The sequence below is a fragment of the Spea bombifrons genome, chromosome 6, assembly GCF_027358695.1.
Source record: "Spea bombifrons isolate aSpeBom1 chromosome 6, aSpeBom1.2.pri, whole genome shotgun sequence".
Lineage (NCBI taxonomy): Eukaryota > Metazoa > Chordata > Amphibia > Anura > Pelobatidae > Spea > Spea bombifrons.
The window spans coordinates 27917901-27989989 of NC_071092.1; the positions used below are offsets into that span (position 1 = coordinate 27917901).

Here is a 72089-nt window from a genome sequence, read left to right on the forward strand (position 1 = left end):
CAGTGGCATATAGGGGGTATAAGGCATTTCTGGGGCTGATGTGCATAACTGGGGGGCATGTTGGAAATTAGAAGGAAATAAAACCAAAATATTTTTCTCAATCTTAGCTTTTATTAAAAAAAAAATAGTTTAGATGAATTAACATTTACTGGTAAAACTTTTTTCCTATAGGGTCGTCTTATATTCAGGCTTTTTGTTTTTTTTCCTAAATTAATATTCAGATTTGGGGGGTCGTCTTATAATCGAGCAAATACGGTAATAGAATATAGTTGTGGTGGTATTGCATTTGACTAACATATAAAATCAATCATTATACATGTAAAAGTAACTGGGATGTGATCACGTCAAACAGAATGTAATGTTGAGAAGACACTATACTTTGTATTTCAGTAATAGTTAAACAGCGTTATTATAAAGCTAGGTACTATGTTTTATCTTCTGGGCACACCGTCCTGTTGTATCATCATGCAGTGGCAGTGCAACCCTTACCAGCAGTAAGCTTTTTGTCTTATTGTCCTTTCCAAAAATAGACATCCTCCAGCACATGGTTATGTGGTTTTGACAGTATGTTCATGTTTACTTTTGCTCTGTCTTTATCACTCGTTGCAAATTCTAGCACAGTGAAGTCTCACAAGTGGATCCACAAGAGTACCTGGGTATCGCCAGACAGCATGACAGAGAACCAGATCAACAATGTATGAAAGTTCAGAAGATCCTTGCAGGACATTAGAAGAGGAGCAGGTGTGGTGTTCCATTCATCATCTGGTATCTGCCAGACTAGAAATGTAAAATGTCTGGAAATTTTAAAGCCATGGGGGGAAAAAAAAGAATTTTCAGAAAAAAAATGCAGAGTTGTGTATGTTTTACAAATTTCAAATAAATAAAAAAATAAAGTTTATTATTATGAGCAAGTGCTAAAATAAAAAGTTATAGTAAAAGCATTTCAAATACCCAAGGGGTGTCTAATTTTAAAAAAATGAATGGTTTTATGGGGTAAATTGGAGTGGCCGGGCTCAAAGATAGGCACAGACTGACCAAAATGGGGGAGAAAGCACACTTCCCAAATGTGACAAACCTATGCATGTGGGGTATGACTGTACTCGTGAGATGTTGCTGAACACACATTGGGGTGTTTGATAGTGATGTATACCTGAAGCTATAAATTTATACCCGATGTACAATTTGTGTGAAAAAAATGACTACCACAAACTTTGGCAAAGGCTGGTGGTAAAATCTCATGCATGGAAAGGGTTAAAATACTAGCATTTGAAATACCTTTGGGTGTCTAGTTTTCAAAAATATATGGTTTGATGGGGTAAATTGAATTATCTGGCTTCAAAGATGGCCCTATTAGGACATGGGGGCAGTAGGACCAGATGTAAAAATTCCAAGTTAAAAAATGCGCACTTCCTAAATGTAGCATTTTAACTCCCAGACAACCCGACAAACCCATGTGGGGTATCACTGTACTCGAGAGATGTTGCTGAACACATATTGGGGTCTTGTTTGAAAGTGACACATACCAGGAGCTGTAAATCGATACCTGAAGCTCAATTTTAGTGATAAAAAACACAAGATACCACAAAGTTTGACAAAGGGTGGTAGTAGAATTAGTGCATGGAAAGGTTAAAATACCAGCATTTGAAATACCTTGAGGTGTCTATTTTTCAAAAATATATGGTTTGATGGGGTAAATTGCATTGGCCGGTTTTAAAATAGCAAAACACTACTTGTACTTATTGCCCAATAACTTGCAGAAAAAAGCAAAAAAACAAAAAACATTGGGTATTTTTAAATTCGGGACAAATAGTTAAATCTATTTAGCAGGTTTTTTTATTAGTATTTTTGGATGAGTAAAATATTTTCCGGGTAAAAGTCAGAAAATCTTTTTTTTTTTTTTTTTTATTTTTCATCATATTTTATTATTAGATACCAGAAATTAGATAATATGATCAAAACTATGGTATCTGAAGAAAGACCTTTTTGTCCTGAAAAAAAACCAATATATAACTTGTGTGGGTACCCTAAATGAGTGAGGAGAAAATTACATCTAAACACGAGCACCGCAAATGTGTTAAAACAGACTCGGTCCCAAGGGTACAAAAGGTAAAACACAGCCTGGTCCTTAAGGGGCTAATATATAATTATTACTACCTGATCACTTATTATTGATCCGTTTCACTTATCAATGGCACTGGCCAAAACTTGTCACTTACAAGTGATCTGATTAAAAAAAATGCCATATATATTTACATTTTAAAACATTTTTAACTTGAAAAATGCAATGTGACCATTGATTTCTGACCTTTTAGGTCACTGATTATTAATCAGTCTCAACGATCAATAGTCAGGAGCCTAATCTGATTTCAAAAGGGATAGAGCCATTCAATGTTGCATGACCCTAAGAGAGTGAGCCTCAGGCTCCCTGACAGTACTACACCACAACTCCCATCAGTGAGCCAGAAACAGATAGTGGTACAGCATGACTCCTATCATTATATAGTGATTCAGACACTGAGGTTGATATAGCATAACTCCCATCACCCATCATAATTTTTGTGTTTCGTTGCATTTTCACACTCATGCACCTACTCTTACACACACACAGTACTCTCTCAATTTCTCCTTAACTTCTTCACTGACTGTCTCTTTTCCCGCAGCTCTCCTTTATCTCTTGCCTCTTCTCCTTCTGTTGTCTTCCTTCCTCCCCTTCTCCCCAGTACCAGCTTAGTTGTCCAGGCCTTCTTTAACGCCTCCGCATAAGGGACCACATTTTATTTAATTTACGGACACAGCATGAAGCGGATGAGTTTACACACAGATTATATATATTATATATCTCACATACACATTAATTCACGTATGCACACCGTCACACTGGCTTAAGTAAAACAATACATTTCTAAGTCTTAATCTAGAGAACCCCTCTTACTAATAAGGTAAAGCCTTAATTAGAATCCCTGCAGTTGGCTCAGTGTGGTGGTTGAGCACCAATTACTACCCACATTGGCGGCGCCCACGTTTGCAGACAAAAAAATATTCAAATAAATCCACATTTCTTAAGTGTTACAATACAATACAACGTGGCATTCAATCCCAGTAAAAAGGAACACAAGCACCATTTGTATCCACGCAAAATGTGCTTCAAAGTGCATAAAAATGGCAACTGATGCTCAACCCATTACATACACTTCAATGCATTACCCTTTAACTTGGTGTCCCCTTGCAAATGCATGGGGGGATTCAGAATTCCTCTCTATGCATTTATTTACTTATTTATTTTGCAGCGCAGGAAAGCTGCATCATCGGCCTGTACCGGAAGAATATACAACTGTTTGCGTTTCAAGCCTCGAATTGGTGTCCGTTCCATTTGTAAAGGATTCTGCTCCACCGGCTCCTAGTGCTGTATGTACGTGATCATAGTATATAGCGTGTGCTTCCGTTCTATGAAGTAGCCGCCGGTCTGCGGCCGTATAACATGTTCGTTCCTAGAGCAGTGAAGAGGCGAGCGGAAACTGAAAGATCCGCAGTGAAGAAGAAAGTATCGGTAGGAGATGGCTTAACGTCAATCGAGCCACCCGTGACACCGGATACTCACGCTACTCCTAGTTCATCATCTGCTGTCTCTACAACTTCTGTCTCCCCAGAACGCCAGCTCTCCGCTCCCTCCTCTGAGCCACCGTCACCGGGTCATTCCGCTGCTCCATCATCAGTGACTGTTGCAGTCTCTCAGCCAGTATGTGACTCCATGTCCCCTCATCACGTTTCCACATCTGTTTCATCGGTGGACCCTGTAACTTCTTTGCCATCGGACACATTTTGTGCATCACACTCACCCTCTCTGCCCTCTCCTTCATCCCAGCTAAAGGATGTACAGGACGAGCCTATCAAATCGTTTAGTAAATGTCAACGATGGCCACTTCCAGGGGAACCTGTATGTGTAATATGTGGCCGGTATGGAGAATATATATGTGACCAGACTGACCATGATATATGCAGCCTGGAGTGCAAAGCCAGGGATATCTTACAAGCTACAGATGGTGGCCAATCTCTAAATGTTGCTAACCCATCTCTCCCAAGTGAAACCATAGGTGATTCTTCAAAACCTCTGTTAGAGCCAACCTCAGCTGAGATCACAGACCTTTCATTTCCATCAAACCAGACCAGCAATGCAGAACCTTCACCTTTACCAGAACTGGTAGAAAGTGGACCATATACCTACAGAGAGCATGACTTCATTAGCCAGCTGACATCAGATCAGATTGAACACTTACGACAACAGCTTGGTTTGTCTGTGCAAGGTGGTGGAGTATGCAGACCCATCATAGAGTTTGAGCATTGTAATTTCCCCCCAGCTCTCAGCTTAAACATTAAGAAGGCAGGTTATGAAGTTCCCACTCCCATCCAGATGCAGATGATCCCGGTAGGTCTGATGGGACGGGATATATTAGCAAGTGCAGACACTGGTTCTGGGAAAACCGCTGCTTTCCTGCTTCCAGCAATTATCAGATGTCTAGAACAGGTAATACATTTTTTTCTCTTTTTCTGTAGTTGATGAGTTTATACCATTACCAATCACAATTACTTTTATGCTGCCAATCCATTAGAATTTAGTGATTACTGCCAGTGGTGGCTCCACTTTATTTGTTTATAACATAAATGCAAAAGACACCTTTGTTTGTCTAAATTAAAAGTGATTTGAAACATTGTTAGTGACTGTAAATGTATGACTAAGTAGTTGTAGCTTTTAGGTATTTTTAGTTTCTAACATTTTGTTTCTTAGTTACAATAAGAACGAAGAGGATCATCCAGGTCTGCCATGATAAACATTTGGGGCCCACCATCCCAACTGCCCTACCCCATGCATCTCCCATGGCCCCTGCGCATGCTTGCAAAGGGGCCAACAGGCCTTAGTTCCGAGAAATCAGGCATTGGGCTCCAACCCTCAGAAAAGGGGCCATCTAAGGGGAGCCTGCCACAGATCAGGGAGGCTGGATCCCTCTACTTGGCTGGGGCCCATACCTGAGCACTGGTTGTCCCACCTGATGGTGGCTTTGGGATCATCTGTTGTAGAATGGGTTGTTCTGCAAAAAAGTTGTGATACAACAGCTGTAACTTCTTGATACAGCGCATAATAATAAGCAAAGTTAACCCTTAGAAGTATTCTGGCAAGAATGTTTTATTTGTGTACATTTTTATTTCAGTTTCTCCAAGTGTAAAAAATAAGATAGATGAGCTGTATTGTATATATCCATGCAGAATAAATGCCAATATTCTCTCTTTAAATAAGATTTATTTATTATTAGGGGTTACTGTGTCAAAGTATAGTGGCAAATAGTCACAGAGGACGAGCGTATGTGGTCTGTGGGTGGTTGATACTACTTCTTTATTAACTGTAATTGTTGCTGTTTCTGGTTGTATAGAAAGAAGCCCCTGCCGTATTAATTCTGACACCCACAAGAGAACTTGCTGTCCAGATTGAAGGACAGGCCAAGGAGCTGATGCTTGGGATAAGCCTTATGAAGACTGCCTTGCTTGTGGGGGGAATGCCGCTTCCTCCCCAACTACATCGCCTAACGCAGAACATTCAGGTGATGAATGGCTTATCTAGCGTCCTTTACGTACTGTTTGCCAAACTCAGAATCACCAACTCATCTCTCTTTTTTGGGTTAGGTTATAATTGCAACACCTGGGAGACTTCTGGAAATTATTAAACAGAACGGCGTAAATCTTGGTGACCTAAAGATTGTGATTGTGGATGAAGTAAGTGCAAGTGTTAAATATTACAAGGAAAGATGCCCGTTTGTCCATACAGTACATTCAAAAGCTTATTTAGTCACGTGGAATATCTCACTGAAGAAGAATGCTATGAAAGAACTCTGAGTTTTTACAATGCATTGTTTAAAACCGTAAATACTTTATTTCGTAGGCAGATTCCATGTTGACAATGGGCTTTCAGCAGCAGGTCTTGGATATCTTGGAGCACACGCCACAGGAGCGCCAGACAATCATGGTTTCTGCTACAATCCCTGCTGGTATTGAAGCCTTTGCCCAGCAGCTCTTGAGGGAGTCGGTACGCATTACTGTAGGTGAGAAGAACCAGCCATGTTCCAATGTTCGACAGATTGTACTATGGGTGGAGGAGCCCTCCAAGAAGAAGAAACTGTTTGAAATACTGAACGTAAGCAAATGATTTTCTTGTCTAGTTTGTGTTAACAATGGACTACGCAGGAACTCACATTTACAGAACTACACAGCTGGATTTAATACTATATCCTTCCACAGGACTCAAAGCTTTTTCAGCCCCCTGTCCTTGTGTTTGTGGATTGCCGGATGGGTGCAGATCTGTTGAGCGAAGCAGTGCACAAAATTACAGGATTACAAACTGTTGCAATGCATTCGGATAAATCCCAGGCCGAAAGAACCAGAATCATGAAGGTGATACAGTTTAGCAATATTAATGTTCTTCAAGTCGCTCCATCTTCCATCTATTTGGCTTCCTATGTTTGAAGGTGGTCCAAACTCTAACACATCATTTGAAATTAATCATGAACCCCCATAATGACTATAACATTTAAAAAACATATACAACTCACCACTAGAAGGTATTTACCAAAAGTATAGACATCCATAGCATGCATATATCCACAATAATATAAGAATACACTACTGGTCAAAATGTTGGGGTCTTTTCTTGGAAATTTTAGCCCAGTAACTTAATTGTAAAAGGCTTTTCTAAAGATCAATTAGCTTTTTAAACCTAAATGTAGATTAGCTAGCCGAAGGTGTGACTGGAACACAGGAGTGATGGGAGTGATAAAGGGCCTCTGTGCGCCTGTCAAGGTATTCCATTAAGATCAGCACTTTACAGCTACATTAGTAATTTACAACGTCTGCACTGTACAAGTAAACTTCTAAGTGACCCCAAATTTTTGAACGGTAGTGTATACGTTTTTTTTTTTTATTCAATAACCGTTATAGTTGGAACATGTTTACATTTTGAGTTACCAATTTACGTTTAGTAACATACATGTCTTTTCAGGCGATAATGTGTTGGTATATAGAAACTGTAAAATATATGCAATATATACAATATGGACAATTTTTTTTTTTTTACCATAAAAGCCATCATGCATGGTTAACCCTTTCAATGTCATGATCACTGCATTGAAGGGGTTATTGCTCGTCTTGTTAGTCCCCATATGCTTGTGGGGACCAAGTCACAATCAATGCGCCAAAATTGAAAGAAGAATCATAGGGACATTTTGCAGGTCACTATAGTGAGTGCTCCAAATTTAGCATTTATTTTCTAAATATGACCTGTCCAATGCCCATAAGTAATCTGTAATCTTCTCTTTGCTCAGGGTTTGCTGCATGGTGAATTTGATGTGGTTGTCAGCACTGGGGTTCTGGGGAGAGGTCTTGATTTGATTAACGTTAAGTTGGTGGTGAACTTCGACATGCCGTCAAATATGGATGAATATGTCCACCAGGTGAGGGGGTGGGTGGCTATGGTATAAAATAACTGTGTGCAACATTACTTTGAGTAAAACTAATAATTTACATACATTCTGATTGTCACCTTTGTATAATTGAGGTGACCTTGGAGCCCTTATCTCTTCTGCTCTCTTTTGAGGGTGGTAGCAGAGGGAACACCCTTTTCTGCCTGAAGGCACTTAATCATACGCAAGATAATGTTCAATAAAGTTGTACATTTCTTTAAAGTCTTGTCTTATACCAAACCTGATTGCTTTGATTTTTTTTTTTATCCTTTCTCTTTTTTTCCTCTCTTTGAAAACCAGATTGGTAGAGCAGGAAGGCTGGGACACAGAGGGACGGCTATAACGCTCATCAACAAAAATAACCGCAAACTCTTCTGGGACTTAGTGAAGAGGGTCCAGCCCACCGGCTCCCTGCTGCCTGCTCAGTTACTAAATTCCCCGTACCTCCACGAGCAGAAAAGGACTGAGCAGAAGAGAAGGCAGGACCAGGAGAAAGTTGTGACAGGAGATCAAATCCTTAACCTCATTCGAAAACATGACAGACGCAGATCTCACAAGTGACTTGGGACTTTACCTTCCTGCTCAGAACGGCAGCATGTTCTATTTACGGAGAACCTGGCTGTTCCTCACTCTTTTCTGAACAGAATAATTAATAAATCTCTTGTTTTCAAAATATTTTTTCCCTTTAATTATCTGTAAACTTGCCAAAACTCATCATGCAGTTCAGGCCAACTTTGCACAGTGTAAGTGGATTTAATTTTTACAGACATATTAAATGTTAATTTATTATACTGGTAATCATATCAGCTGTTTAGTATTTGCATGGAATTACCTTATTAACATTGAGGATCATTGAGAAAAATACTTATTACTCTGACATCTCTGCTTTCCTACTGATTAAAAGTCATCACTTCTTTTATTAGATGGCAGAAATAATAAGGCCTAGTGTTAATGCTTAACATTTTACAAATGACAAAACATAAAAAAAATAATTTCTGATGAGCCAGAAAATAAATGTTACCCTAATAATATGATACATTAAATCTTTCAATAAGATTGGCTCTGTACTAAAGACGTTAAAAATAAGTAATAGAATGAACTACAGATAATAATACAAGGCATTGAAGTCACCTTCTAAGGCACCTGACAGACCAAGCTTACAGTTACAAGACATTACGTGCTAGCATTGCAGACAGGAAAGAGTCCAGAGCCTGACCTGGGAAGGAGCAGTCACACTACCACATACACCCATATCCAATCACTAACACACGCGCACAACCACACTTCATTCATTCACTCATTCTAACACCCCACACAGTCTAGCATAGCACACTAAAAATCAGCTCTGTCCTCAAGAAGTTAGAATAATGAAAATATTTTTTGGGGGGGATTTCTATTTTTTTTTTTTTTTTATGAAAATAGTCCCCAAAATATATTAGTGTACGTGTCCTGAATTTTAAAACAAATGACATAATTAGTTTTTTTGTGGTTTTTGGAAGTTACAAACACCAAAACAACAACACCCTGGGTACAGCATCCTGTTCCCCTTTCCAAACTTGAAATTTTCTAATTTTAATTTCTTAAACCTATGTCTCATTTGGGACTGTATAGCAGCCCACCAGCTCAAAATACCCTCACAAAAGTATATATTTCTGGAGAGAAAACAACCAAGCGTATTTCACTAGAAGCATTTGGACACGTATCATTCAACCAGTTGGTCACCAATCCACGGCAAAGGGAGGCTTTACCCAACCATGTTTCTTAGGATTGTTTGCACAGATTACATGCAACTGCAGAGAAATCCACCAAAGTGTATTCAGCTGCACCTCTAGATCACAGAACATGTGTGTACTGTATTTGCTTGAATATAAGACAAGGTTAATGCTCTGAAAAGTACCCCTCAATTTATATTCATGGTCGTCTTATAATCCGACCTGAAATCTGACTATAAGACTTAGATCCAGATCCCCCGTAGCGCTGCAGGAGACCCGAATCCTCCACTCTGGCAGCCGGCGGACATCTGCGTGACACACGATGCAGACAACCTCCACTGCTGCCCAACACTTCCGCCAGGGCTTCTACGACGGAGCGTCGCAGTGACATGACCTTCTGGTGCTCCGTCATAGAAGCCCTGGTGGAAGTGCTGGGCTTTTATCGTGCACCCGCTTTTGTGGGCCACTCTCATTACTCTAATCATCATTTTGACTGAGGGCAGTGGCGTCGCTACAGGGGGGCAAGGGGGGGCAATTGCCCCCCCTAGGTTAATCCTTGCCCCCCCTGTTGCCCCCCTGCCGAATTTGGAATAAAGTCACAATGCGACTTTAAATCCCGTCTTTTTTTTTTTAATTTATTTTTTTTAATACGGAGGAGAGAGACGGTGCGGCCCGCGTAAGATCGGCAGCCAAGGCAACCGATCTTACGCGGGCTGCACCTCGAGCCCTGCTACTTACCTGTGGGAGGGTCTTCTGTACTGTATACAGGAAGCGGAAGCCAGCAGAGAACGCAGAGGGAGGCCGCGCCCCCTGCTGAAGTCTGTGAGCGGCGTCGAGGAGCTGCAGTGCAAGTAAGGGGGTGGGGAGGATGTTTGAATGAGTGGGGAGGATGTTTGAATGAGTGGGGAGGATGTTTGAATGAGTGGGGAGGGTGTTTGAATGAGTGGGGAGGGTGTTTGAATGAGTGGGGAGGGTGTTTGAATGAGTATGAGTGTAAGTGCTGGAACCTAGGCATGATGGGACTGTTATTGCTGTGAGCAATCACACGCCTATCATGCCAAGTCAGTCAGTACATGCTGAAACCTGGCTAGCTGCCCCCTTGTGTATTGATGCTGCCAGCAGTATGGGGTCTGTACCAGCATGTAGTGGCTGACTTTGCATGATAGGAGTGTGATTGCTAACAGCAATCACAGTCCCATCATGCCTAGGTTCCAGGATTTACTGGATGGATGTGTAAGTGCTGGAACCTAGGCATGATGGGACTTTGATTGCTGTTAGCAGTCACACTCCTATCATGCCAAGTCAGCCAGTACATGCTGAAACCTAGCTAGCTGCCCCCCTTGTGTATTGATGCTGCCTGCAGTGTGGGGTCTGCACATCACTTACAGCTACCTTGTACCAGCATGTAGTGGCTGACTTGGCATGATAGGAGTGTGATTGCTAACAGCAATCACAGCAAGCACAGTCCCATCATGCCTAGGTTCCAGCATTTACTGGTTGGATGTGTAAGTGCTGGAACCTAGGTATGATGGGACTTTGATTGCTGTTAGCAGTCACACTCCTATCATGCGAAGTCAGCCAGTACAAGCTGAAACCTAGCTAGCTGCCCCCTTGTGTATTGATGCTGCCAGCAGTATGGGGTCTACACATCACTTACAGCCACCCTGTACCATCATGTACTGGCTGACCTGGCATGATAGGAGTGTGATTACTAACAGCAATCACAGCAAGCACAGTCCCATCATGCCTAGGTACCAGCATTTACTGGTTGCCTGGGTATGATAGGATTGTGATTGCTGTGTGGGCAGTGTGGACGCAACCTGTGATCTATGCCTGTAATTCTGCGGGTTTTAAATATACCTTTTAATGCCGTGTTTTTATATGAATTCCAATTGATCTATACCTGCAAAGCTGGGTTTTTGTGTTATTCTGTAGAGCCATATCTATATATTTCCATACATTATTTATGTATACCTGCAAATACAGTGTTTGTATGTCTTATTCAGCTGATTAATACCTGCAATGCTGTTTCCATGTATTTATTTGATCTATACCTGCGATGCTACGTTTCATATATTATTATTGTATACCTGCAAATACAGGATTTGTATGTCTGATTCTGTTTATTTGATATATACCTTCAGTGCTGAGATCACAAGTAAATATCAGTTGATCTATACATGTAAAGCTTGGTTTGTGTGTTAATGTGTTGATCTATATCTGCTATCGGCAACTGGGGCTAATATTAATATATATGGGCAGCAGGGGCATCAATACACAAGGGGCAAAAACGCTAAGGGGGGTATAAACGACAATGCAGTGTGAAAAATCCATCCTGATTTAGATGTCTGTGACATAGATTGTGTCATGCTGTTTGTGTGTTTTTGGTTATCAGTGTAGCAGAGCCTGTCCTCCGGTGTGTGTGTATCGGTGTTGGTGTGGCAGAGCCTGTCCTGGTGTGTGTGTTCAGTTGTCAGTGTGGCAGAGCCTGTCCTAGGGTGTGTGTTTAGGTGCCGGTGTGACAGAGCCTGTCCTGGTGTGTGTGTGTTTGGTTGTCGGTGTGGCAGAGTCTGTCCTGATGTGTGTGTCTGGGTGTCGGTGTGACAGAGCCTGTGTTGGTGTGTGTGTTTGGTCATCTGTTTATATCCTTACAATAGGACATATTTAATTTATACTTATCCAGAGATAAAATGCCCTCCTGAAGTTGTAGTGACTTCAGGGGACAAAACGTTCAAGGCCCTGAAATCATTTAGTGGAAAAGTTATTTATTGTTATAATATTTATTTCAAGGATTAGTCGCACTCAGTTGTGGCTTCAGGCTTCCCATGTTGAATGACCAAGTATTATTTTAGCCCAATAACAAAAGTATAATTCCATAGCACATTACTTTTGGAAATTATGAATGCCCCCCCTATATATTGTTTCTAGAGTCGCCGCTGACTGAGGGTCATGTGAGTTGTAATCCACAAAAGAAAAAAAGCAAGAAAAAGTTAGAAAAAGCAAAAGGCTGGCATCAGACCACATCTAACAAATGTGAATTTAGGGTATCATTTGTGTGTATGCAGGGTGTGTGTGGCTGGCTGTGCTATAATTTTACCTGGCTGTTGTGGCAGCACGACAAATGGGAAGCTCCTCCCTCTCAGCTGATAGGACAGGAAAACTGAAAAAAGACAAATCTCAACCAATCAGTCTTTTTCCTGTCTTCTCAGTCTGACAGGTGATTTTCAACCTGTCAGCCAACTCCCTGGAAGCCCTGAACTCACAGCTCCTATGGTAACGAGTCTCCTAAGGGATCCCACCTCGCCTCCTGGCGATTGGGGTGGAGCATTGCTTACTTACCGTAAGGTAAGCACGCTCTGCACGTCCCTCTTCTGGTCCCTGGTAGCGTTTCTGGTTGCACTTCCTGGTTGCTCCTGGCGCCATCTTTATTTCTGGCACTATTTTCCCTTAGTTTCCTAGTAACGAGTGAAATCATTGCATAGCTCGTTTCTGATTGGTAGTTTTGTTTAGGTCTCTAGGCGCCATTTTTTGTACTTTCAAACGGAGCCTTTGCTTGCTCTTTTTTCTATTGTTGATTTCTTTGAAGACTTTTGCCTTTTTGGTGCCTGTGCTTGCTAGTAAGTTTGTTTCTTTTATTGTGTGCTGTTTCTGGGGGTTTGGTTTAGCCTTTTTTTATTTTATGAAGTTTGTTTTATATATAACATTATTTTTATTTATTTAAATAATGAGTTAAAATGAGTGTGTGTATGACTATGCGTGTCATTGTACAGGGTTAAAACGTGTGTGGGGGCTACAGTATACAGAATATGTCTGTGTACAGTGTTAGACTATGTGTCAGGGGAGTGTCAGTATGGTGCTACAATGAATTTGTGTGTCAGTGTACAGTGTTAATGAATGCATATGTGTTAATGTACAAAACAAGACTATGGAGTGTCAAAGTACAGTTTTCAGGTGTGTTTTTGGGGTGTGTCAGTGTACGGTGTTAAACTGTGTTGGGTTTTTGTATATGGTATAAGAGTAACTGTGTCAGTGTACGATGTTAAAGGTTTCATATTAAACTATATTCATGCCAATATGTATTTATTGTGGCATATATCTGGACCTGTTTAAACTCTCATATGCTGAGCATCTGAATATGTTAGTGCTTATAAATATGTAATTGTACACACACATACACTGCCCTCCCTCTTAACTCTTGGTGACTTGTCTGAGCTGCATGCAAGCTGCCCTGATATTGCCTCTATATCTGAGGGTCCCATCACCTCAGCATCCCCTGTAACCAATTGGGGGGGCAGCTTCCCGGGCTCCTGGAAGTGATTTATAGTGGCCATGGTGCCCTGGTGCCTGGGACACTTACGCACGCTAACATCTTATTTTCACAAACACTAACACCTTATAGTAAGATACACACACTAACATTCTATGCTCATTTACACACATGCTAACACTATATGCTGACATACACACTCATGCTAATGCCATTCCGTTACTCCATACACGCTAACACTACAATCTTATGCAAATGCACACACTATCGAACAACATACACTCACACATTCACCGGCCAACACTATTCATATATAAAAATACACGCTCTAACACTATGCACACATGGAGCCACAATACAGTAGACATATTGATTCTGTCACTACAGTATACACTACTCCTCCCTCACCCTCTCACCCGGTGTAGACCTGCCAGGCCACTGGCTATCAGTACATTATACACACACACACACACACACACACACACACACACTGACTCCAGCACTATAGAAAGTGACGGCAGATAAGAACCATTAGGCCCATCCAGTCAGCTATACATATACACACTGACTCTACAGTATACACATACACTAACCCCCTCTCACCTCGTGGAGACCTGACACACCGCTGCCTATATTCTAACATTGCGAATCCGGAACTCTATGCTTTCCTGCAGGTGCTTTGAGGAGCCCAGTGGGGTCACATAACGTGCATTATGTGACCCCCACTGGGCTCCTCGGGGCATCCGCCTTACCACGCTGGAGAGCACATTTCTAAGTGTCCCTAAACTTTTGAATGGTTGTGTATATTTGTATGTGTGTGTATAAGCTGTGATATATATATATAGATATAGATATATATATAGATATATATATATATATATATCTATATCTATATATATATATATATCTCACACCTTCCTGACCTCATAACTAGAAATAACTATTTGTGCCAAAATACTTATTGGCACAATAATTTAATTTTAGTCGCGGGTCGCCCTAGAAAATACACTGTAGAGTGTCCTGGCTGTTTTTCTTTTTGTTATAATATGTATCAGTTTTGTAACTGTTTTGAGGTTCTTGTAAAATTTGCCACAGTTATTGATTTTTTTTTTTTTTTTTTTAGTAACAATCTATAATCCCCATAATTCTGTTAAGAAAAAGATAAGGTATATTTTGAAAACACTTTTATTATTGATTGTTGTGACGTATGCTTTGGTAATTATTTTCCTCTTAATAGGTTGTGATCATGATGTTTGTGGAAGGTGCTGATATTCCTCAGTGTTTTTAATGGAAATGAAGACTAGTTTCAAATTGTGATATCCCGGTAACCAAGAGTACACTGTACATTACCTGCATATTAATAGAGGCTGTCAGAGAGAAATGTCACAGAAAGCTTTTACCCTTAACAAACCCAGAGCTATCAACCGAACCTATGTGGTGTCGGCATGTAAAAATAACGCAGCCATGCAAAAGACAGAGTGTAAACTAACACTGCAAAGACGAGAGACCATTATCAAGCAGTCCCCCAATGTTGAAAAGGACGTGGACAAGAATATCAGTCAACCGGATGGAACTGAAAAGCGCTTAACTTTACAGAGAAGGATTGGAACTGCATCGAATGCTAAGAACAGTTCAGAAGATGGTGTGAAGCACTCTATGGAAAGAAAATTTGGCTTGCCAGCCACCACTGGAAGCGTTATCGGCAATGAATTGTGCAGAGGCTACAAACTTGAAGCTAAAGTGAAAGGTTTTGAAGTTGCTGGTAGCAATCCACCTCAGGCTAAATCTTTAGTAAACAATGGAAAACCTCTGGATGTTGGTGGATCTGAAGACGTCAGTAGATTGCAACACATAAAGGGATTGACAGGAGCAAAGAAGATTGATAGAGTAAACTGTCCAAAAAAGGTGGGACAAGATGTGAAGACTCCAGGGACACAAAATGGAAGCTTGGATCGACAGAGAACACCAAGGAGTGGTACTCCAGGGCTGGTCAGGTCAGCATCAACACGGGATAACAGACACCCTGTGGTAACACCCAAACGTCCAGGATCTACTTTGTCTGGTGCTCATAGGAAAGTGTTCAGTACTTTAGGTGAGACAAAAACAGAAGATGCCACCCTTCCCTCTAATTCTCTTTCTGTGAAGGATGAGACAAACAGTTTTCCTCCCAGCTTACAGGATGATCCCCTAAAAGAGGAAAATTGTGCAGTAACTGTGGCTGTCCGAACCCGACCTTTCAGTAATAGGTGAGTGAAATGTTGTTTTTTTCTGGGGTTATCACCATGATGAGTTAGTAGCCGCTACTCAGTACACATGATTCATATGGAAATTATGGGCGGTTTCTGTGATTTATTCTGTTATTTGCTTAAATGCTAGCGAGTCAGGTTTTGTGAAACAATTGTAAAAAGTAATTTAGGAAAATAAAATAACAACTTGTGATTCTTTTCTTTTGAGGAACAGCACCAGTACTGATAAACATTATTGCTAGAGCCGTAAAGGAATCATCTAAAAGGTCCAGACCCACAATTCATCATGTTAATCCTCCAAAGTGCCCTCTTTGTTAAGAAATAGACCTGTTCCATGTTTAAATGATCTACCTTGAAAAGATGCTCGGAGTTCAAGGTGGGGATAGGGCTACACAAGTGTGACACTGTGGAGATCCCCAACTCCCTCCAGTGGCTGGGCCCCATACACCTGTACTGGCTGTACCCAATGATGGCTTCCCTGATCATTGTATTACAGCTTCAAGTCAGAGGCTGCTTAGGTAAATAGATAACATATGTCATTTTTATGTACCTTTCCAGGGAAATAACTGAGAAATCTGCTCAAGTTGTATTTATGAATGGACAAGAGACATCTGTACTCCACCCAGACTCCAAGCAGAACCACAACTTCCATTATGACTTCTCCTTTTGGTCTTTTGACAAGTCCCACCCTAGCTACGCTGATCAAAAAATGGTGTTTGAGAAACTGGCTGTGCCTTTGTTAGAATGGTCTATCCTGGGATACAACACCTGTCTGTTTGCTTACGGCCAGACAGGGTCAGGAAAGTCCTACACGTATGTATGATATTTTGGTATAGATGTTAAATGCACATGAATTGTAACATATATAAACATGGAATTTGACTGCAGGTGGGAACCATCCAGCCTGTTTTTGCTGCGTTAAAGACTCAAACCTTAATCGGTCCTTGGTCCTTTAGATTAGGGATACCCATGTGCCTGCCGCACGTATGTTTACACTCCCTTGCTGTAGGTTGGAAAAAAGACCTAAGTCTATCAAGTTCAACCCTTCTATCTGCCTTCTTCTGGATCAAAAGCAGAAAGGATAAACAAAAAACCCCAATTAAGACTCCAAAAGATAATCAGATTTCTCATTGGATCAAGAAGCTCTATGGTGTCTTATTCTATCATTTATAGCCCTGTATGTTCTGATTTTCAAAAATAAATTGAAAGATCCTTTTTGAAGGCATTCATTGTATTTGATAGCACCACATCCCTTGGCAGTGAATTCCATACCGTTTTCTTGCCCTTATTATAAAGAATCCCTTCCTTTGTTGTGTATAAAATCTTGACTCTTCCAGTCTCAGAGGATGACCTTTTGTTCTTTGTACATTTCTGTTCATGGAGAGCTCTTTATATTGGCCCTGAACAAATGTATACACTGTTATATCACCTCTAAAATGCCGTTTTTCTAGCATATGTAGATGAAACCTTTTTAGTCTATCTTCGTAACTTAGATCTTCCAAACCCCTTACTAATCCCATGGCCCTCCTTTGCACCTTGTCTAGCTCTAAAACATAGCTTGACTGCAGACAAGACCCATTCAGCCCATCTAATCTGTCCACTTTTCCTGATGTAGATACTCAGACTTTGATTTTTGGTCTAACCTTAGATTGAAGATAGCTTTATACCTATCCTGTTCATGTTTAAATTTCCCCACTTTTAGAGTCCTCTACCGTTTCTGCTGGGGGGCTGTTCTGTTTATCTTCCACCCTCTCGGTAAAGTAAAACTTCCTGACATGTCTGAGCCTCTGACCCACTGGCTTTAAATTACGACCTCTTTTTATCGATAGCTCTATAAGAATATGGTGCTACTAAATAGTGAACAGGTCGCAGGATAAAATTAATCGGGAATGACTAGACTGGTATGCAAATCCAAGCAAAAAGGGCCGCAAAGGGGGCCATAGTTCTTGGATATCATGGCTTGAGTACAGACATTGGGGGCAATAATAGACAGAATTCCTGGGCTGCTTAGGACCCATTAGGAGCTAGATTCGTGCCCGGCGTAGCATCACAAAAACGGTCACTTATACATGCCGTTGACTCTCTTCTTATTCATAACCCACCATGTAATATATTAAATAAAATAAATTCACTTTCACTTATATGAAAACGTATGGCACCATATGTTGACGTACGGTTGATTTATGCTTTGTAACTGGAATCAAATAGATTGATGTCTATCAGCAGCATCTATTGCTTTAGTTTGTTCTGTTTGAAGTATAAATGTTGATATGGTCTCCAGTAAGCGTTTAATATTTTTTTGACTGTTTTTCAAACTAAAAACTACAAAATTGTAAAAAAAATCAAGCAAGTGTTCAGTCAATGTTAATGGTAAATTACTACAAAAATGGCACTTTGATAGATTTCTTTGATAAAATATTGCTGTAAGCTGAAGGTGAGGTTTCTGTGTCAACCAACGAGGCCTTGGGAAGCCACTTGGTACAGATGCTGCAGGAATTATGGCCACAACACCTAGCTAAACAGACAGGAAGAGCATGAGCTCCTCCCCAGAGCCGTCACAGGCCTCATATAGATGTTCTGGGCATCGATCAAAAAACTTTCACACTTTGTTTTTATATTTTCATGACTAATTGCGGATCTCCTGTGTTTTAGCATGATGGGCTTTGATGAAGAACCGGGGATTATCCCAAGATTTTGCTCTGATCTTTTTTCTCGCATACAGAAAACGCTGAAGCAGAAGGTACCACCACAGAGCTTTTCTCCCTGTATACCTTTTACCAGTGCACACAATTGGTATCTTGGGTGCACACAGAGGACTGTTAAAGAGGCTAAGATGTTATTGTCACCATGGGGTAACGTTCAGTTATTTATCCAAAAGGGAACATTTTGTGGGCTTCAATATTGTACAATATGTAAGAAGAACCAACATGTATGTGTTACTTTACCTAAAATGTTACTCACTATGAATCTATACCTTCTGTAGATTTCCTTTCATCTGGAGATGAGCTACTTTGAAGTTTACAATGAGAAGATACACGACTTGCTGGTTTTTAAAGCAGACAATGGGCAGAAAAAGCAGCCGGTATGAATGACTGAATTTTTTATACAAACTTTATACAAAGCTTCCAGAGAGTGTTAGTGTTAGGAATTCTTGGCAGAAAAATGGGAGGTGAGATATATGGTCATATACATGGGTTGCCTCATCTGCTTATGACTGCTGACTCTATAACTTTATACATAGCACCAGGTTGTAATTTGCATATGTCAGAGTTTTACACCTGCTCCATGTTTCAGGGAAAAACCAAAAGCTGGGTCCAAACGAGACCTGTGCTAAAGTGTAATGACGAGCCACAATGACCTGAGTCGTCTTCCAACTCGGTTGGAAGCCTGCAAGAGGGGCAGGATCTTTACCTCCCAAGCTGGTGGTCCTTGAGTAGCACTAAACATGCCCAGACCATACCGTAACCATAACAGTGCATTTGGCATACCATGCATTTGTTTATGAGACATGTAGACATAACTAGAGACTTAGGGAGATGTTTGCATTCGTATTATCTGAAGGGCACAGCATATGGTGAAAATCTCCACTGTCTACGAATTCCCTTTAAACATATTCACTTTGTTTTTTTTTTTGCCAGCTCAGGGTCCGAGAACATCCACTCCTAGGACCTTATGTGGAAGAACTCTCAACGTAAGTCATAACTCGATGGCTGCTTGCAGTGATTTATGGCATTCCAGCAACTGTGGGCCAAAGGCCTCACCAGGAATTGTGACACTTATACACCACATGAGCTGGAAAGCCAGAGGGTGCCTATCATGACTGGCAATTCTGCTGGTTGGCTTACCCTACAATAAATGTAATTTTCTTTTTCTGATTATTGGGGGCATGTTTAAATTACTGTTTGTGATATATATTGATGTATAGCAATTTCTCATACAATTCTTGTATTTATTTACTAAATTAAAAATATTCCCTCAGGAAGAAAGTTAATTTTCTATTCTTCATATGTTTTCTTTTTAGAAATGTAGTATCTTCTTTTCAAGATGTTCAGGTAAAGGACATTTCACTCCCTTACATGTATCCTGTGTCCTCATTTGCTTCTCTCTGCTATCTTGTGTCCATCCATCATATCATTCCCTTTACTGCTCCCTATGCTCTATCTTTGTTTTCTTTCCTCTTTCTACACCTTTTACATACAAGGGAAAGTTATAGAAAGGGCTGAAATTCCTGTTTGTACCGTAGAGTTGGTTGGAGTTGGGGAATAAGCAGAGAGCCACAGCTGCTACAGGAATGAATGACAAAAGCTCTCGATCTCACTCTGTGTTCACTCTCATCATGACTCAAACCAAGGTAAGTCTTGCATCTGCTTACTGTCTGGACTGTCTAATTTCATGTAATCCGTTGATAGATTATATCTGTATAAACCTGGTCCTAAGAACAGGGCTACAGAACATAATGCAAAATTATTTGATGACCATGTTTGCTCTTGAGGTCCATCAAGGACATTACACTAATGATGCGTGCTGTAATGTTCAATGCATTTGTTAAATAATATATACCGGTGTATGTATGTGTATATAATATATATATATTACTAAAGGAATTCTGTTTTTATAGTGAAGATAATCTGTTTGGGGTGTAGGTCTTTTGGTGCAGTAAAAAAAAGTAATGGACTGAAGGGCAGCTACAATCTGTCACTATGTTAAGTGTAAGGCGCTAAATATTTTAAAGGTGCTGAGTTTGTAAAATATAATCTTCTCTGTAGACGGAGTATGTGGAAGGAGAAGAACATGACCATCGAGTCACCAGTCGGATTAATCTAGTAGACCTCGCAGGAAGTGAGAGATGTGCAACCGCGCAAACTAGTGGAGAGAGGCTCAAGGTGGGAATATTTTATGACAAAGTATTTCTCTGCATGCCCTCTTTCAGGTTGAGCAGGATCAAAACATGTCCTCTGTATGTTTTCATTTTGTGTTGATGACCTGTATCTGGTGAAAAATATTTTGTCGTACGATGAATTTGATTGTGTGCTTTTATGTTAATTATTAAGCTTGATTGTTATGTATGCTGTGAAATTCAATTCAGAGGCTAGATCATTCTTTGTTATTAAAATCTGGCCTACCCTGTAAATATCCAAATGTGTGTTGGAGACATGTGCATTCTTTTTTCACACCATTGATCAAAGTAAAGAAATTGCATATCACTTTTCTGTGTAACTTTTATATGCAATTACTCAATTTTACTCATATACTATTATAATTGTAATATCCTATAGGTCATAACATAGCTGTCCCTCAAAACACTTTTCTTTAGCTATTACTTGGCTAATCCCAAGCATTTCTTATTCGTACACTGAAAGACTTGTACAGTATAAAGGTCTGTATACCATGCTACTGCTATAGCACGAGATTTTAACTTAAAATTGTTTATATACACAAAAACATTAATAAAGTCAGAAAGCGACTTTACTGTGTCTATTGGGAATCCCTGTTTGGAGACACAGAGCCCTATAAATGTATCTTTGGTGTTCTGTTCACTGTACAGGAAGGGGATTAGATTGTAGCCGAGGTGCCATCGATGTCTAGAAGGTTGTGATTGTTTCACTGTATGTGACTCGGACTGCGTTTAATGCATATTGTAACAAAGAGATTTTTTTCATCTTGACTAACCTTCTTATGCACACAGGAGGGAGTGAGTATAAATAAATCTCTCCTTACATTGGGCAAAGTGATATCGGCTCTTTCTGAAAGCTCACAGGCACGGAAGAAAGTGTTTATTCCATACAGGGAATCTGTCCTCACTTGGTAAGTGTTTGGAAAATATTGCATAGACACTAAAGTAAGTAAGCACGAATTCACTTTTTTCAGGAAAAATAAGATCTTACTATAAAAATAATCCAGATAGTCATCAAGAACTCTCCTCCAGTGAGAACAGGGGGTACTGATTTTATTTATTTTAATAACCGCCAATTGAATCTATTTGTTTGTAACGTGTGTATTTATTTTAATAGTGTTACAATAAATTGATCCCAAATTAATTGTTAAGCATTTGTATTCTCAAAGGTTGCTGAAGGATAGTCTTGGAGGAAACTCCAAAACTGCAATGATAGCCACAATCAGTCCAGCTTTAAGTCATATTGAGGAGACCTTGAGCACTCTACGGTATGCTAGACAAGCTCGCCTCATCATTAACATCGCCAAGGTCAATGAGGACGTGAATGCCAAACTGATTAGAGGTAAGAAATGGTTGAGACTGCTTGGAGGCGGCACAGCGTTTCATCCAGCACGGCTGCCAACTGTATTTTATTTTACCATTACTGATGCCCCAAACACAATAGTCAAGTGTAAGATCATTTATTTGTTGTTAATGTTGTAGTTGTTGTTAGATCTTTGACCTGTGTTACCTGTGTGTATGCAATCCTATTTCAGTAAATCATTTTTTTTTCCTTAGATGCATAGATCAAAGGGGTATACAAAATTTTTACCTTATGTACGTTATGATCTTTTGTGTTGAGTAAGCTGCAGGCATGAAGTTTTGTTTTCAGAAATGATGTCGAGTTTAAATGTATTATTTGACTATTTAAATTTGTATTATCAAATATACAATAACTGTGACAAATTGTTTATAAGAGTTTGTGTTTATCCCTATAAATTGTCTTTATCGATCTCGTAAACGTAACTGATTTTTTTTATTGAGAAAACTAAGGTAAAAATGATACTTTCCATAGTTTAAATTTATAGAAACATTAGGGGTATTTACGTTTTATTGTTCACCTTTCCAAGAATTTCTGAAGCTTTAAGCTGTCAATTAATATACAAATATTAATGCACATATTTTTCTTCTTAAAAAGAACTGAAATTGGAGATTGAGAAACTGAAGGCATCACAACTATCTGCCAAAAACACCGATTCTGAGAAATACAGACATTGTCATCAGGAAATAACAACTTTAAAGCTTAAACTGAGCCAGCAAGAGAAGGAGATGTCCGAGTTGCAGAGGTGAGCACAGTATCAATAAAAGTCATGCATCGTGGAACTGGGATGTAGCCCATGGCTCCGCAAAGTTTTTATGTGATCGGTTTCAGGACTTGATCAAAGAATATTGATACATTTGCATCATTAACAATCTTGCAGTCTATGAACTTTGGAGACTTATGAAGTCTATATTTAATTATTCTATGAAGGTAACCAGACATACAGGTTGCACTGCAGACCAAATACTGCAAGCTTTTTTTATAGTGAGATATTTAGAAATAGATATGTGGCCAATATTAAAAGTTTTTATTTGTTTAAACAAGGGCATGGAAGGACAAACTTGAGCAAGCCGAACAGAGGAAGAAGACGGAGATGAAGGAGCTCCAGGTATGTTGGTTTAATGAAACAATTCCCTTAACGGTATGATGTAAAAAATGCATATCTATAATAAATACAGCTTTTTAAACTCCTGTGTAGAAAGCAGGGATTACATTCAAGATGGATAACAGACTGCCAAACCTTGTTAACCTCAATGAAGACCCGCAGCTCTCAGAGATGTTGCTTTACATGATAAAAGAAGGTCGGACGACGGTGGGCAAATATACTGCAGGATCAAACCATGACATCCAGCTATCTGGGGCTCTCATAGCAGAAGATCATTGGTAAGTTACAGGCACAAACCGACTGTAAGGCCTTATACTGTGTGTTAATGTTAGAGATTTAAAAGTCTGATAATAAGTGACATTGTTTTATGTTTTTACAGTGTGATTACAAACATAGGTAATACTGTTAGTATAGCACCTTCTGCAGATGCCAAGACCTATGTTAATGGGAACCAGATTTCAGAGACAACTGTTTTACATCATGTAAGTTTCAAATACATTTATCCTGTTTATTAGAATAGGAGAGACTGTTATATCTAAATAACCAAAATAAAATAACACTTTAAATATTTTGTGGGGCTTGTATTTAGCTGTCATTTTCTTCTCTTTATTATTTATTTATTTATTGGACCCACACGTTTATATATTGGTTTTTTTTTCAGAAGGGCTTTTTGTTTAGACACCATTTTTTGATCACTTCATCTAACTTTCTAAAAGGTTTTGTTAGAATATTGGATTCTGCCATAAATATTGTGGAATAAGAAAATCAAATTCTAAGGTTTTTTAAAAAAAATTAAATATTTTGTCTATTTTGCTATTAATTTTAAGCATTTGTGAATTCAGAAGAGCAAGTTATTTGACTTATGAGTCCTGTGAGAAGGGACAAATTTCTGTCACCTTCCTTGTGTAAAAAAAAAAAATATATATAAATGTATTGCTACTTAATTAGATATTCTTATACAGGGTGATCGTGTGATCCTAGGAGGGGATCATTACTTTCGATTTAATCATCCTGTTGAGGTTCAGAGGTTAAGAACACCACTTCGAGCTTCTACTTTGCCTTCTGAAGGACCTAAAGACTATGAATTTGCCAAAAACGAGTTGCTCACAGCACAGCGATCAAAGTGAGTAATAACTCTTAGTTACAAACTTACTTAACAGATACCTTTTGGATCTGGTTTAAGTGGAGCTTTCTCGCGTAACACATTTCACCTCTGTTGTCCAGACTGGAAGAAGAAATTGAAGAAGCACGGCTAACGGCCAAAGAAGAAATGATGAGAGGAATCCAGATCGCAAAGGAGATGGCCCAGCAAGAACTCAATTCCCAGAAGACGGCATATGAAGACCGGATCAAAGCACTAGAAGCTGAACTGGTGCGTTTGTAAATTGCAGCATTTCACCTTCACTTTTGTCTCTGAGATGTCAACAGTCTGTCTCCAGCCTTTTAAACTGTGTATAAACAAAGTTAAGCATAAGCTACAGGTTTAGTTGAACATTTATATATTTCCAAGTTCCTTGCTACTATGAATATGAACAATATAGTTCTGCCCCAGCAGGAACTAAAACATGAAGATCTGGAATTTGTTCTGTCTTGTGTCTTCAGTCGATAATCTCACTTGTTTCCTTGTATGCCCATTCGCATGTGTATAGAAATATGTTATCAGTATTTTATATTTGTTTGCTTTTTGCCACATTTCCCAAACAGAAAGAAGAGAGTCGACGGAAACAACTACATGAAGTAAACACTCAGGAAGCAGCCAGTCGTATCCAGGAGCTCGAAGTGGTGAAAATGCATCTTCAGCAGGAAGTCCAAATGAACAAAAGACGGCTGGAAATGGAGGCGCTTACTACTCGACAGGTAAGGTATTTTTTTAAAGTTATCTTCTTTTAACAAATTTAACTTGTGGTACTTCTGACCATACATGAGTGGTAATTGATAAGGTAGCCAGTTGCATTAACTGATTGGAAACTGTAAACAACTGGGACCTTTGTTTGCCTAAATGTTTTTTATTTACAAGATGGCATACTTGGTAACGTGCTTTCAACATTTTATGCAATATCTGCTATATTATCCAGAAGAGCTGTGTAGAAGGTCCAGAATGCCTTGTCAAGTAAAGGAGAAGCAGGACCTTGTTGTGTCAAATGTCTTAGAAGAAAGAAATGCTTCCCACTTCTAAAATACACAATATACTTCTCTGTATGCGCAGGCACTTGAGGACCACAAGATTCGCCATGCTAAGATCCTTGAAGCTCTGGAGGCTGAAAAACAAAAAATTGCCAGTGAAGTGCAAACGCTTCTACAAGAAAAAAACAATCGGGGGCGGAGTATGGCTGGTAATTTTGTATACACGCAACCAATTAATTTGGAAAATTCACAGCTATTTTACGCATACATGTTTAATTATTCAGTATTTGGGAAAGCCATCTGTCAGGCTCAATAAAAACAAACAAGTTATTAATAATAGATTGACTTTTTACTCTTGTTTCTGAGCCAATTTCCACTCTTTTAGTTGAAGTTACTCTTGATTGGTACTGAAACAAACCATTCCCTTATAGTCCATTTAAGTAATTATGAACAACTTTAGTTGGTAAGATTATTTAGGCCTGTAGCCCCAGTGACCGTGGTAGATGGGGAATAGATGTGTACAAAATAAGTACTGTATGTTAGATTAGAGCCAAAGCACTACCCGCATTTCATAAAAACATCTAAGAATCCTCTGGCTCTGCTCATTCCACCTTGTATCAACCCAATAAAAACCATAAGTCATTGAAACATGGTAATTATCCTACATAAAAATGTCGGTGTTTAGCATTGTGCATTCTGTGGTTAATGATCAGTGCATATTAGGGGTAGCAAGGAGTAGCAAAGTTGATAACATAGTAGTACAAGTATGTATTTTCTGAGGTTTTTGGCATGTATTGACGGTAGTTTCTAAACTGTTTCATAGGTAGTCCCACCTGGAATTCAATGAAGCTTTCAGTGATGATTCAGGAGGCAAACAAAATCAGCAGCAATCTTAAAAAAAATACAACTTTTAGCAGGTAACCAATAACAATAATGTGCGGCATAAAAGAAAATGCATTTGCATAAAAAGCAGAATGTACCATAATAAATGGATTGTGTAGGAGAGTCCTGACATATATTTACCCCGCATTCTCTTTACTAGCTTTATACGGAATTTGCCAGGGTTGCTCGTAGTCTTGGAAATTGAGAAGTTCCATCTAAAATGTTTAATGCATGTCTGTTGTACTGCAAGGAATGCCTAGTAGGCCCTTTAAAACTCGTGATTATCCAAGTCAAAAAATGAATACCAAAGGGCTGTTTGGGTGATGTCAGCTCTTTGGAAGGAAACCCTATGACGTATACTGAAGGAATTATATAAGTATATTAAATGTCATTTCATTATTTCAGGCATGATATAACTGATAAGGAAAATGTATCTGGAAATCCAGTGCAGATAAAGGTCAGGAACACCAAGCTGGGAATTGTAACTTTTTGGAGTTTGGAGAAGTTTGAAGACAAATTTGCTGCAATGAAAGAATTAGATGAAGTAGGTCAATTCATGATGAAATTTAAATATGTGGAAATGGAAAAACTCACTAGATGGAACCCCAATTGATATTATTTTAAAACAATTATTATTCATTTATTTATTTATTATTATTCAGGAACTACATGTCTCTATAGAACCTGTCCCTTAGTATCCCATGATGGATTTCTGAGGGCTAATGCTAAATTGTCATTGAAAATACCATTGAGACTTACTTAGAGCTTTGATTTGTTCCATATCTGCAGAATAGTGGAGGCACCAAGGATGATGATTTGTTTTATGATCCTGGAGATGAATGGGAGCCTGACCTGTCAAACTCTACAGTATCCAACTTCTCCAGACGAAGGTAAAGGAGAACTCCAACTATCCCTTTTTTATTACTAGTATCTTGTTATAATATTATATTTTACTGCTGTAAATAATTCTACCTTCTACATATAACATTCTTTGACAGCTTCATTGTAATACTGTGTATATATTCTAGCTCTATTATCTTAGATCAGTCTACTAGACAAACACTCATCATACTGTCTACAGTAAACAATAGAATTCCTTAGTCTTCATTAACAAATTGGCTCAGGAAAGTCACTCAAATATAATATGGCAGACAAAAATGACAGCCTCCAAGTTTTATCTAATGTACAGTACATCTACTAACTAAGAAATCTTGTATTAAACGCAGTACCCTGTATGCCTTTATGAAAATGTTGGCTCTTTTCTGCAACTGAGCAGAATAGCTTGGTTGTTTAGTGAAATTTTGGATTATGTGTAAACAGCAGTTCTGTCTTGTTACCAGAGGAACCAATTACATTTTCTAATTTATTGGTTGCTAGGGTGAGAAGAATATTTTTTTTCAAATGGCCACTATAATGAATGTATCATATTTCTTGCAGAAGCCTGATGAAGAACAAGAGGATTTCTGGGTGTCTATATGAAATCAGAGTTCACCCTATTCAAAGCTTACAGTCTGGCTATAAATCAGGTAATTCTGTCAACTATTAGGTGGCTACTCTCATTTAAAACAAGGTTTGAAACTTGAGTCATATTCTTCAGTTACCATAATCTAGAATTGAGTTAGTGCTTTGGAAAGATGTAATCATAGTTAAAAATATTAAGATCTATGCTTAGTGACTGATGATGATGATGTGATCTCACCTACCAATGTATGGCTATCTGAATTAAATACATTGGCAACAGGAACTGAAATGGTATCAGAGCTGTTCTTAAAGGAATAGAGCTCCCAAAGCTAGTCCGTAACCAGACTCATAAAATGTATGCCACGTTTTATCTGTATTTCTTAATCTGTGCGTAGCAGGGATTCTGAATCGGGTAGGGGTGTACCATTTAACAACCATACAGGCAGCCTGTACTTGTTTTTCTTTCTTTCTTTTCTCTTTTGTCTAAATCTTTTTAAATAGTTTATATGAGAATTTTCCTTCTATTAAATGTTTGCTATTGTGTCTAATCCTCGCTTCATTTTACTTGTAGGGCTAATGAACAAATCCAGCAGTTTTTTAAGCAAATCTAACAGTGTCTGCTCAAACACCCCAGACTCCCACCTGCCTGGGATCTGTAAGGATTTGATCGGATCTTCTTTGGATTTCCTGGGACAAAGTCATGCTGATGAAAGCAACATGGCAGACAGTCTGATCCGTTGCGTATGCACGATATGTGCCGGGGTCTGCGCTCTCTCTCAGGCTTCTGAGCAGCAGGATGCAGACAGCTCAGACACATGTAAGATGTTTCTCTGTCCTGTCTAATTTGCTATCTAGTATTTTGATATCTATATCGTTAATTTACCATGCACATGCCTATAACGGGTACATAATAGCTGGGAGAACCAAGTACAAAACCTCACATGCTTTACACAAGAGGTATATGTACAAGTTGCTAAACCAATTCACACAAAGCACAGGAAACCTGCTATACTTCTACATGAGATTCTAATAGGATTCCCATGCAGGCTCCATTGATAGATCATAGCAACTGGAGGAAATTTCCTTGACATGATCTGCTTATGCAGTGTTGATACAGTATATAATTTATATAATTTAAAATAAATAAATTGCATTTTAGTTATTTAAACGATCTAAAAAAATATTATGCAAATATTTAACAAACGCCAAGCAAAATTCTGGTGTAGACAAGAAACTGTATCCATGGCAGTGGGTACAAGTTGTTCATTTAGTTTTGGTGCGTGACAATGTTGACCTGATTGTATTTTGATTCCTTACTTGGGTAACCCATAGTATGATGTATTCATAGATGGGGAATATTGACGTTATGGTGAGATTGAATTATGTGTCCCTGCTGACAATTATTTTATAGGTACTGAGATTGTAATTTGGCATAGTGTACAGGGCTACATAGTTCATACAAATACGAAAGCTGCAAAGTAAACATTTCTGTAGAGAATGTGTGCGAGAGTCGTTTGGGCAGCTTTGTCAATATTCTAAGTTGCAGTCACAAAAATTTAAATTTCTATTGAAACCATCGATTATATGCAGCCATTCTAACACTGACTTTGGTAATTTTTATGTTAGTACAAGCACGTTATTAATCATGTAATGTCATTTCCAGCATTTCTGGTTAATCGTGATGCCCAGACTCACAGTGTCCAGCTGGCATCTGCCTTTCAGCAGCTGGTGGTCATATCCAAACATTGGTTAGATCATTTTCCAGACAGCAAGAAAAATGCGAAGCCTGCGGATAACTTGGGAGTATATATCCGGAAGCTCGGAGGTTACCTACAGCTACTTCTACAGGTGAATGCCAAAAGTGGCTGAACTTTTAAAGTTGTCAGAAGTTTTAGCAATACTTGTATCAGAGCATGCCCTTTCAATCCCTGTCCCTTGTGAATAGGAGACACAGTGACTTGGTTTTATAACAGTTTAGATTGCCTGTAGCACAATGAGTACATTGCAAGCACTGTACATTAAAATCCATTCTTAAAAATGCTAAGCAATTTTTTTTTATATATATATTTGTACACTTGCTTAATGGTCTACTACCTCACGTATGTTCTGTTAACATTACAGGGATGCTGCTCTGATATTTCATCCATGGTTACGGAAGCGAGAGACAAGGCAAGTCAAGCAGCAGAGCAAATACTGCAGAACATTGGACACCTAGCTGCACTGACGGATACCGAATTACACTTTTCAGATGATGAGTCTAAAAAGAATCCCTGTCTCCAGGTACGAAACGTGTCTGCATTAAATGCTAAGGCACAGAGGTATGTTGTGCCCCTGGCAGATTCCGGATTTGCAGCCCTGACCTGTGCTAACCCCTTGTCCTGTAAAACCCTTGCGCACCAGGAAGTGATTTCTTGTCAGCATGGCGACCCAGAACCCAGAGTTCTTTCGACCCCTGGTATAAAGAATTATTTTCCAAAAGCCAGCTTTTCTTTCTTTACTGTGGCCATCAGACCATCAGGGAGCATCTCCGTGTTCTCTCTTATGCGTTTATGTGACTTGTTTTGTAGCATTTTCCAGCCTAACGTTTAATGTACAGGAATTTGTGATTTGGGAGAAGCAATTAATGGTAGCTTTTATAGCCAGTTGGCATGCACTCCAGACCAGCGCAGGGGCTAAATAGCTTTGAACACATAGTTTAGCACTTTCACTGACCTGTTTGTGTTCCAGAGATCCTATTGCCGTGTACTTTGCGATGGTATGCGAATGGGGCTGGAAAACCTTATTGATGCTGGTATGAAGACCATGAACGACATGCAAATAGGCATCCAGAGATGCAGATCTCACGATGAGGTAAATCTTGGAACTGAAACCTTGCAGTATAACAGACTGTAGGTCAAAGAGTAAGGTCCACCTTACGTAAACCTTGCTACTTAACAATTAACAGCATTTTAAAATATATGATCTTCATGAAGAAAGATCCCATGGGGTGGGGAAAATTAACACTTTTAAATGTTTATATTGTGTTTTGTTTGTTGGCCTAGGAATTTACCTGTCTGGATGAGCAACTTCCCCTCAATCATATTTTCAACCCTGATCATCTGTATGATTTAATTTATCACTATAATTCTGTCGATAGAGCAAGTTATTGAGTCCCCCGCAATGTAGAGGGCTTCACCGTTAACATTTTAACAATGTTTAAGCTTCAGGAACTTTCATCTGCTTCTTATTATTCAGGGAAGGCTGTGGTAATCCAGTGAACTCTCATTTGATTGTGTTATTTCCTATAAAAACAAATGCTAAACAAAATCTTAAGTCACTACAGCTCTAGGCCATAACAGAACTAACCATTAACTGGTCCAATTTATTTTCCTTTTTTTCTAGACTATCACTGAACTTAAGAAGAGTTCTCTTGCATTAGCTGTCCTGCTACAAAACAGTCTAACACATTTTAAGAAGGTATGTTACACCATCTTACCACTTTCCTCGTGTACATTCCCCCCCTGGTTTTAATAAAACCAGATGTATGTTAATTCAAATTTAGTTCTTGATCTCAGATAGTGTGGTGGATTAGATGGCTCCATGACAACTGAAACATCCCACCATCAGCAATTATCAACTGACTGTTAAAGCAATTTTATAGCAAGCAACATGTCTGGCTAATAACATATGGTTGTGATACACGTAGGTCAGGAGTGGCTGCTTAGTAGCTTTTCAGTATATGTATATTGCTTATTTTAAAGGGATGTTCCAGCCAACAAATTCATCTTAATGCATATGATAACTGAGAGGTACCTTAATATTTATCTGGTGCCCCCTTCCAAGTGTATGGGGAGATTTAGCAAAAAAATGCCTCATATGCATTTGCCCACCCCCAGCTAGTTTCAGTGCAGGATATGTTTTTTGGCTGAAGCTCTGCAGCTTCTCCCCAAGGTACATTTCAAAAAAAAAAAATTACTTTAGACAATACATATGAAAATACTTATTAAATAAGTATCCCTGGGATACTGAAGTGTACATTTAACCTTTTACATGCAGTAACTTACATTTTACCGTTCAGTACTCTAAATAAATCTAAGAGTTGGGGAAAAAGGACAAATCTGGTGTAAGGAAGGAGGATGGAATGTTTATCACGAATACTGCTTGCTTCTCACCTTTTAATTATTTGGCTGCAAAATACTGGGCAAATGTTGAATTCTTTTTTTTTTTCGGCCCCTCCTCAATATTTACCCATCAATCTTCGCCCTTACTATGCACTGATAATAAAACATGGCTTTTGAACAAAAACAGTTTTTACAACAGTTTCTCACAATATTGGAATAGGAACACCATAGATGCTTCTCTTTCGTTTTAAGCTTCTTCTTACCGTTATCTCATTATCTATCTTTCTATAGCTGGACTTGGACATGCTTCTGAGAGATTTGGCGTTCTGTGTGCCAAGCAATTTATCACGAGATCTACTGAACCTACAAGCTGGTTTGGAACGGTTAAGTCTCACCACAGTTTCTCTGTTAGAAGGTAATAACATATCTAACGTTACTTTCTCTCTGTAACCAGTGCCTTGTGTTAACGTGTAATAGTGTAACTATTGGCACCTCTTGGTTTTTTGATTGACCGGTCTATTTGATAATTTAGTGTCATTTCATATTATTCAGCCCTAACTGGGTAAAGCTGCCCTTACTTCAACAAGAACTTTGTTACGTTTTATTGTTGTTGCTATTTTTGTAGTAATCAATTGAAGATGTATTTCCATATCTAATATTTGTTATTCAATTATCACAGGCACAGTTGTTGACACCTCCCAGCTCATCACATCACTAGAAGACATTGCATCCTCTGCATCTAAGATCAATAAGAACCTTCTACCCTTGTCTCCTCAAGCTATTTCTCTCGCTGAGTTGAAAACTCTCTCCTCGTCTTTAGCACTTGCTGTTGCTGGGAACAAGGAGAACAGGCCTTGTTGTGAAGTGAGACAAGTTCAGAGTTTAAACAAGCTCAATCAAAGTGCTTTTTCACCTACTGCTATTCAGTGGGTGTAAAATAATATGTATTGTGTATGTGAAAATAAGTGAACATTGACATGGAGCCATTCAGCATAAGAATGAAAGTGCAGCTCAGTACAAATCGGTTCAATCAAGATGTCACTTTGTAAAAATTGTATGTGTGTTGTATATACATGTATAGGAAAAGACCTTTTTTGCCTTGACTGTAGAATTTCAAAGAAATTATTTATAGAAAATCTCATGTTTTATTCCAACATTCTTCTATCAGCCAAGCAAAATATGATAAACATAAGTTGGCTACTAGATCTTGTTCTTTAGAACCTATTAAGACCACATCTCAGCTTAAATGGCTGTATGACTGCTGTTGAAATACAGATGTGAAGGACACATCTGGGCATCTTTTGTTTACGACACACCCAGTATTAAAAGTCTGGTTCACAAAGGGATATTAATTAACCCACATTAAAAAAAAAAAAAAAGCACCAAAACAAATTGTTTTTGTAATTTATACTGCTAATTTGTTTATGCTTGTGTACCATGTGCTGTAAGATCATGATTACAGAAAGATTAAAGCATGGTACTTATTATTTTGCCGGTCCTCTATTACAATATTTTTTAATTTGTGTACACTGTTTACTAGTCCACGTTATTGCATGAGCACATACACAAATATTTAAAGTATAGGAACCAATATTTTTATACTTGGTGCAAAGACACAATCGTGATTTTTTGTCACATGCACCCAAACACAGCCATAAATGTTGAATAATTTTGAAAGAAAAAAATAAGTGTCAGTTTGCAAAAAATATGTTGTGTATTTTTGTGGATTGCTTGTGATTTGATCTTTTATGTATTTGTTCTGCCACAGAAAATATATTTAAAATGTTATCTTATTGCTTTGATATAAAGATTCATAAACTTGCACATTCCTGCCTCGAAATTTATCAGTAGCCAATAAGAAGTAGAACTACTGTGGTTGTCACTAGTGTTACTTTTATGAAAAATCTTTTGTCTTTATTGGACCACCCGCCACATCTAGGTTACTGTATTCTGATGCTGTCCAGTTGCAAGATATTTTAGTGCTGAATGTAGTTTAGGATTTTTGGGCTTGGGCTACCACATTCCTGGCTACATGTGTAGATGTATAAAGATAAAGGTTATGTCTATGTATGTAATTTCCAGGATGGGAACACATTTGCACACCTTTACTGGTTTTTAAACTCATGACTTTATAAATAACAATATTTTAACATTTTTGGTATTTTAATGCCTTTCAACATTTAAATCTGAAATGAGTTCCCCTCTGTACACAAAACCAAATACTGAAATACTCATCAAATTGAACCTTTTACTCTGTGCTACATGTCACTGTAATCAGAATTAATTTTACTTTATTATTTTGCATGATAGGTTTCCGCCATATCATTTATTTACTCTTGTTTCATCTCCTATGCTGTTTTATGCCTATCTTTTTTGCTAAAAAAGCATAAAGAAAAGTTGAAAAATCAAAATGCATCCAATGCTTATGATGCCTGTCAGCTATGACTACAAAATGCAGGGCAGATAAAAACCTTGTCCCTCTCCTCTTACCCCTTCAGTGTTTTGTTCCTTACCAGGAAGGAGCTCATAGTCTTCTGTTTTTTTTTGTTATTTTAGGGTCCTTGGGGACATGGCCTCTTGTTTGGCAGAGTCTGTCCTGGTGTGTGTTTGGGTGTCGGTGTTTGGTGAGCCTGTCCTGGTGTGTGTGTTTGGGTGTCGGCGGGGCAGAGCCTGTCCTGGTGTTTGTGTTTGGGTGTCGGTGGGGCAGAGCCTGTCCTGGTGTGTGTGTGTGTTTGGGTGTCGGTGGGGCAGAGCCTGTCCTGGTGTGTGTGTTTGGGTGTCGGTGGGGCAGAGCCTGTGCAGGAATAAATTGAACTATTAAATTTTTACTTATTCACAGATAAAACACCTTCCTGAATTTTTAGTCAATTTTTAGAAATCAGTGAGAGGAAAAGTAAGGGTTTTGTGTTATTTACTCTTTCATTCTGCATATTTTATTAAAAAGGATTAGTGGTGGTAAATTGTGGTTTCAGGCATCCCGTGTATGATGACTGTTTTAGTGTATTGATTACTCCCGGTCCCATCACATAAGATTCTAAACGATATTATTGGCCGAGCACTGATGTCATCTTTATCCGGTACGCATCGATGCCGATGAGTTAAAATTCTGTCTATTTTATTTATTTCCATAACATGGCCACCAAAATACTCAGCTCCAGGCCCGTGATGCTCTTAATCTGTCCCTGATCAACTCATTGTGCGTCAGCCATCTTAAATCCAGCTTGTGCCCACAGTGTGTTCCAGCCTTGTGCTGTTTTATTTGGCTAAACTTGTTTTAAATGCTTTGTGGACTGACTTTTTGTTTTACTGTTTCAGTAATTTAGTATTGATAGAATGACATATAAAAGTTTATCAAACAAACATTTCCACTGCTTTTTTCATTATCGCTGAATTAACCCTGTATTAAAATGCATTATAAAGCTAAAAGGGCATATTTTCTCTGTGAAAACCTTAGACTTAAGGAACTCAACCTGCCACACAGATGCCTCAATAATGGTGCCCAGAAATGGCTTTAAATTGCTTGTGCTGATACTATATTAATAAATATCATGTAATATGCTTGAGAGTCTCTTTGGGGTTAAAATGCAGTAGAGTCCCACGGATTCAGCTCCTTGGTAATCAATATAACCATAAAAAAACTAGATAGGACTCGTTTATGTTTGTGAATGGCTGTTTCCCTTCTTCTAAATCTGTATATAATTCATTATAACCTTCTCATACAATACCTTCTGTAGAACTCCTACTGGCCCATGCTAGCCATCTCCACAGCGTCTTATGTTGCTCCTTTATATCCTTATTATTAACTTTCCTTTTGCGCATGCCAGCCCTCTGTAAATGTTTCCATCCCTCTGTATGACTTCTGTTTTATATATTTTGACTGAAATAAACCAGAAATCATGCAATGAAGCAGACAATCAACTAGCAGCGGGTCAAACACTTCCTATCTGCAGTTTCATTTTCTGCGGGGTTGTAATTATCTGTGACCGTAGAGTGACTACCTCTACATGTTCTGGCAAGTGTTTTAGACATCTGCTAAAACAATCATTACTGGGCTAATTGTTAGAAAAACAATGCTGATTTGCACACTGATGTGCGGGATCCCAGTTATGTCAGATTAATCCTTAACTTGATTTGCACAAAATGGAATCGTGTAGCCTCATTCCGACCCAATTCTCCAGATGGAAATGTGAAACTGTCTTCCAGATCTGCTTACTGTCTGCAAAGAAAGGTTTCTCTATGCTGTGGACATTTCACTATGACCTTGTAATGTTAATTTTCTGATTTTGGAGTGAGATAATGTCCTTAGCTAAACCCCACAGCAGAGAGCTGGGCAAGCAGTGTACTGATCAACAGCATGTCCCTGCTTGCAGCAAAGGGGTTCCTAAGGCAATTTCTGTCATAGGCACATGGACAGAGAGAAGTCCCGGTTTTACAAAACCATTGTTTCTTCAAATAATACTTCAAAACCAAACCCTCAGACTGATACAGGTCTAATGCTTGTTAAATATTTTACGAGGTTTAGCAATCTGGAAGACTTTTCCTGATGATATATCCTGCAATATCTAAAGCCACCACTTGGTGGCACTGTGATCCTGCTTGCGCGCAAACACACACATACGCACCAAGCGGTTCATTAATGTGCCATTTATCTATTCTAAATTAACTACAACTGCATTTTTATAGTAAGCAATTCGCTGATAATGAACTTGTACTTCTTATAATGACTTGGTTAAGTGATCATTACATATAAAAACCAGCTTTACATGGTCATGTAGAATAGGTTGAAGCTCAGTAATTTTTCACCCTCAGTCACAAACCTGTGTTTTAAATGCTGAAATGTTATTTTAACAAAGAGGGTATGTGGTTATGGTCAGGAAACTAGCCATCCTGGCCATTTAAAATCTGACACTTTTAAATTCTGTATACTGCAGGCCAGTCTGACAGATGCTACCCAGCAGTATGTATGAATCTTTACAATGCGCTGTCCGACACATATGAGTTTCACATTGTGCTGGGTAGCATCTGTCGGACAGGGCCATTATATAATAGAGCCAGTCAATCTGAAGAAGACTAGTGATGAATCATAGAGGCAGCAGATAAGAACCATTCAGACCCTTCTAGTCTGCCCATTTTTCCTGATGTAAAGACTCTTAATCAGTCCTTGGTCAAATCCTCCAAACATTACGGTAGGCACTACGCATTCAAGTAGGTTGTTTTCTCTTGGCTTCCGCCAAACCTAGATTCGTCCATCAGAATTCCAGATAGAAAAATCGTTCCAGAGAACAGGTTTCCACTGCTCCAAAGTCCACCATTCCAGCCAACACTTGGCTTTGCGCATAATGATCTTCGACTTGTGTGTAGCTGATGTTGCTTCCAATGACAGTTTGGAACTCTGTAGTGAGTGATGCCACAGAGGTCCGGTGATTTTTCAGCACTTGGCGGCCCTGCTCTGTGAGTGTGAGCCACCTACTGCTTTGTGGCTGAGCTGTTGTTACTTCTATTCACCTCCACTTCACAAGAATACCACTTAAAGTGGGCAGAAGCAGATATACCAGGACAGAAATTTCTCAAATTGACTTGTGGCAAAGGTGTTTAAAGTCACTGAGCTCTTCAGTGTGACCCATCCTACTGCCAATGTTTGTGTATGGAAATGGCTGCCCGAGTGCTTAATTTTATATTCTTGTTAGCAATGAGTGTGGCCAAAACACATAAACTCAATGTCATAACATTCTAGCCATACATGTAGCCTGCTTGGTGCCACAATTTCAAAGCACAACATTCATTGAAATCTGGCCATTTGACTTAATTGTATACATTTTGTTTAGGATTCTCTGCAGAGTGGAGCTGTTAAAGGTCATAAACTTGTAGGACATTTGACTTCTTTTTAGTTTCCATAGATTGCTGCTGTAACCTCTGGAAAAGTGTTGCGTCCTCAACATTTTTTAAGTGAGAATTTGCCCTTAGTGACTTTGGTAGTGAAGACATGGAGCAACATCTTGCATATAATAATATTTGTGATATTTCTCAGTTAATGTAAATTTGCCATTTGAGGGACTAAGGTAACTACCGTAATTACTTCCTGCCTGAAGTCATCTTAATTCAAAGTCAACCAGAATCAACTTCCACCAAAGAAGAAACAGAGCAACATAGGATTTGACTGCAGTTAAGAACCATTCAGTTTACCAGTTGTTCCCAATATCGAGACTCAAACCTTTATCGGTCTGCATGTATCAACCTCTACCACACTTGCTAGGAGGAGGTTCCATTTATCTATCTGCATTCATCATACGTATAAAATGGACACCCAATTCATGTATTTTGGTTATTGAATTAAATAGTGGGAATTGATGTGTGTCCATTTTAAATGCACTGGTGTTGTTGCTATAGTTTTATCGCACACATTGTGTAAGGTTTAATACATTTTGTCAGTGATAAGTCTATAACATCTTTTTGCTGTGTTACTGAGGTTTTGATGCACGGCAGTAAAGCTGAATTATTTGATGTATGGCGGTCTCTGTAAAATCTCTTGGAGGATACTTTCTCTAGTAACCTGATGGGTCAGTGCAACTCTGGTAATGGGAAATGCAACAAAGGGCTTTACATCTGAAAGCCTTGGATTTTGGAGCTTTACTACCATACATACCCTGGCAATCTATTTTACAACTAGCAATTTGTCTTGTTAAAGTGCACTTTTTATGTAGTACCCAAGACTTGTCACTAGAGGGACCCATTGGCACAGCGACAGTAGATAGTTGTTCTTAAAGTAGATTTGCGGTTCTATCTGCTCCGCTGAATTTAACACTTTTTAGAATGAAATGAAGCATTAGAAACATCATTACTAGTACTGTTAAATGGCCAGACCATTCTCAGAAAAAAAATATTTAATTATGTAAAACTTTGTCTGTGAATTTAATTCTCATATTACACAAAAGTAGGCACTGATAGGCTGTTGCCATACAATCTCAGAAGGCTTAGCTAGTAGATATACATTTGCACAAATATGACATTCATTTTGCACATCTGGTACACCAACTTTTGAGGTCTACAACGCCAACCACCTTCATTAATATTTAGCCCAAATTTGTAATTTAAAATAAAATTAAAACAAATGTATTTATGTAAATCTATGTGTCTGAATTTGTTGTTTAATGTATTATTTTTTTTATATGGAATAATGGGAGTTTTACCAGTGGGGGGGCACCTGTGATGTCACTGTGACTGATCACTTTATGTTAACCATGATCAGACATTTTCGTTAACCCTTTGGGTGAGAGTTCAGCAATACATTCCCTTAATATATGTCTACTGTGTTTTGTTTCTGTATAATGCAGGCTTTAGTACAGCAGATCAATAGAAGAAGAGGGTAAATTTTTGCAACGTGCCTCTCGGGAGACTAAACAGATTGCAATAACATGCGGGTCAACATGGCAGTTAAAGAGTTAGGGAATTTCAACACTGTCAGACATACACAGAGAGCCATATTATTTAGCACTGATGGCATGTAGGACTTGTGACAGGGTGTGTATATTACCACTGACTGGTGTGTGTATACAATGATGTGTCTATATCACTCATTCCTTCATTGGATCCCCCTGAGATTTCATGCCAAGACTTCTAAATTTAAAGAAAAGAGACATGTGCTCACATTTCATTTGCTTAAAGAGCTGATGGTCAACCACATCTAGAGTGAAACACAAAGGAGAGGTTCAGACCTGCAGCTCTCAATAATGGGTTTTTTATTTAATTAGCTAGATGCAATTGTATAAGAATTTTATTTCTATGATTGCTACTATTTTTCCAAACCAGGTCCAAATGAATGCTTGAATCACATGTGGAAAATTCAGAAGGACATTCACAAACGGGAAAAGCAATTCACAGTTCACAGGCCTTACTTTTGGAAAGGAAGCCATAAATAAGGCAATAATGCTGGATAAACTGGATGAAACTAGGTGTAAAAACTCTGTAAGATGAATGGGAGCATTGTTATAGCTACCAACTTTCACAATTTGTCACGACAGTCCCAACAACCCAGTTGCCCTTGCATGCTAGTTCTCCCTGTAGCCCAGCAATTTGCACAATCAAAGAGATGCTTTGGTTTAAGGGGGTGTACCTACATTTTTTTGAAGAATTGAAAGCTATTTATTTGTGTAAGTCATTTTAATGTGTTTCATTTCTAAGCGCTTTTCTGTCTGTGTTTATACATACACGTTAAGGTTACTTTTTAGGGCTGTGATACACCAATACCCATTTAAAATTGTAAAAAGAAGCACTAATGTATTTGAGTTCCAAAGAAGGACTGACGCTCCTACAGATAGACACTTGGCATGTATTGCTTTGTGCTTCACTTTTGTCCCTTGTGTCGATGGTAATTCCAATTAGACTGAAACTTCCATCAAAGTGTTTTTTCCCCACCATTAAGTCGACATCTTTTATTTTGCTTAACAAGTGTTTACTGGAACGTGTTGATACCAATTAACCTGCTTCTTGTCGTGGTTGGTAGAGGCCAGAGACCGGCCTGGCAGGTTACAGCAAGTTGGTAACATAGAACAGACTAGCCGTACGTTTGTTATTCTTTGCAATTACAGTCATTAAGTAAACGCCTGTGCCAATCAAACATCCCCAGTCACCCGGCCTACAGGACGAATTGACAAGTATGTATTTTTACAAGCAAGGAATCAATTCTGTGCACCCTATCAATGCCACAGAGTCACCAGACATCCTGGGTCTCCGGGGACCGTCCCCTTGATTGAAGTTTATTTGCCCCTTAAAGTACCCCCTGAATCCCTGTCTTTACTTTGTTTTATATACCATAATTGTATGAGGAAGGGACCTAACAACTTGGTCTCGAAAGCTTGCAATTAAACTCAGTTAGCCAATAAATGGTATCCTTTTAACTATACTTTACTCTTATAAATGTCCGCACCACTCGGTATATTTAATCAGTCAAATGCATCAAGTATTACCCCTAAATAATATATTAATGATAGTAAATAATAAATGGAAAAAGTACACACTCATATATAGCTTTCAATAATGTATGCGGATTTCATTTTTAAAAATCAGGTCATTTTATTTGGTGTTGCCAAAACATTGTATTTATCGTATCTGAGCAAAAACACTACTATGAACCTTTGGCGTCACCGTGTTATCAACACCTTTTTCACAGTTGCACCGTAAGAGGCTTTTGTGTAAGAGGTAGGTGGGCTTCACCATTTTCAGAACTGGAGAAAATAGTTGTATGCCAGATCTGTAAGCCCACAATACAGCCGGTATACCCCTCATGTTACACATCTTTCCGGCGTAAGCTACAGGCTATGGTTCCTGGTGGTCTTCTGCAAGGAAGCAGGGATATCTTAATTTTTATATTATTTATGGTATCATTGTTCACAATTCTTTTTTGACTTCTCCCTTCATTCCCAGTCATAGAACTATGTCATCAGAAACACATATTTCCTGTTCTTTGAGGTAACATTTGGCCCATAAAGTCAAAGGGCTTGTGGAGCTGCCATGGGCCTTGGTATATATTGCACCTCCATAGGTTTACCACTGCTCATTACTGCTTTCATGTAAAGAACAATATACCATGCAATAGTATTCTTCTCCTTGGACAAGTTCACCACCACCACATTGTCTTCTAATGTTTTAGGAGCATCTGCCTTAACTGATCTTTGGCTTAGTGAACCAAGCCCAGTGACCGGCTTTGCCACTGCTTGGCCTTTTATTCACCACCATCCAGCTCACCCACCTCTTATTTTAATACTCATGCAAAACACGCCATCTCTGAAAGACCACAGTTGTTGTGACATTGTTGGTGAAATCTGTTTGCTTTTCGAGTGAGTGCTCCCATGTTTTTCTTTTATCACGGTTGTGCAATCAGTCAACTAAGATTACAGTGAAAGATTTTGTATTTTTAGCAATAAAAATAGTGACATAGTGCTGTATAAATCCCAGTCAGGCTGGTTGAAGCACTTTGGCCGGTTATTTGCATTACGTACATTCTAATTTCATATGACACAGTGCATTAGTCTATATGGGTGACGAGCCATGTAATTGTAACATAAATAAACAAACTCTGGGCAAAGAAAATGCGTTTCATGTGGTTATGTATAATCACAGTCGTGTGTGTGTGAAAAGTGAGAATGGGGCACACTCAGCAAACAAACACACCCTGTGATTTTTTTTTACATCTGGATGTTTGGCCAAGCTTCTAGGTTATCACCTTTACCACATCGAGAGGTCTCCAGGTTAATGGTGTGAGAGTACTATAAATTGTCTCAATGTCTTTAAAGCAGGACTGATTTAGTACTCCTGTAAGCATCCTAGTTAGTGCATGGCTCTCCAAATTGGGGTAATTTGACATTGCAGCCCAAAGCTTAATCTAAGCCTTAGACCCTCCTATATGTACGTGCTACAAGGTCTTTACTGTTGTAATTTTTGTTTACATTTTTGTAGTGTTCAAAGAGGTTTCTGTAGCATAGCTGTCAACAGCCCTAACAACTTAGCTTATGTCCTGTTGGCTGGCCTGGGAAATGTCCCTCTTATTGGGATTGCTGGCCGCGTTTGTAAACTTGATAAAGCCATTTAATTTTATCGGACAAACCATATTTTTCACTGCAGATCGGGATTTTCGTTGAGATACCATCTATCTAGTCAAGGGATGTAGCTCACTGCAGGAGTACTGAGTGACCATAGCCAACGGATCATTGAGCAAGTACAAGCTGTTATATCCACAGTGTTTATGAAAAGTATGAAGCCCCAAATATTTTTTTACTTTTGTCTTTTGAATTTTAGAAGCACTTTTTTCTGCACATATATTATATCATGGAAATGAAAAGACCCTGTTAAGATCTCCACAGAGGTAAGTAGCAGTGCTCCCAAGGCCACACACATTGTTTACCTAGCCAGCAGTCAAGTAGCTTGCAATTTGAGTGGAAGGCAGGGCGAGCTAGGGAGCAGGCCTGACTGGACTATATGTAAAGGAGGTCCATGTGGTGGACAGTGATGTGAGTTGCAAGGTGGAGCCTTTTCTTTCCCTCCCTCCCTACTGTTATGTTTGGTTTAAATTATCCATATTACTATGGATGGTTGGTTGTTTGCTTGGCTGGTGTGGGGCATGAGTTAACCATCTTGTGGTATGGTTGCTTGTGGTGCACAAGTTTATGTACTTTTGGCTTGTGTGCAAGACACTCCTTGAGCATAAGCCTTTGGTGATTCCAAACAGCAGTTGGAAGACCTTGTACGCATGTACCAGCGACTGGTGGTTTATACAGTTAATTGTGGTGTGATAGTTTTGCCTGTGTCAAGTTCTACAGGGCTGATGCAAATAGAACAAAGTGATGTGAACTTTGTGAATTAAACGGTTTAACTTTTAACATAGAGTCAGATTTAACTGTTTGAACAAAGTAGCGTGTCTGTATCTTTTCCTATGGAGGGGATGTGTGGCCCTTACTGCAGTCACACCTGTAAGCAACTACCTTGTAAGCTGCTTTTGCACCACCCCTTTCACTATCAACTTCTGAGTGACTGATTCATTCTACATTCACAGACAAGGCCACCGCCACCACCAGTAGACCTGCCTACAGCACTGCCATCAAGCCTCCTTTCAGTAGCTCTAATAGGCAGTATCTGTGATGATGTTAATAATGTGGGTGTGAATGCCACAGCCCCTGCAGTGTTCTTGATATACACAATGTTTCTGGTGCCCTTGTGGTCCCTGATTACTTCTGCTGCAGCTGCTGCTTAATGTGCCATGTCAGAATGCAGACCTCGCTGCTTTTCATGGAGATTATGCACAGCTGTTTGCAAGGCTTTTGTTAGTGGTCCATAATGAGAGCAGCCCATAGGACAATTGCCCCCCCCGCCTCCTTTACCAGTCCACTCCTGGCATGGCTACACGCTACTTCCCTTGCCTAGAAAACAAAAGAAGTGACCTGGAGAAGCAGTGCTTCCCAGGTATGCTGACTGTGGCATCATCAATGGACACATAAATCAGACACCCGTTCCTCCTACCCAAGTTTTTCTTACAGGTTATGGCAATATTATTAGGACATAAAGTGGTGTACTGGGGGGAGGGGGCATACAAATTTCCGTATTCTGCTCACTCGCAATAGGCTCCAGCTACTGATGCTGGGCACTAGGATATGACAGCACTGAAGCCTCGTCCACTGCCAGACTGGGCATGCCAATGCAGATGAACACAGAAGAAGAAGAGGAGAAGGAGGAGGAAGAAGAAGAGGAGATACAGGACAAGAGACAAGGACATGGGGGTGGTAGGAAGACATTGAGTATGAGTAAGTGAGAGAGTGTGATTGGAGTTATACTGTACCATCAATGTTATTCTAAATATATAGTGATGGGAGTTATGGTGTACCACCACCAGTGCTTGGCTCAGTATATAGTGACGGGAGTTATGCTGTACCAGCATCTGTGTCTTGATTGCTATATTATAATAATAGGAGTTAAGCTATACCACAGCATATATATATATATATATATATATATATATATATATATATATATATTCATATAGACATAGCAGTGCAAAAGGAAGGAAATGACAGCAGAAGTCTGCACCAGCAAGGCTCTGATGAAGACGTAGAGGAGGCTGGTAGACTATCCGTTTATTCTGGTGTTGGTGTTTGGCCAGTCCCAATTCAAAATTACTTAAGAGTAGACCTCATAGATTGTAAACTCGTTTGAGCAGGGCTCTCCTCACCTGTTGTCTCTGTTATTCAATTTGTTATGTTACATACTATTTGTTATGTCCTGTCTACCCATTGTACAGCGCTATGGAATTTGATGGTGCTATATAAAACAACAAATAATAATTAAGAGGAGAAGAGAACCTTTCTATGGAGAGAAGAGGGAGAGTGAAGTTCCGGAAAACAATGCCAGAAGAGAAGGTAAAGGATACTGGTCTCACTTTGCTAGAGGAAATTAAAAGGGCTATGTTTTAGTGGCTTGATCGTATTCTTCAAGAGTTGGTAATTCCTTCTAAGGCAATGGAAAAAGTCCTTTCAATATTTGGTGTTATTCAGCCAAAATTGACTGAGATTTATGACAAATTCTCTGATGAAGACATCAGTGTGGAAATTTCAGAGGCTTGGAAAGATCAGCTTTGAAATGGAGACTCGTAGGCAGAGGATCTAAATCCAGTTAACTTACACTTGCAGAATAGAATGGTTGCTTTGGTGTTTTTTTGTGTTGTTATTGTTGGAAGCATTATTATCTGTTCAGTAAACGTTATTTTTTTAAAGTTATTTAATTTTTTATGAGTTATTTTAGGTCTTTGAATTTCTAGTAGACTTGGACGCCAGCCAACTCTTCATGTTCTTCTCCGCGGGGGAAAAAAGATTCGTATTCCGTGAATGTTCGCCCGTTCCTGTGTTCGGTTCTTGTGAATATTACATTGTAATTACATTGTAATTACATTAAATGCCTGTACGAGCAACTCTATTGGCAGCCTTCATTGGTTGATGGCAGACGAGCCCCCTGCTGGCGACGAGCCCCCTGCTGGCGACCAATAGTTGCTCGCACCGACTTTTAAAATACTGGTACCGTAACTTGGCCAGCAGAGACTACTGGTCTCCCTGCTCCAACAATTAAAGCTCTGCACAAGCTCTGCACGGACCTTTAACTGTTGGAGCAGGGAGCTCTGTTGGAGCTCTGTCAGCCAAGTTGCACCAAGTTAACCCCTGACAGCGAACCTACGGATTTCCACTCCCGTTATCTGTGCAGCATCGCAGGGGTTAATGGGAGCGGAAATCTGAAGGATCGCAGTCAGGAGTTAAAAAGGGCATCCGAGTGAACCTAATGGTCGCCTGCAGTGTCCTCCTCTGGCATCAACCAATTGGTTGATGCCAGAGGAGGACCCTACAGGAGACCAATAGAGTCGTTTCCGGATTTCCGCTTCCGTCAACCCCTGCAATGCTGCGTACATAAGGTAGGCTACCAGGGAGATAAGGGGAAGGGACCAGTGAGATTAGTAGATGAAGGCGAACACGTTTTGTGCGTCTTTGTGTACGTTTTACCGCCGCTATCTTCGCTTCTTCGGGACGAACAACGAAAACGCACTCTTCGTGTTCGTTTTCATGTTCGCCTGAATACGAATGCACAAGTCTAATTTCTAGATTTTTTTCCAGCTGACATTTTACAAATGTTAGTTTACAGATTTGTGCAATAAATATTTTTGCAAAGACAACATTTTTGTGGGTGTTTTTACATTTTAAAGTGGAAGGAGGTGCCAAATATCGGATCCGCCGTGGGTGCCAAATACTGAGCATGTGCATCTATACTGAAATACGTCCATATTGTTGATTTATTCCACATTTGTTTTTGCTGTACTATTGGTGATCATAGCCGGGAACAGAGAGCTCTCCCTCTGAGGTAGTGGCTTTGTGAGGGGAGGGGCTAGCCACACAATGGGCATGGTTAGCCATGTGAGAGGCAGGGCTATCACATTACATGAGCTGAGAGTGGGAGGGGAATAGAGCAAGTGGGAACGGCTAAACTATGTCCCCTGCGTCAGAGAAGAAGGACAATAACCTGGAGACCTGTGGAAGCAGTGCTTCACTCTGAGACTCTGGGTTACACCTGGAGAGTTCCCAAGTATGCTGATGACAGATCGGACCGCATGTTTAGCCGCAACACTTGAAAGTTGGAACTGCAACAGTTTTTATTTATGTAAAACAAGCAGACACTAGTTATGAGCCAAATGGCTGAAGATGAGGGAACCAGGATTTTGATATCTATTTACATTTGTGTTTGGCACTAATTGGCTAGTAGCAGCAGTACTATGGACACATAACCAAATCTATCACCCAATAGGCCAGAAAGTTCACCTCTACTCACAGGTACATGATTGGTGTCGACATTTATGATTAAAAAAAGCAATTCACAGTATTCGTGCTGCTGAATTCTTTCCTACATACACCAGAGAATTTCAATGTATAGTTTACAAATTGCATTAACACTGTGGCAATATGATTGATAGGATCTTACAGGACATGGGTCTTTTGTATTAAAGAAAAGCAGATCTTACCCAATGATCCATACAAAATCGGGTCATTAAAATGTTTATCTGCCTGGCTGCGTAATGCAAAGGAAACTTCAGTTCTGATTTATAAATGGCCTTTAAGCACATTTTGTATTCATATTATCGTATTTGTAATAACTCTGATGAATCGCTGTGTCTGCATCTCATGTAAATGTTGCCCACATAGGAGATGATCATAATTAACCCTTTCACTTCTACATCAGCTCTTTTTATTCCCATCACATTTATGACAGATATCATTTAATAAGGTTTTTTCATGAACCCCCTCAAATCCAGAAGCTGTGAACAATGCAACATTGCATCATTTTGACACTTACTATACCAAAGCCCATTTGTCTTTGAAAGATTACAATTTTTATAGTATTTTATTTTTTTTTAAATATAGTTCATCTTAATGGTTATTCACTTGTCAGGCCTAACTTATCGAAACGCCAGACCAGGAGCTCTCCGCAAGCTGCATCCACATCCAGACGCCTGATCCTATGACGGGGGCCACGAAATTGGGGAGAAGGCCGCATCCCCGGCCTCTAGTGAATCACACCTCGCGGAAAGCAGGTGCGACCATGTTGCTGATGGGAGGCGTGTCCTGCTACCCGATGGCGTTGCTTTCTTGGAGGAGGCAGGGCAGAAGCGGGGAATAATAAAGATGGGCAGATCCACTCTCAGAGTGGATAATGCAAGGGCGAGGCGCTCTAGGATTCTAGAGGAGAGGAGTCAAGACCTGGCAGTGCTATATAAATCCCTAGCACTGTTCAAACAGTGCTTGCTCATTGACCAAGCTGTGTCTTATTCCCTGATTCCCCATATTTGCAATGCTTTATACCTGTTTCTCTGAGGATTCCCTGGCTATTTTGACCTTGGGCTTGTGATTCTCTTCTGCCCTTGACCTTGGCTATGTTATCTGGACTATTGTATGATTCTACATTGCTTATCCAACTCTATCACTCATCTCCTGGGTCTCTCTGTGCTGTGCTCCATTCGCACCAAGCCCTGTTATCACTGTTCTCTTGCTTACAAGATACAAAGTATGATTGAGCTGCAATGAGGGTGAAAGAGAAGCAATTGCTATAGCTGCCAGTTGGCCCTGCTGATTGCTCCACTTTAGTAATAGTAATTAGATTATCTACCCCCCCCCAAATTTCAGGGGTCCAACTCAAGACACCAGTGTGGCTAGAGGAAGAGAGTGGGAAATGTTGGAGGTGGCATGACCAGCTACCTTATCCAAAGAACCACCTCGGTGCTCAGTTGAAGTGATTTGCCTCGTGGGAGCTGCAATAGACGTTTGTGCTGAAACTATCGATTTTACAGCTGCGTGGGATGGTCAGATGAGAGCAGATGATCTCCTCAATTGGCCCATAATCCCCACTGCCCACAAAAGCAGGACTGTGGGGCAGCTATGCTGGACAATCACAAAAAAAATAGTGACTTTCTCCCCCACCCCATTTATGTAGTTGAAGACGTTTTGGAATCTAATGTCTAGCACTTGTCTAGCCCTGCAGTATACTTCCTGTCCTTACCTTCTGAAATATCCTTACTCTTCACAATTCCTTCTAACGTCAAATAAACCTAAATTAAAAAAGGAGGAACCTAAGGAAATTCTTATAAATCTAAAAATACACCACTAAAAGGTTTAGTATGAAGTGTCAGATTGAAACCATCCATCATCTGTGTGATGGATCTCTGTATATTTGTTTGCTATTTAGACTTCTCTGAACAGTAATTATTTTGACCTTTCTGGTTTAGAAAAGCGTAGAAGACTTATTAGGGGATGAAAACCGCAAATTAAATCCTTGTCGCCTTCTGTATGGAGGGGTAGGAATTGAGAATAATTATCAGGACAGGTTACCTGCAAAAAATATTTGAGTTTAAGAAATTATTCCTATGTAGCGTGCAGAATATTTCCATGTTTCTAATAATAACGATAATTAAAAATAGAAAACATAATAATATTAAAATGTGAACATAAGGATGATCTGATAAAGTTTCTTTTTTTTTTTGTACCTTTTTTTTTTTTTACTTATATTGGTTAAGAGGCAAATGTTTAAAAGACAATTGTTGACTTTTAGGGAGGGGGAGGTCAAGCAAGAGTAAAACCATCTAAGGTACATGTAGTTAAAAAATTAAACAAGAAAATGATGTGGCTGAGTGAACTTTAATGTCTCAGTTTTGAAGTCAGCGTTTACAGCCATTTTGTTTGGGTGTTCCCTTACGGTTTAGTTAAAGTAATTGGTTGCATATGTTTTCTATCAGAATTTTGTCTGTCTAGTTTCTCAGTACGTAATTGAAATTCGGATCTGTCAGGGATTGCTGAACATTATGCAGAGGTGAACTGGCATTGTTACATGACAAACTACTTTAAAATCATAATTGAAGTGGGCAGAGCTATGTGAGTGCATATGTTCAATCGCTGCATGCAGAACGTGTCACGTTTATTGAATCCGACACCCCGAGGGGTAATTAGACACTAATTTCTCTTGTAATTTGTGCAGTTTTGTTGGAAGGGACAATTTAAAGGCAATTTAATTTGGCAGCCAACACTTGCAAATCCCATTATTGCACAAAAAAGAATGAAGTTATGTAATTGGTCTTTTATATGCACTAAAGAATGGTTAAGACTCGGCTGAAATATAAGGTAAACTCTCATGTATAACTTTATAAATAGATTTGTTTTAGAAAGATACAACTATATTTAAAATGTAAAAAAATGTATTGATTACATTAGGATTGTATACATATACTACTGATGTTTCTTCCCTTTGTGGTGGTTGTCAACGGTATTTTATGCACAGGTACAAAATGGGATCTGGACTGGCCACCTGGCAAACCGGGCATTTCCTGCAGCTCCACAGGCAGATCAGATTCTTCAGTGTGTGGCCACTAGCTGGATACACACGGCCACAAGCTGAGAGAGTCTGAGATTATGCTCGGCTGTAACTATGTATGTAGCAACCGTTAGCTTTAAAGTGCCAGGGCCGCTTCATTTACGGAGACCAGCCATAGTGACTTGTGTGTAAAATTTAGAATGTAGTTCTATAGATGTTATACAGGAGCACATATTCCACCCAACATTTTACTGTATAATTGTTATATGAACAGTTTTTAAAATAATTTATTAAGCAATTAAACCATGTTAACATGTAGATGGGCTAAGTTGGCATAATAAAAAAAACATAATAACTGAGCCCTGGCTCAGAACTCTGGAAGTTCATGCCGGTCAATAGTGAAAGGGTCGTTATTGGCTCAGTCCTGGGAATAAGACAAAGTACTATTTTTTAAGTTAATTGAATAACATTTCCTCAAATTATTAATTTGAAGGTAAAAACCCTTGGTTTTACAGTATTACAGTGCGTTTGCATGTTAGTACTTATGCCTGTTAGTTATAGGGGGGCCTTGAAGAAATATTGCACCCAGATGCCACTAACTCTAGGCTTGCCCTTGCATTCATATGGTGTACTTATGGGAGTATCTCAAGGTGGAGTGATGGGTGGGACAGTGGGATGGACATAGCCTGACTGATGGAAGGGGCATGGGCGCCCAGGCATTAAGCTTGTACAGGGCCCCAAAATTTCTGATGGTGGCCCTGGTGAATGCTGTCCACATGCTCCCACCACATGCTTTCCACCTGCTATATGTGCCAATCAGCCACTTTCACTTGTCCAAAGGCTAACCAGCCCTACCTCTGAGGATTAAGGAGTCACATGGCCGCTGGCTCTGCATTTCCATGAACATAAAGTGGTTAAATCCATGACCTAAGACTTAGCTATTTATTATAGGACTGTTTAGGTGAATCCAAACAGTTGGAAACTCTACATACTGGTCAAAAAAATTCCTGTATCATTGTGTAAGTGTCCTGCATGACTATTTTTACTCTCTCTCCTCTCATACCATTTTTTCTTGCTATCTGATTTTCCTTACTCCTCTTATTACTGCCCTTTTTCACACATGCTCATCTATTTCATGCTTCATCACCTTCATTCTTCATTTGTTTTTTTGTATCTTTTTCATTTCATAGAATTAACTTAGCCCTCATCCCTATTCTAAACACTCCCACATGTTATTACTCTTGTATTTTCTGTTCATGGTTACTATACTGTCTGCTTTTTTCTTTCATCCCACTGCTCCTCCTCCATTTTGTTCAACTTGGTTATACTAATTCCTCTTACATCACGTCCTGCCCTCTTTCCCAGTGCTTCTTTCTTCTCAGTTCTATTTGGTTAAAAAGTATTTTGTTAATTTTATTTTGGTGTTATTGTAACACTTCTGAATTCTGAATTAGGTTCTAATCTGTGTCTGAGATTGGCAGGCCAGTGTTATCTAATCAATTTCCTGTCCTGAAGTTCCTTCCCGTTTGTATCACCCCATTCTTACAAAGCTTAACTTAACCAATCAACAACAATCAGCAACTTAACAATAAGGGGGATGAAACAGTCATGTGGATCGTGAGAACAGGAAATTAATTTACTCTGCCTTTATATATATATATATAATTTGAGAAAATTGACAATCGCTAAAATTATGTTTCTTTCCATACAAAATTACATTCTTTTACCTTATTGTTTTTTTTTTTTTTTTTTAAACAAACATTTAAATGGGGGGCAATACTACGTGCAATCTTGCTATGGTACGGAATGGGTTAAATTCAGAAGAATATATTTTTTATATTTTTTCCTCTAAAGCACATCTATGTCTATTCCGTCTAAAATTGATGTCAGAAAAGTATTATATATTTTCAGTAGGGAATCGAGGCAGCCGGGCCACTATCCTTGTCAACACGCTCTGTCTCCTTAATCATACTTTTCATTTTAGTGCATTGAAATTTCGCCCCCCCCAGCCGACCAAGGACAAGATCATAAATAAGAATGTTTGTGAAATTTTTACCTGCTGTTCCCTAACTTTGCGCATTAGGCATGAGAGCGCGAGGAGCTCGTCAGATGCGGAAATTTATACTCATTTATAACGCAGGCCGCTAGCCAGCCAGGAATAAGAGCGTGAAGGTTCGACATCTATAAACCAGGGCAGAAAGGCTTAAATGAAAAGTGAAGTGAATTTCTGTGTCTTCCCATAAAGTGGTTTCAGCTTTAATTCACACAAGATACATTTTTACAGAAGCTGTTTGCAGCAGTAAATGTTCCACTGATGTATTATTTCTTGACTTGCAAAGAAATCTTTGCGCTCTACATAATGGTGTAGTTAGGAGAATTACTACAGGACCCATAAAGCTTTATGGCTCACACTGTAACTGTAATTTAATCTCGTTCCAGTAATATAAAGGAGATTTGATGCTGCTCTCTCGATGTGAAGTGCATTAGCGTTAGAAGGTGGCTGTGTTTCATTAGCACATCATAAATAGATCTCGCTGGTTATTATAGGAATCCCCTAAAACATCCAAATCTACTTCAATTTGCCCATTTTATGACACTAATTGTGTGATCAAGAAGGCACTTTTGGCAAAGGGATGAGCGTTAAATACACACTGTGTGGGCCCAGGCTGGCAATGTCCAGATACCATTAACAAATTCAGTGCTGGTTTTAAATGTTGATTCACCTTTATTGGACTGGGGAATTGCATTCTACCGTGATAGAGAAGTATGTTATTGGGCTTAAAGATTAAGTAGACAGAAATGAGAGGATCACATAAAATATGCATATAAACCTTTATTATCCCACCTTTTGTTAGAACTTGCTTTAGTGTTTCATATAAATGTTCTCAATAAAACAGGCTGTTGATATATGTATAGTCCCGCTGTAGAATGTGTCTTATTGGTCCCTATAATAATTATATTATTGAATGTGAAAGGTTTGCACGGTGTAAAAGAGAAACACATGCCAGGTGCAAGAAGGATGGCGTTTAGTAAACCCTCCAACTGCCGAAAATCTCTGTCACTGTGGCACACCTATTCTATCACTTTCCCGCAGCATTTCTATACATTACTTGAATGTCTTTGTGTTTTATTTCCAATTCTACAGTGCAGCATGTTTTTTTTTTTTATAAATGGCTAATAACAGTAATTTTAATATAATTGCTCCACCTGTAACACAATATAACTGGCATAATCAACGCACAATGTTATGGTGGGATAATTAAGTGTACTAGAAGAGTTGTCACACACTGTATGTGTGGTGGATGGGATGAATAATAAACCCTTAAATCCTGGGCAGCCTTGATCCGGGACAATGCATTGTCCGGGAATAAGAATTCTGAGTGAAGGAGGTCTCCTGATTGCCTTAGAGTTCAGAAGCCTCTACTGATAGGCTGGGTCCCTCCTTCACACCAACTCAGTGTAGGCTGCACCCAGCACCAGGTATGTGTGTTTGTCTGTTTGTGTAACTGTGTGTGTAATATCTGGTAATAGAGGGGTTAACACTCTGAATCTACTCATTCCCTGGTAATAGAGTGGTTGACACTCCTATTCTACTCATGTATGTAATGATTGTATGTATATTATTTATATATATATATATATATATATATATATATATATATATACATACACCCCTGAATGGCAGAAATAAAATGTGGTCACCCTATGTGGCAGTCATGTATTTAGTAGGGACACTGCCCTAGGCCTGCACATGTCAGATGTCATAGCCATCCTCCGGCCTCCCTCATAATCCATAATTGTCCATCCTTTTCAACTGATGTCATCCATTACTTTTAAGAATACTTAAAGGACTGTTAAATATATGCACCAGACTTATTCTCTGCACCAGAAGAAAGGGGACAGAGATGGCACAGACAGGCTGCTTTGGGGGGAACTGACAAGCTGCTTGTCAGTTTGACATGTTTGGGGGCAAAGGTTGTACAGGTAGGCTGTTTGCAGGAAAAGGGGGCACTGTGGAACATGTTGTTTGTGAAGTTGGGGTGCCCCAGTGCAGTTCTCGCACCGGAGCACTGTGGTTTCTAGATATGCCCCTGGTGTGGTGTGTGGGCACATGAGCACAACCACGCAATAAAATATATGCGGCTGTTGTCCAAACATTTCATTCCCAGTCTGGCCTTGTATGCAACACAGTCTGGATATATTTAAAACTGCTGAATTGCAGGTCATTTCATATCTGCTTCGGCAGGAGTTGTCCATGAATCTTTTGAGGTCAATAGGTAGGGTTTCTACATTGTCGCCGTGTGACCAACAGTCTGATTGGAAGTGTGTGCATGTCTGAGTATATATGTGTGTGTGGTTATGTTAATGTGTGTGCCTGGGTATGTTAGGGTATGTATGTGTCTTAGTATTTTAGTGTGTGAGATTGGGTGTGTTATTCCGTGTGTGCCTGGGTATGTTAGTATGTGTGATTGGGTAAGTGTGTTTAGTGTATGTGAGTTTGTATGAGTGTCTGATTGTGTTAGCGTGAGTGTCTGGTTGTGTTCGCATCTGGATGTGTGTTAATGTGAGTGGCATGTTACTGTCTTGGTATGCATTAGTATGTGTTAGTTTTAAATATCAAGTGTGAGTGTCTGCGCATGTTAGTAAGTATCTAAGTGTGCATATGTTAGTGTTGAATGTCTAGTTATGCTAGTGTGAGTGTCTGGATGTGTGCGTTATTGTGAGTGTCAGATTATGTTAGTGTGTATGGTTGTGTTAGTGTTTGGATGTGTGTGTTAGTATGACTGTCTGGGCATGTTATTGCAAGTGTCTGGGTGTGTGTGTTACTGTGTGTTAGTGTTGAGTTTCATTGTACGTGTGTGTTAGTGTGAGCGTTTGAACATGTGTGTGCATACGTTTGAATGTCTGTGTGTGTTTGTTAGTGTGAGGCCAGGCCTTGGATCTGCTCCTAAGTACAGCTGTTAGTACTATATATATATATAATGTATATACATTCTCTTTACACGAATTCTATCCATTTACTGGGTTAACAATGGCTCATATATCTCTTCCTCAGGGACTGCCATCCTTTGATCACACACTAATAATGCTGCGTCTCTGAGCTAAATTTGTCACCAAGCCACGGGAAAGATATAAAAACTGTTGTAAAAATATACCTTTATTAAACATTTGTCTTTGCCCCTAATGATCACTAAAGTTATAATACCTGTCTGAACATCAACATATCCATTACTGTAGTGATGCTTTGCATTTTCCCATGGCACTGCAACTGCTTTATATAGGCTTGTGTCATGTCCATAGGAATTGACATCTGTGAACTATTGAAATACTCATAACTCTCCCATCACACTGCTTATGGTTGTTGGGGTAAAGGCAGTTGCTACAGTCCAGCCCTTCCTCTAAAACATCCCTTCACACCACCACAAACAGGGTGGGAGAAGGAATGTGGGGTCATTGAGCAGCCTGCCATATGTTTATTTATTTCCTTTAAACTCCCTGGGTCACCAACCTTTTCTGATTTTAAGTGGATCCTGGCTGCCCCACTTTTTCTTTCTTCTTTAAGATTCAATAAAGGAGTGATTAGGAGGTAATACCTGATGACAACACTGGCAATTAGTGGTTGATATTTTTATAAGATGTCTGTAGTAGGTTTTACTAAGATCTTTGTGTAATGCACTGGATTCAACTGGCCATTGAGCTAGTCAAACTACAGTAAATTATTGCTACTTGCGTGTTCCAAATTCACAGATTTTTTTTATTTGTGCCAGATAAAGTTTAACCCATTTTTTCTATTCACGTGCACCTTGAGAGTATTAACCGCATTGCGCAGTGTGACGCCTAACGCGTAGGTGTCACATACGCGTGGTATCAGCATTGCAGATGGGATAAAGGTGTGTGTGTTTGCATGTGGATGAGTAAATAAGTAGTGACAGTGTGAGTGAATGGTCGAGTGTGGATTGGTACACTAAAAGATTGCACATACTATACTATAACCAAGAAAACTGTGTGTGAAGTACATTTATAAAATGCATAGTGTGACAAGTAAGGTTTTTTTTTTTTTACAAGAAGGGTACCTGGAATGTTGAGTTTATGGTGTTCAGTAGCAAAAGTGCATGGTGAACAGAGTCCTGCAGGAACCTAATCCCATTTTTCCCATAAAAATGAATGGTTCTGTAGTCATGACTTTTCATTTTTATTCCCCGGGTTTTCCTACCCCTGAGAATACAGATGATTGAGTGCATCCCTGGTATTCTGTCAGGACCCAGGCAAGCACGTCAGGTAGGAGCCCAATTGCAAGGGATACCAGGGGCTCTGTCTGTACCCCTTGATGCATCATGACCGGTAGGTACGTACAGACTGGCACATGACAGGAAAGCAAGACTGGAATCGTAGAATAAAGGGGAACTGTAGTGAGGACTGTAGTGAGGACTGGGGAACTGTAGTGAGGATAGGGGAACTCAGAATGGCAGGACACACAGCTTGGAAGCTGCAAGCAGACCAAAAGCCAAACAATGCAAAGGCCCAGACTGAAGGGCAGAACAGGTATAAAAGGGTAGGGCTAAACTCAGGTAACGTGGCTCAGCTGTCCCAAGTAATTAGAAAGGGATGCTCCTGAGAGGGCAGGGTGGCCACTAGTGTCTGCAGGTAGACATGACAATGAATAATTAAGACATAGTCCAGGCTGGTAGTGTGGAACCCTGACATGTTCAGCCTTCCACATTGGCTGCCCTACATGGCCACATAACCTGATATCAGTTGTTTGTCTTCTAAAGACTGGGTGAAGTTAGGAAGTCCCAAGTATTGTTTGAGATATTGTTTCTAGTAAAACAAGCAAAAATCTGATTATATGAATCTTTGAGTAGGCGCGCCTCAATACAGGTCACCAATCAGAAGCTATTCACAAAACTGAGCCCACATTTGTGTCAAATTGCTTGATACTAGGATCTGGCACAAAATGTTTATACATATAGTTAAAATGACCACGTATGTATATTTTGCTGTTGCTATGGAAGAGGCAGTAATCAGCTATAAAAACAACCATATGCTTCCAAAACTGCAGATACTGATAGATGGTAACACACCTCACTTCCATCTAGTAAAGCACTTTAGAAAAATATCATATGAAGCAAACCCCAAATCCCTTCACAAAGACACCCTTCAAAGACACTTCTCACCTGGTGGTCTAGTGGAGGATATCAGCAGACATTACTATACCTGGCTTTGCATGGCACCGTCTGGGATATAATAGGATACGCAGTCATACTATACTTTGAACATCACTCTGATTTCACCCCGCTGTCTAAGCCTTGTCGTCTAGGCCAAGCTATGTCTCTGTTATTGGTTCCAATTTTAGACATTACCCTGTTTCACTTGCGCTTGTGTTATTGTGTATTGCTGTATCCATTACGTCCAACAACTAATTTTTTTTTTGCTGATATATCAACACCTCCTTCGGTATTTTCTACGGTTTTATTGCTCAGAGTTTTACTGCACACATTCTCATATTGTCCATTATGACTATGTTATTACCCTTTTCTGAGAGTTTTATCACTATGGAGTGATAGTTTTGTAAATTTTATAGAGCTTTAAGCTCTGCTCTTGCTAAATTATCTTAGGTCCAGTAACAATCTGACAGTGCCTCAATCTCAGCAGTTACAAATTTAATGAAGCCACTACTGCTGAATTTGGACCAATAAAGAAAAGGTCATGTATTTGGGTTTAAATTTGTTGACTGACATTTGGTAAGTTTACTCTTATTGTTTGATATATGCTATTTATGCCCATGCACATATCCAATTATTTATTCAAATATATGAGAAGCTGTAAATGTTAAATCATTACAGTATGTGTATCTTTTTCTATGGACATTGACGTGTTACATATATATCATATATTGTAACAATTTGTGTACTATTACCTATTGATAATGTTTGTTACAGTGATACTCTGTGTATACTTGTATCCAGATATTGGCATGATATATGTTGTTATAGTGTATGAACCTGTTATACCTGTAATTCTTGATATTGAAATATAGAATTAGATGGCAACTAAGTCATTCAGCCCATCTGGTCTGATCATTTTCTTTCCTAAAGTTGAAATCTCTTGTAACTCTAATTTCCCTCTCTAACTCTGATCTTCCTTTATGTGGACAGTGATCAGAAATCAAGGATCTACAGCCCTGCATTCCTGATCACAATGCATGGGAATGGCCAGCAGGAGGGGGTAATCAGAGATCCCAATAGACTCTGGGTCTCTACTCTTCAACTGAGTCTTCAGTACTCTTCTGGAGTTGGGAATGCCTAATCATACGATCACTGCCTCCTCGAAAGCTGCCAGCACAGAGTCAGCAATTATTATTGTATTATTGTTATATTGACATCTGCTGACAGGTGATAGTTCAACTTTGTGCTCCAGCAAGGAGATCACCCCACCTATGCAAAATAAAAAACTTGGAGGTGCTACAACACCCAAAAGGCCACATTGACACACTTTTTGGTTGGTCCCTAAATCCAGCATTACCTTGAGCTTGTCTAGAGATCACATGCTATGGGTCTGGCTCACTTTTGCCCAGCTTGTGCCAAACCATCAGCTAGCATACCCACACAATTTAATTCTGAGCCTTTACAAGACTGTATCCCTGTGTCAAAGTATTGCTGTGAATTTCGGTGTATCTTTGTGTACACTAGTGTCTGTGGGTATTAATGTACATTGGGCTAGTCAATTAATCATTAACCCTGTCAAAACTGCATTTTTAAGATATCCTACCTCATAGCATATGTAAAACAGAGATGCATTCAGATAATACAGCCAATCTGCCTCCAAACCTGCCCCAACATATCCATTATCACACATACCTGCCTTCAACCCCTTGGCCCGTAATCTTGAAAAATAGAGGAATAAATTGACCTTGATAAAGTGTTTTTTTCCCTCCCCTGGCTGTTCTCGAGTAAGTTTATTTCAGGTGCGAGCGGTGAAATGATTAGCGTTAACAGCTTTCCCGCTGCTCTTTATTTTACTGTGTCTTTCTATCTTGCTGATATATGAGATGTTCAGTGTATAAGGTAGAGTCTGCTTCAAGTCTCTCAAGGTTGACAGAGTGAATGAAGGAGTTGGCAGGTGCCTTATCTTGATAACTAAGGGACAGCGGTTGGCTTTTCCATACGACCGTTACGCTGCCCTTCACGCCTGGGTTAGCTTATATGCATTTCAGCTCACCATTAAACACAGTCTTTCCGAGTTAAGAGGAACAGCCTCATCCCTCAAACGCGCCAGCTAATATTTTATGGCTGTTTTTAAAGTTTCTGAATTCCCCTCGGCTCTGGTCGAACGCTAGACTGGGCTGAAGTGACTGCAAATATTCGAAACTTCTCATCAAGACAGAAACTGATGCTTTGTATAATTTTTTGGAAATACAAATATAACAAAGAACCAATTTAACTATAGATAAATCTTTCTGTCCAGCATAGAAGCGAGGAAATCCTACTCTGTATCTGCTGCAGAACCACTTGTAGAGCTGTCAAACATTACTCCGGTTTATGGATACTAAGAGTCCTCTGACAGCCCTGTCCAGTGTCAGCAGAAATCAAAGAGTTCAGCAAAGTGCTTAGTTCAATGTTGTTGCCTACCATGTAGTCAGTGGTGAATTTGGGTTATTTGTGGCTTGATGCCAAACGCAACAGGAAAAAGTGAAACTCTCTATGAAACATAAGTCTGCGTTACTTACAAATGCAATCCTTTGGTGATAGCTGATGTTTCTGCCAACCATATGAGGACAAGTGAGAAGAAGAAAGTTGAGTTCAGGACAGGTCAGTAATAGCTTATACAGGTCCTGGCTACCAGGGTTAGCCCTACTGAGCTCAAGGTTTGCTATCATGGAACATTTACCTTCAGGCCCAGACTGGCCATCTGGCACACCAGACAGATCGTGCAATGCAGTGTGCGGCCGCCATATATGTGAGAATAAAATTGTAACATGTGGCGGCTGGCCTTAAAGTGCCGAGGACACCTCATAATCGCTAGCTGGGCCCTGTTTCCCTATATTAGCAAGCAAGGAAAGGGGACTGGAAACAAAGTTTGCCCAGGAAACTAAAAACCCTAGGACTCCTAGCAACAAGTCACAAAACTTAATGTAAAATAAGCAGCTACTCAGGGTGGAAATGCCAAGATTAATGTAGTGCCTAACAGGCCCAAATATGCTTATTATTCATCTTAAATATTATAACATCCATATACAATAAACAGTTATTGAAGGTCGTCAACTGTGGCCACAGAACAGCCAAATAAAATAGAACACCAAACCTGGGTCTTTGCAACAAAATATATCTGTCCTATAATAGAAAACCAAGGAAAAAACACTGTACCTATAAAGTGCGGCAAAAATACAACCATCATTGTATAATAATAATTTTCTAGAACCTACACTTATGTCATTTTATATAGATAGATGACTTACAAGGTTTCCTGAATATACTCATGAATAAACTCAAAGGAGAAAAGGAGAGAATTATCACACTACATAAAATGTATACTACAAAGAAAAGTACATTTTACCTTGTTATGTTATATGCTATTTCAATTTTATTTCTTTTAAAGCAATTTATAATAGGATATTTACTGAATAGTTTGTGATTCCTGGGTTTTAAATAATATATTTTGATGAAGTAAAAAGCAAGGATCTTGTCTAGTCTAGAAAAGTGTCAGGTCCCAGGCTCCATTAATCCCAGATTACCCAAATATGGGATCTTGTTTCTGTAATTATTTCTGGATCATTCAGTCATTGTTAATTTAGTCCTTTCACTCAACCCCATAATTCTCATCTGTCATGTCTCAAAACAGTATGAGGAACAAGTATGACTTATAATACTTAACAGCCTTCAAACAAGAGAGATGACCAAGTCCACCAGGAGCGAAGGTGTGAGAATAAGGAAGATTAATCACTTCACACAAGGAGCAGAAGAGATTGACATTATTTGATGGAATGGGCAGGGGAGGTCATCTGAGAAAGCATCAAACAAGATCCTTATGAAATTCTTCATAAATAGAGATATATGCGGCCACCTTGACAATGTGGGGAAGCTGAGTACAGTGGCCAGAGGAAGACTTTGATAGTTAGCCAACAGAGCCCCACTTTTATTTAATGTTAAAACATCAATGGTTGCATTTGTTCCCAGGGCTTCATGTAATACAAAAGAGATGATTGATCACATATACTGTACTTTCTTTGTCTTTTAAACCTGTCACTCCTGTCACTCTGTCTAATCTGTGCCATCTCACGACAGGGCAGAATCCTCTGATTTAACCATGGAGTAGGATGACCATTACTTGCACTGTTTTAACCAGGAGAGCTTGCACATGCACTCTAGGGCTGTGATCCATTTTAAGTGAAATAGATCATCTGTTAACTCTACCTCAGCTATCTCTGCAATAGTTGTGGTTCCATTGCAAAGGCTACAACACTTATTGATCACCCAGTTGTCTTGCAAAGGGATACAATGCCAATTATATATGCCAATTAACCCCTCTTCTCTCTATATAAAAGTTGTTTGATTTTAAAATAAAAAAACAACTTTCAACTCATAACGATTTTTAAACTTGGACCTAAAAGCTGTTGAATACTACAGTCCCCTTGGGTACAACAGACAACTAAATAAAATGAATGAGTTGGAGAAGGGGACATAATACCTGCCCCTTTCAAAGGATCCCAGCCATTTTTTATTATTTATATTTTTAATTCATTTATGTATGTATTTATTTTGTTATGTTCATTTTGGTATGCATGATATGCATGCTGAACCTGGAGACATTTAATTGAATTTAATTTGCATGTGTCTTATTTTAATGTGAAATGAGTAAGTTGGAGAGCATATTCAACTCAATTGCTATTTAGGGGTTAATCAATACGTCACACACAATATGACACCATTTCACTGTGACGAACACATGTTAAGTCAGGAACAGTTGCAGTCAAGTGGATAATGGTAAATGTTAGTAAATACGTGTCTTAGGTATATTGACCACCTTGGTCAAATTTTCCTAACTTAGTTGCAAACGCGACAGCACTTTCATGTTAGGTGTGTAGGGCACAATGTGTTTTCAATTACACAAATAGAAGAATGATCTGAGAAACTACCAAACTATTCAACATAAAGGCATGATTTTAAGTTATCTGTCTGTTTTAATAACACCAACAATAACCTTTTTAAAGAACTGTTTAACACTAAAATTAATTCAGTGTAAAAATACAATTATAATGATGTGCCTTAATAGTTTTTGTTTTGTGTAGGCTTTTGAATTAAATCATTATATTTTACCAGAATATTTATTCAGAATTCCACTTGTAATAGACATTCTGTATTCGGTTTAATTATGTGAAGCTAGAATAAGAAATTATTTAATAAGATACTGATTGTCTGAGTTAATGTACAAGGGAATAAGCATTTCTTTGCACCAGGGTCATTGCTTTGCAAAATACTACATAACCATTTATTGGCACATAAGGGGTTATCCATAGAGGACATCAGTTTTTTTGGGTAGGAACAGGGTGATGCTGCATATAAAAGTTTGAAAGATAAATCTTTTCCGCATTATTGCTTAAGTAGCGGTTTCACTCTCAGAAACACATTTCCAGTTGAGTGTTTAACGTGGTTTCCCTTGACCTGAGGGCTTGGCAATTTTTGAGCACCGAACATTCTTTGCTCTGTCTATCGAAATTTTATTCAAACAGAATAAATAGGCCCGTCTTAAGGGCTGGCAGATTTTGACCCTGCTTTGTAAAAGATGCAGCCTCATCTATTCAAGATTTATTTCATGTAAGAGACCCTTATTGTGTCCCCAAACAAGAGACTGAGCAAACTATGTGCTTTCTGCTTGCTACAAGGAACCTGCATGCACAATCTATGGCTATTTTTAGGACCTACATCCCCACTTTGTAAATATTTCCAGACTCATCTGTTACCATCATGTTTCTATAACTATTCAAATAGATTGTGCCAAATTAAACATTGTGCTGTTCTAGGTAGCTGTAGATCCATGCTTCCAAACATTTTAGGGCTTTCATCCTAAAATCAGCCGCCTCCTAGGACTTGACCACACAGTCTTCTTGACAGACCACACTGTTCTCACCACCTTTGAGTGTTGGCCAGGGGACATCCTGCTGAGACTAAAAAAAAAAAACAGAACAACCAGCAGGGAGGGACAAGCTGCATATCTGCTGGATTAAGAAAGAGGTGGGCCTCAACCATGTGCTGTCCTATAAACCCCCTATTGCAACATTGCTTTCCAGAACCAATGGCCCAATGAAATTAAAAAAAAGAGCAATAATATAAGATATTGATTATAGCTGCTATCCTGGAACTCCCAACAGTAAGCTGTCAGGAGTTCGCACGTGTGTTGATTATCAGGCCAAGATTAATCAAAGGGCACATGGAGCAAATTATCCAGGGCCCCAGAGTCGTAGATATGTGGATACCGTCTCCCAGGAATAGGTGGCCATTAATTGAGTGAACGTTCAACTGGATCCATCACATACTATATTACTGTCTAGGTGATATGATTGTTGTTTTTTTGTTGATGCTCCCATCTCACATGCACCTACATCTCGGCTATGCCTTGGGATAATTCAACAAGCACAGATACCAATTAAACCATCAAGATGTATTTATTTTCAGTTGTTTGTGTTTTAAAAAATAAAGTTGATCCAGAGATTACAGTTGTCTCATAACATTGTTACTACATGACAAAATAATTTAAATTAGAATGCATGCACAGGTGCAAAATTAGCACTTGGTGTGGGGAGACCAAACGGCTGCTTTACTTGGGGATCCTCATATTTACATCATGCAGAGCAGCACCACGACATCAAAAGTTTTGTGGTCAGTGAAGAAAAAAGATGTGTGCCTCAGTACACATAGTTACATAGTTACATAGTTAGACATGCATCCATCAAGTTCAGCCTTTCCCATATCTGTTTATTTCTTGCTGTTGATCCAAAAGAAGGCAAAAAAAAAAAAACTAGGGAGAAAAATTCCTTCTTGACCCCAGAATGGCAATCAGATCTCTCCTTGGATCAAGAAGCTGTTTCCCCATAATTTAACAATGATATCCCTGAATATTATGTTGCAAGTATTCATCCAGTTACTGTTTAAACATCTGTACAGACTCTGATAAAACTACCTCTGCAGGCAGAGAATTCCACATCCTTATTGTCCTTACTGTAAAAAACCCTTTCCTCAGCCTTAGACGAAATCTTCCAGTCTAAACGCATGACCAGTCCTGTTTATGAATAGACTTCCACACAATGGTTTGTATTGGCCCCGAATATATTTATATAATGCTATCATATCCCCTTGGAGGCGCCGTTTTTCTAAACTAAACAGATTTAAATTAATTAACCTTTCTTCATAACTATAGTGCTCCATTCATTGTATTAATTTTGTAGCCCACCTCTGCACTTTTTCCAGTGCTATGATATCCTTCTTTAGAATAGGTGCCCAAAATTGCACAGCATATTCAAGGTGTGGTCCTTAGAACTGAGCTCTTTGTTATATCTCACCAGTGGTCCCAGTTTTTGCAGGAATGTCCTGATTTTCATGCATTGTCCCACCCGTGGTAGATTTTCCACCTTTGCAGGCAATGGGGATTATAGACCAGTTAGGGAGATCTCCATTGCAACTCTCATGTGGTGCTGGCCCTCTTGCCACATCCCCAACATAGGCGTGTATACTTTGGCCATCACTCAGCCTTCAGGTTTGGTTGTATAATGTCACTGAATGATAACCAGGATCTACATAGTAATTGATTAATAATGTGAACAGAAAGAAATACTTAATGTGTGGTTCATTTTTTTGTCGCAAACAAAAAATATGGACCAATAAGGCGATATAATTGCCTTGGTTAGAAAAAAATTTATTCTCTGAACATTGTGTTTATTTGATAAACAGCATTATTTTGAATAAATAAGAAGGTCAGTGATAAAACATAGTTTGGTGTTTTATAGCTGAATAGAAGAAACGATAGATAGGATGCCAAGTTGTTCTCCTCTACTGTCACACTCTCTGTTAACAAATGATTTATAAATAACTACTTACTACATACTACATACTCTACACGTTCATAGCTCATGTAATACTATATCATGTTCCATTTTGTTATTGTTATAACTATGTGAAGTGATACATAGTTGTTTTTTTATTTTTGATGTTCTGAAGGGCTTCCTTGCATGTATTCCTAGCAGATGCTGTCTACGAAATCAATTGTCACGTTGGCCTCGGAGGGGAAGTTCAAATGTAGAACATGGGGCCTTAAGCACTTCACTCGGTAGGGCTAGGTAACATGACCTCTCTAAATGTCTGATACCATTTGAACTAAACATTATTCTACCGCTTGAACGTTTCATCTTTGAACCTGATTTTAATTTGATGAAGAATGGAAAATCATACAAAAATTTCTGTTTGCATTGAAAGGAGGAGGTTAGTATAAATGTCCATTGGTTTTCCAATGAGATAATGGATGGTTGTTATGTGTGAAAAGTAACTGTCCCCCTGTTAATCAGTTTGTCTCTTGTGAAGCTCTGCTTCCCTGTGCACTGTGTTTTAAGTCAGTCTAGTTGTTTATACACTTCACTGGACCATTAACTGTTGCCAAATCTATAAATGATGCAGTAGCATTGGTAGAGAGTCTGATGTAGTAGCATGCTAAGCAATATATGGCCATATAGTGTGACAGAATCCCTGATAGTTATGCCTTAGATAGTGTGACGTACCTGCCAGGGGGATCCTCCGGGGCCCCTGTTCGGCAACCGCAGCGAGGTAGGGAGAGACCCCCCGCTTCGGTCCGGCAGCCGCAGCCGCTGCGAAGAAGGGGGAGACCCCCCCGTCTCTACCAGCAGCCGCAGTCGCCGCGAAGAAGGGGGAGACCCCCCCGCCTCTGCACAGCAGCAGCCAGCGCGACGGTGAGGGAGACCTCCCTCCTCCACGCTGCGTTCCCGGCAGCCGCAGCCGGGAGACAGGTCCTGCTCCGGTGTCCGGACTCGCTCCTCTTCACGCCACCTAGTGGTGCCGGCAGGAACTACATCGGCTTATAATGGGAGATTACGGACACACCACGCGCAAGATGGCCGCAGAGGAAGTGACGTAACGGCACTTTGAATATTTGGCGGGAAATCTCCAATTAATGCCAAAACTCCTGTGCCTATTTAAGGGACTCTCAAACATACAGCCATTGCCTTCTGATGATCGTGCCTATCTCGGTAGTGTCTGTCTCAGTATGCGTTCCAGTTGTTTTCCTGTTATTGACCTTGGTTTATCCCACGACGCTCCTTCTCTCCGGTATCCTGACCTTGGCTTATCCCATGACGTTCCTGCTCTCCGGTATCCTGACCTCGGTTTATTCCACAACGTTCCTGCTCTCCGGTATCCTAACCTCGGCTCTCTGAACCATCCCTTACCAGTCCTACCTGACTTTGGTGTCTCCTTCCTATGCTGTGTCATGTTTTTTGTATATTATTCGCTGTAGTCTTTTCTCTGGGTAGGCATGCATTATTAAAAGAGAACTCCCATCATTTTATTATTACTAGTACCAAAATACCAAATATGTTTCCAAAATATATTTCTTAAAACAGTTTTAGTTTTCACATAATACAATGTTTTCAGACAGCAGCATATTAATCATATGTCTATATTTTAGCTCTGTCATCTGAGCCTGATGACAAATAACAGACTAATAAAAGTCTGTGTTGGAATGGACTTGATTAGCATAGCCATAAAGCATCAGCTCAGTGTGTCACCCAACATATCAGATGCTTAGCAACAATGGCACACTCCAAGTCTGCCAATAAAGAAAGTTTAATAAAACAAAATGAGATAAAACCAGATTTTTGTCAATGCTAACCTACATTAATATTTACAGCACTTTTTTGTGCTCAAAGAAAAAATCTTTTTTTACGGGACTTCCACTTTAAGGAGAATGACATAGCAAAATGAATGGCTCCCTAACAATTGGTATGGACTTGCTTTCTAAATTCTTTTGTAAGAATTTACAAATGCGCTGATATGCACTGATAAAAATACTCTTGGCCCCACAGTCTAAGATAAATATGCCTCTTCAGTTTGATTGAAATCAATTTTGTATGCTGGAGATTGCTGGCATAGAAAATTTAGATTACACGCCCAAAGAGACCTACATATTACAGAGAAATCAATGAAGGTATCCTAGTAAGGATTACTACGGACCGTAGATCCAATTGTTATTTTACAAGGCAAAATAATCTCTCCAAAGTACTGATAAATTCAGTGCAAATGAATGAGATGTTACATGGGCAGTTATGTTTTATCCAATTATTTGTACATGTGTATGGAGAATTCCTTCGTCCCCAAAGCTTGTGAAAGAATTAGCATAATAAACATTATTTTCCAGCACTGCCTTAACCGTCTTGGGCATGGAGTTCACCAGAGCTTCACAGGTTGCCACTGGAGTCCTCTTCCACTCCTTGTGGAGCTGGTGGTTATTAGAGACCTTACGCTCCCCCACCTTCCATTTGAGATACTCAATAGGGTTTAGGACTGGATACATGCTTAGCAGTCCATCACCTTTACCCTCAGCTTCTTTAGCAAGGCAGTGGTGGTCTTGAGGGTGTGTTTGGGGTCATTATCATGGGAATACTGCCCTGCGGCCCAGTCTCTGAAGGGAGGGGATCATGCTCTGCTTCAGTATGTCACAGAACATGTTGACATTCATGGTTCCCCAATGAACTGTCGCTCCCAGTGCCGGCAGCACTCATGCAGGCCCAGATCATGACACTCCCACCACCATGCTTCACTTTAGGCAAGACACACTTGTCTTTGTACTCCTCACCTGGTTGCTGCCACACACATTGGACACCATCTGAACCAAATAAGTTTATCTTGGTCTCATCGGACCACAGGGCATGGTTCCAAAAATCCATCTCATTAGACTGCTTGTCTTCAGCAACCTGTTTGCGGGCTTTCTTGTGCATCATCTTTAGAAGAGGCTTCCTTCTGGGACGACAGCCATGCAGACCAATTTGATGCAGTGTGCGGCGAATGGTCTGAGCACTGACGTCTGTTTCCCAAAGACAACCTCTGGATATGACGCTGAGCACGTGCACTCAACTTCTTTGGTCGACCATGGCGAGGCCTGTTCTGAGTGGAACCTGTCCTGTGAAACCGCTGTATGGTCTTGCCCACCGTCCAATATTTCTCACCAGGCAGTTACCATGTACATGTGGACACCCTAATCTTAGAGAACCATCAGTCTTTTTCATGGGCCGGACTGGCCATCTGGCAATTGGCCCCCCATGCTTACCTACGGGTGCTGCACTGTGTGGACAATGGCTGGATATGCCTGTTGCACACTGCGTTAGCACGAAAAACAAAAGTGTGGTGGCAGATATCTAGCTGTTGGCCACCCTTACATCATCAGGCGGCCACTCACCCTAAAGTGCCAGGGCAGCATCATCATTGAAAGAGACTGTGAAATGATTTCCTTTTGTATACGCCATGCACTATTTTAGTCCTGGTTTCATGAACTATGAAGAGCAATACCTGGGAACTTTCTAGATTTGGCCCAAAGTCTCTAGGTAAATGTCATGTTACTAATCTCTGAGAAGACTAATGGCAACTTATCTCAGGATTCAGGAAGCATCAAAATCAATATGAGAAAATACAAATATTCACTGAAGACCCAGAGTTTAATGGTCTATGAACTAATTTTGAATCTAAAAGTTAAAATGTAATGTTTCAGGCATCTTTTTAAACATTGCTTCTAATAACACCATTTCTGATTTAGAAAAGACCTTACTCTATTGTTCTTCAAAAGGACTCTTACTATTTTAGGAATCTGTTAAGGGGACTGAGAAATATTCTATCTGCTTACTTTACAGGTTAGGGTGAGGGTTATATTATTATGTCAGAGGGTTCTGGAATCAGAGTAGGTTCTGCCCAATATAGCAAAATGTTTAATTATCTTGGAACTCACCTTAATTATTTCAGCATGCGCTATTCCACACCATGATGAATGAAAAGTGAAGTCCAGTTCTATGTATAAAAAATCTCTACATTATTTTGGTTATGCAAACGAGATGCTTAAACATCTCTTGTGAGAATGTTTCAGAAGGCTCAGCCTTCTATCCACAACTTCAGAAGAAGATCAAATGAGTACATTAATGTGTGCTAGATATTATATGTCCAACAGGAGAAAGGGTCCTTCCTTGGACCTCTGTGAAGAAACAGAATTAGTTCGGACTCATTTGTCCTGAATTCAACAAGTCTTTTACAGCTTATTTTGTACTATTACCTCTTAATTAAGGCTGAGTTAAAGTATAAGTATATTTCTACATGGCAACATTTGAGTTGCATTAGATACCATTTGTGAAACCTTTGTAAGTGTGGCTTTCATAAAACACAAATGATATTATTTTGTAGTACCAGGGAGCTTCTTGTAACACAGTTAATACAAGATCCCTTAACTTCACACTATAAAGGTGGCAATTTTTATATCTCAGTTTCCAATAGGACTCGTTCATACTGCTTATGGTGTTTAATATAAAAGATAGGGCTTTATTTACAGTGTAAACTGTCAAAGACTTGGCTTTAAGGTTCTGGAGCAAAGATAACGAAGATAAAAAAAGCTTGCAAAATGATAAATATTTTCATTAAAAAAACTTTAAAACTCCAAAGTTCAAAGATATGTTTTTCTCTCCTTATATCTTCTCCCAAACTAATCTAGTTTCAATTTAATTCCATATTTCAGGGCTGTCAGTGTTCGTACTACAGGTTTTCAAGCACAATCCATTTTTTATGAGGCTGATCTTGGCGACAGCTTTATTTCACAAAGCAATCTTAAACTTTGTCTGGCAGGAGATGGGTCACAAAAGGTCAAATATTCTGTGCTACCGGGTAAGGAATGTATTAAATATGGCGCCTGTTAAACTGATCGGACAACTTCAGGATAGATGACATATGAATGTTCTGATAGAGAGCTAAAGACTAAATGGAGGTGGCTGGTTGTGTAAACTTGAATGATGTGATTAACCTGTATGATGTCACCGAGTAGACAGGAAAATCAATTCATTTGTGGTTTATATATTTCCAGGAAATATCAATATCAGCAAACACTTAATTGAGGCAAATTAATAAAAACACAAAGAAACAAAAATAACACATATACAAAGACAAACACAAATTAATTTAGTAAGCACTGGATTGGCATTTTACAACTGAGCACTATTACTTCTGAGCACGTTCAGCTTTCAAACCCTCATAGATGCTTAGTAAATTCTCCCAATGACTTTTGCCGTTACACCGAAATTCTCATATTTACTGAGATCCAGGAGCATGCACAAAGCTAAAATGACATGATAATACACAAAATCGTGAAAACATTTTTTTTTGTGGCTCAGTATGCTAGTTGAGAAAAGACTACAACACGTACAGGTCAAGGTAAAATGTAATTTAACAGCTGATTATATATGTTTCAGATCCATATACATATTTTTAATATGTTCTTATCTGTGTATGCTACGAATGTGAATGAGAGGAACCATCTTTATTACTTGTGGTCAGTAAAACGGCAGCCCGAAAAATACATCTGGCAGTGGCAGCAGCGTAATCTGTCCATTCATGTGCCACACTCACCAGCCCTTTCAGATCAGGAATGAACAAAATGACCAAACACCTTGCCAGCAGTCTCTTGGATAGATGCACATACCTGGGAACTCTCCGGGTTTGACCCAGAAAACTCTGGAGATCGGTTCTACAGGTCAACACCCAAATCCTCTGGGTCGCGATATCAGCGGGAATGCCTACTGACATCAGCAAGATCGCCCCCGACATCAGTGGGACCACCGACTGTCGTTATCAGGACCGCCCACTGATGTCAGTTGGCAGCCCTGGCCGTGTCCCGCAAGGGTAGGCTCCTGGTAGCCGGAGCCCAGATGTTCCCAGGTATCTATACCTTTATTCAGAGGTGGATTAACAATGGAGAAATACAGCAATTGCCCCAGGTCCCCTGGTAACATGGGGCCCCCACTTTCGGCTTACTTGCTTCAGTGTAATTTATGCAATGAATATTATGCTGGTTGATGTGGTGCATGGTGGCCCTCTGCTGTAGCAGCGGTATTTGCAGACTCTATTATGGGCAGAATCAGCTTCCTACTTCCTGTCATGTGACACAATCTACCAGCAAGTAGCTCCTTCCATGACAAGTCATGCTTCCATGACAATTGTAAAAATATTTTTTTACTGTCTTATGGGTACTTGGTTATGTGTGGACATTCAGTAAGCTGTTAAAACGTTTATGCTAATTTCTGTACCACCTTTGTAGAAGGAAAATGTTATATTATTCTGAATCCCTTGTAATGGTGTTGACCTTCATCCGCCCCTGCCCTTGACTGGAACTCTTAGAGCCAGTTAATTTTTTCCTCTTTTCTGTTGAAACAGGACTAATTTTAATTCTAAACATAGTAATCCATATTTGTATTATCATACCATATCTCACAACTGATTTATAGACAATTAGGTGCATATTTTTCATGTGTCCATGTTTACTTATGACTTCTTGTCCCATGTTCATGTCTGCCTACTCCATGTTCTGCAGAGTAAAAGATTCCTCCCGTGACACATTCTGACTTCAAATATCCTTTTAAGTTCTGACAAAAGTTCACAATTCATCCCTTTCATTGCTCCTAGTGACACAGTGTGCTTCTCATGATGAGCCTGGTAGTGAGGGGGAAGGATTGCTCCATCTTTAGGGCATTTTTCAAAAGAAAATTTCAAACCGTTGAGGAAACGTCATTGTTTGGTACTGTTACTTAGTGGGAAATTGAATGGATGGATATCATACACACTTTTCTTTTTCATTCCTTCACACTCAAAACTTGTTATTAGTGATCCTAACCCTAACAGTTATTAAAGGTCTATATAGCTGGCTAGAACATGTATCTAATACTTGAATTTTGAACATCAATTTGACCTAAAAAATGGGTTTAAAAATAATATGTGCATAATAATAGCAGAGGGCATATATGCATTACAATAAAGTCACTCAATAATGCCGACATTTTCATTGCAGAGATTCTAAGAATGCTGTTGTGATCATGATAAATAAATGAAACATATCTATATAATTTTAGTTAAAGAAAAAAGGCTGGGTTAGTTAGCAGCATTAATGATTCAATAGTGATTGCAAACTGAGTAGGTTCTGTATATGGCAATAAACATATCTATGAACAGTGCCATAGATAACCACATCAGGGAATTATTTTGTGAACACATACACACACTCACTCTAACATGCATATATGCATACATACATACTCACTCCCCTCCGCCGGGTTATCGTCTCACGCACTCATGCAAACACACACTTACAAACTCATACTGTCACACATACACGCACTGAAAATACATGTGTATTCATTCTACACACATTCACTCTAACATACATACATACATACATACATACTCACTTTCTCCCACCTTTATGTTCCTAGAGGCTTCTTTCTAGCTGCTCACACAAGCAGCCATGCTTTTACAGTGGGG

The 72089-nt window shown here is 39.4% G+C and overlaps 2 protein-coding genes across 2 annotated transcripts; both read left to right on the plus strand.

Moving 5' to 3' along the window:
• The first annotated feature begins 3478 nt into the window (after positions 1-3478).
• Positions 3479-8175, plus strand: DDX59 (DEAD-box helicase 59). The gene is made up of 7 exons (XM_053470297.1): positions 3479-4522; positions 5424-5591; positions 5674-5763; positions 5930-6181; positions 6286-6438; positions 7365-7493; positions 7803-8175. Exons 1-7 carry the CDS (start codon positions 3479-3481, stop codon positions 8061-8063), a joined length of 2097 nt encoding a protein of 698 aa, XP_053326272.1. The 3' UTR covers positions 8064-8175.
• Positions 8176-12361: 4186 nt separating this feature from the next.
• On the plus strand, positions 12362-33477 carry KIF14 (kinesin family member 14). Its single transcript, XM_053469437.1, has 30 exons — positions 12362-12831; positions 14719-15727; positions 16286-16540; positions 18380-18467; positions 18711-18809; positions 19366-19418; positions 19749-19779; positions 19971-20078; positions 20494-20610; positions 21414-21532; positions 21791-21963; positions 22579-22726; positions 23026-23089; positions 23180-23364; positions 23466-23568; positions 24049-24209; positions 24311-24458; positions 24791-24943; positions 25293-25419; positions 26034-26127; positions 26498-26636; positions 26882-26982; positions 27530-27618; positions 28125-28370; positions 29217-29401; positions 29675-29833; positions 30281-30403; positions 30941-31009; positions 31945-32068; positions 32333-33477. Exons 2-30 carry the CDS (start codon positions 14862-14864, stop codon positions 32587-32589), a joined length of 4584 nt encoding a protein of 1527 aa, XP_053325412.1. The 5' UTR covers positions 12362-12831; positions 14719-14861; the 3' UTR covers positions 32590-33477.
• Positions 33478-72089: the final 38612 nt, after the last annotated feature.

Excerpts from the sequence above, each read along its gene's own strand:
- DDX59 (XM_053470297.1), top strand. The coding sequence starts at position 3,479 with ATGTTCGTTCCTAGAGCAGTGAAGAGGCGAGCGGAAACTGAAAGATCC. Across the intron at positions 4,523-5,423 it reads TTATCAGATGTCTAGAACAG|AAAGAAGCCCCTGCCGTATT; the intron begins GTAATACATTTT and ends CTGGTTGTATAG. Across the intron at positions 5,764-5,929 it reads AGATTGTGATTGTGGATGAA|GCAGATTCCATGTTGACAAT; the intron begins GTAAGTGCAAGT and ends TTTATTTCGTAG.
- KIF14 (XM_053469437.1), top strand. The coding sequence starts at position 14,862 with ATGTCACAGAAAGCTTTTACCCTTAACAAACCCAGAGCTATCAACCGA. Across the intron at positions 18,810-19,365 it reads ATGGGCAGAAAAAGCAGCCG|CTCAGGGTCCGAGAACATCC; the intron begins GTATGAATGACT and ends TTTTTTTGCCAG. Across the intron at positions 26,983-27,529 it reads TCCAACTTCTCCAGACGAAG|AAGCCTGATGAAGAACAAGA; the intron begins GTAAAGGAGAAC and ends TATTTCTTGCAG.